The 72,089-nt window shown below is 35.7% G+C and overlaps 5 protein-coding genes across 7 annotated transcripts in view; 4 read left to right on the forward strand and 1 right to left on the reverse strand.

Annotated features, from left to right (window-relative positions):
* The first annotated feature begins 20,529 nt into the window (after nucleotides 1-20,529).
* LOC136229099 (B3 domain-containing protein LOC_Os12g40080-like) lies at nucleotides 20,530-24,813 on the forward strand. Its single transcript, XM_066017668.1, has 3 exons — nucleotides 20,530-20,655; nucleotides 20,749-21,076; nucleotides 24,676-24,813. The coding sequence occupies exons 1-3, from the start codon at nucleotides 20,581-20,583 to the stop codon at nucleotides 24,705-24,707; spliced, it is 435 nt and encodes a 144-aa protein (XP_065873740.1). The 5' UTR covers nucleotides 20,530-20,580; the 3' UTR covers nucleotides 24,708-24,813.
* A 4,063-nt stretch (nucleotides 24,814-28,876) lies between these two features.
* Nucleotides 28,877-31,480, forward strand: LOC136229891 (uncharacterized membrane protein At3g27390-like). Its single transcript, XM_066018760.1, has 9 exons — nucleotides 28,877-28,952; nucleotides 29,044-29,267; nucleotides 29,462-29,595; nucleotides 29,689-29,977; nucleotides 30,249-30,355; nucleotides 30,447-30,594; nucleotides 30,675-30,867; nucleotides 30,947-31,190; nucleotides 31,297-31,480. Exons 1-9 carry the CDS (start codon nucleotides 28,877-28,879, stop codon nucleotides 31,430-31,432), a joined length of 1,551 nt encoding a protein of 516 aa, XP_065874832.1. The 3' UTR covers nucleotides 31,433-31,480.
* Nucleotides 31,481-31,965: 485 nt separating this feature from the next.
* Nucleotides 31,966-34,320, forward strand: LOC136230269 (cytochrome P450 CYP82D47-like). 2 transcript variants are annotated; one of them, XM_066019288.1, is made up of 3 exons: nucleotides 31,966-32,996; nucleotides 33,159-33,417; nucleotides 33,691-34,320. In XM_066019288.1, exons 1-3 carry the CDS (start codon nucleotides 32,046-32,048, stop codon nucleotides 34,041-34,043), a joined length of 1,563 nt encoding a protein of 520 aa, XP_065875360.1. In that variant the 5' UTR covers nucleotides 31,966-32,045; the 3' UTR covers nucleotides 34,044-34,320. The 2 variants fall into 2 exon arrangements, with proteins under 2 accessions (XP_065875360.1, XP_065875359.1); XM_066019287.1 differs by having other exon boundaries at nucleotides 31,968-32,996; nucleotides 33,673-34,320.
* Nucleotides 34,321-63,737: 29,417 nt separating this feature from the next.
* On the forward strand, nucleotides 63,738-68,979 carry LOC136231012 (protein root UVB sensitive 4). 2 transcript variants are annotated; one of them, XM_066020241.1, is made up of 10 exons: nucleotides 63,738-64,583; nucleotides 65,507-65,653; nucleotides 65,818-65,964; nucleotides 66,710-66,772; nucleotides 66,856-66,932; nucleotides 67,424-67,529; nucleotides 67,673-67,775; nucleotides 67,885-68,036; nucleotides 68,117-68,182; nucleotides 68,277-68,979. In XM_066020241.1, the coding sequence occupies exons 1-10, from the start codon at nucleotides 64,104-64,106 to the stop codon at nucleotides 68,496-68,498; spliced, it is 1,563 nt and encodes a 520-aa protein (XP_065876313.1). In that variant the 5' UTR covers nucleotides 63,738-64,103; the 3' UTR covers nucleotides 68,499-68,979. The 2 variants fall into 2 exon arrangements, with proteins under 2 accessions (XP_065876313.1, XP_065876314.1); XM_066020242.1 differs by having other exon boundaries at nucleotides 67,975-68,036.
* Nucleotides 68,980-69,455: 476 nt separating this feature from the next.
* Nucleotides 69,456-72,089, reverse strand: part of LOC136228817 (extra-large guanine nucleotide-binding protein 1) — a 5,695-nt gene continuing 3,061 nt past the window's right edge. The window contains exons 5-8 of the mRNA XM_066017298.1: nucleotides 71,708-71,888; nucleotides 71,095-71,336; nucleotides 70,608-70,771; nucleotides 69,456-70,416 (exon numbers count right to left, since the gene is read on the reverse strand). Of these exons, the coding sequence (XP_065873370.1) occupies nucleotides 69,825-70,416; nucleotides 70,608-70,771; nucleotides 71,095-71,336; nucleotides 71,708-71,888 (1,179 nt within the window). The 3' untranslated portion in view covers nucleotides 69,456-69,824. The remainder of the gene's footprint in view (nucleotides 70,417-70,607; nucleotides 70,772-71,094; nucleotides 71,337-71,707; nucleotides 71,889-72,089) is intronic.

The following is a 72,089-nucleotide window of genomic DNA, read 5'->3' on the forward strand; positions in this document are numbered from 1 at the left end:
GATACAGCCATTGAAGGCCTCCATACGTGCTTATATATGTGTTGGGAGTTGTTCTTTTACATTTTTGGAGAGAGATATTTTACCTCCACTAAACATGATTTTAAAAAAATCTCTCATAATTAATGTTCTTACCATAATCTGCAAAACTTCACGACGAACATTACCTTCAAACACTTCGCAAAAATTGTACGATTTTGCTATGAAATAGAACTAATTAATACTGCGGAAAATGAACAAAAATTGATCTTTTGAAGCACTATAAGAATCAAATGTTTGACCACTCCCATTATCTTTTCCGCAATTTTCACGTCACATCAAAAACTGTACTTTCCAAAATCCAAAATAATGGTTTTTGCACCCCAATCCACAATTACATTCATCAAGTTTTTGGTTTTCGAATTCGTTACCAGAATTTTATATGCCTTCTTTGATCTGATATTCTCTTCTCTTTTTTCACTTGTTAATTAGATCTATTCCATTTGATTTAAGTTTTTATTACATTAACTATCTAGTTTGTTCGTGAAAATATTTAAAGAAATTATTGGAGGTATGACGATAATTTAGTAAAAGCAATTAATTAATCGTACATCATAAATAATATTTTGTAAGAATTCATAAAGATCTCGAAATAAAATAGATTGTTGAATGAAATTGATTTTATTGATCTTTCTTTATTGAATTACATACCTATTACAAACCAATGGTATATCTATTTATAGGAAACATGTAAAATACTATTCATAATGATCGGTGTCAATTATACAAATTTGAGCCCAATATTTAATAATTTTTCACATTTAATGGTCCATCATTCTAACATTCAAATTCATATTTTATTTTAAGACAGGTCTACGAGTTGTTAATATTTTATTTTATAATTAATTTATGTGAATATGGACTTGCATATCAATTTGCACAGAAATCATCCCCAAATTATGCACACCGAGATCTCACACAAGGAAATCTTGTGAGATATCAATAGAAAGCAAGGAAAGGATGTGATAAGGTTTTCTTAAAGAAAATGAATTGAAAGATATAATAGCGGCGCGTATCTTTGGAATCTAATTTTATAATTGGTCTACATGTACATATAGTTACGCTTTATGTGTCTAAGTCTTTATTTCATACATATCAGTTACACATAAGAAACATCGTAAAAATTAAGTAACAAACTTACCACTTCCACTTCATAAAAAATAACACCCTATAATCACACCACTAGAAAAAGTTTGTTACTTCCAATTTTGATAGGATCCACTTGTCATAAAACACTTTACATTCACTCCATTAATATATAATAAATATTTTTTTACCTAACAAATATAATTACTTCAATACTTATTATTAACCACATAAAAAATTATTTATCCAATAAAATAATTAATTTAATTCATATTATCATTTCAATAAAATTAAATAAACAAATTATTATTTTTTTTGAAGAAAATAATCATTAAATAAATAAAAATTATTGATTAATTAAATAAAAAATAAGTAATTAGAAAATTTTATAATTTGTGGGTCAGCTGTCAAACAATTTAATTCATACACCTAAAGATAATATTATGGTTCATAAATAGTAAAAAGTACAATGAATGCACTTTGTATTCATTATCTGCCACAAACACATGTATATATACGCAATTAGAGGCGTTTCAATCGCTGCATTTGGCATGTGTATTACACGTGCCAGACACATATATTGAGGCGCCTCTGTGCGTGTTTATGCGTGTGTTGAGAGTTGTTCTCTTACATTTTTGACAGATAATACTTTACATTTACATCCACTAAATATGGTATTAGACAAATCTCTCCTAATTAAAGTTTTTACCATAATCCGCAAAACTTGAGGAGGAAGTTGCCTTCAAACGCTCTGCGAAAATTGTGAGATTTTGCTATGAAATTTAGGAGCTTGCACTGCAGTACTTGCAGAGTTATAAGGATTTTGGAGCTTGCTTGGATGATGGGTTTTCGGCAAATTAGCATGTAAGTCGATTCTCAGGTGGTAATTCGACTAATGCAACATGATGAACCTCGACATCAGTATGTTTGGTTACTAAGACTATGCAAGGAGTTGTTGGTTAGGAGCTGGACTGTTAGACTTCAGCACGTCTACAGGAAAGGCAGTCGTGCGACTAATTGGATGGCGAAGTTCACGGGTACAATTTCATTGGGTCATCACGATTGTGGTGTGCCACCTGCAGGCATCCAGTATATTCTTTTTAGTGATAGATTTGGGACTTCCTTACCCCGTATAGTTAGCAGTTAGTTTTGTTTCGGGACCACCCCACCATTTGATAAAAAAAATTAACATATAATAAATATTTTGAAATTATACGTAGATTAGTGAGCCTTGGGTCATTGCAGGAGATTTCAACTGTATTAAATTAGCCAGTGAAAAGCGATGGGGTCTCCATGTATTTATGACTGGTGTAACATGTTCGCCAGCTGGATCAACGCACTAATTTTGGTGGATCTTGGATTCATTGGCCCTATATTTGCCTGGGCTCGTGGCTTAACGGCTCGGATATGGGTGGCATGTAGGCTTGACCGTGCGCTCTGCAATGTTGAATGGAGAAACGCTTTTCCGAAAGCTTTTGTGTGGCATCTCCTTCATATTAATTTTGACCATGCACCTTTGCTTCTGTGTACACGAAATGTCACTATCAGCAGACCTTCACCTCCTTTCCGCTTCCTGGTAGATTGGTTACTTCATCCTGATTTTCTGAGCTTTTTTAACAGTACATGGAATTGCAGCCAAGGGGTGATGTCGGGTTTGAAGGATTATGCGGCAGCCCTATAGGTCTGAAACAGGATGGTTTTTAGAAATATATTTCAGCATAAGAAGAGGTTATGGGCCATAATTGATGGTCTTCGACATACACTATGTCACAGAAACAATAATGGGCTGCTTAAATTGGAACAAGATCGCAGCAAGAACTTAAGGATGTCCTGAATCAGGAAGAGAGTATTTCGTATCAAAAATCTCGTGTTAAGTGGATCAGATATGGAGATAGAAATACTCCATCCTGATTTTCTGAGCTTTTTTTAATAGTGCGTGGAAGAGGTCTCCGGCAGGGAGACCCTCTCTCCCCGTACCTATTCGTTCTTTGTTTGGAACGACTAAGTCATCTAATTTCGGATGCTATTATTGAAGGGGATTGGAAGCCGATTAAAATCTCACGAGGGGGTCCGAACATTTCCCACGTCTTCTTTGCCGATGACATAGTCCTTATGACTGAAGCTTCATTTACACAAGCAAGAGTGGTGAAGCGGGTCTTGGGTAACTTTTGTGAGTCTTCGGGGCAGAAAGTCAGGCTTCAGAAATCGAGAACGTGCTTCTTTTTGTGTCAAATTGGGAATGAGACGGACGACTGACTTAGGCAGATACTTAGGGGTTCTGTTGTTTCACACTCAGGTTAAGAAAGAGACCTTTCACACGATTATGGAAAGTGTTCAAGCAAAACTTAATGGTTGGAAGTCTCGGACTCTTTCATTAGCAGGACGCGCAACTGTTGTCAAGGTAGTAACAACGGTTGTATCGACTTTTGCAATGCAAACGATAATTTTACCCCAGAGTATCTGTGTAGCTTTGGATAAAATGAACCATGGTTTTATATGGATGAGATGGATTCCACTCGTCGAACTCATCTAGTAAGATGGGATACACTATGTTAGCCAAGAGATTATGGTGGGTTTGGATTCAGAGATACAAGGGATTTCAATAATGCACTACTTGCAAAACTTAGCTGACGTCTTCTAACGGATGATAAGTCGCTCTGGATGCGTGTGCTACACTACAAATATGCTAAAAATAGCTTCAAAATGGATATGTTTAGCCCGCGGTATAACAGTAGTCATGTTTGGAAATGCCTCACGCAGGGAGCGAAAGTCCTCCGGAAGGGAATTGAGTAGTGGCAAATAGTAAGAGCTACAAGTTTTGGTTGGATAGATGAGTAGGGGATTTTACTCCTGCCTTAGTTGCGATTTGTACTATCCCTAGTGATGTTATAGAGCGGACGGTGGACTATTATTGGGATACTGTAGGAGGATGGCGATTTTCAGAATTTGCAAACTTGCTTCCGAATAGCTGGGTGTTAAAGCTTACCTCCTGTGTTATTTTTCCTGAGGCTGCTTGATAGGGGTATTTTACCCCTATCTTTTAGCGTGATTTACAGGTTAATTTTAGAAGAAATGAATAAGTTTAATTACAAAAATAGAGTGTTTTAATAAAATAACGAAATAAAAATAAATTCCGTGCTTTCAGTTAATTTTCCTTGTTTTTGATTAATTTAGGAAATAAAAACGTCAAGCTAACTCGGCTCTCGAGATTTGTATTTCAGGAACGAGCAAGGAGTGAAAATCCACTCAATACGCGAGGTGCCTCATTCCTTACGCGGGGCGTGAAACATGGAGTCAGAAATAATTGTCCTATCTACAAGCACCATGTGGAATCTAGTTAGCATACGCGAGGCGTATGCCAACCTACGCGAGGCGTATGACACATGTCAGAAATGATTAGCCTAATCCTGAAAGTCAGACTGCATGGTCTCCCTGAGTCAACTATCCCTACACGAGGCGTCCTACCTTACACACGGGGCGTGTGAGGGAATTCTTCAACATAAAAGTTCAGAGACTCATTTACGCGGGGCGTGCCTCAAGCTACGCACGGCGTAAAAGGACCAAATCAAGCGATAAAAAGTCAGAGTCTCAAACACGCGAGGCGCATCCCAGTCTACGCGGTGCGTGTTTGAGACAACAAGATATGGAATTGGTCCACATGCAGAAAATTTCTGACAGAATGGGCACACACGCAGGGCGTATACCACCATACGCGGGGCGTATTATGGGATTTCTGCACAAAATTATGTTCCTCCATGCTTGCACCTTATGGGATTACAATCTTACCCCCAGCTTGATGTATAAATAAGAGTGACTAGCACTCATTTAGACACCTTAGACCATACACATTAGACACCTTACACCTTGTACTTCTTGTCATTTGTAGTTTTAGATTTTGTTTTTAGGCTTTATATAGCCAAACTCTTCCATCTTGAGAGCTTGTTCGTTGATTCCGGCATTCCATCAAAGTCCCGCTCCATTTCCGTGCACCAAGCTCGAAAGCTCCACCATCCAAGTCCTAAGAGATGGCTTTGAGTCCGGTTAGCTAGTTCCAAGGGTGGATTCTTCCCTTTTCACTTGCTAATTAGCTTGAACTCATCCTATGTACTAGGCTTGGTTGTAATTCATATTTACATTCTCCATATTTATAATCTATGATTCATAATCTTCTTTTCTATATATGTGTTGATGTTTTTTTTTATATTCATAATTGATTATTGTGTAGGAGAACGCGATTTCCGACGCCATTCGGGCTATCTTTAGGGATTCATATAGGTGTTGCCTTACCGGAAGTGACAAACCGGAAACCGTAGGAATTGACAAGCCACGGAACTTATGGGCCCTAATTTCTGGTCCCAAGCATTAGACACGCCTTGACTAGGAACCACGTAGTCTAAGTACTTCACGGGTCGGTTACACTACACGTAGTCGTCTTTGCAAGAGCAAACCATCAACCATATAAACATTAGAAGTCGTTATTTGTCATAGTTATAACTTATCGCATCCACATCACTTCATAGAGTTTTGTTATATAAATTCGCCTCACCCGTAGTTAGGAGTAGTTTGTAGTTGGTCCCCATATCAACCTCAAAGTATTCACCGCTTAAATAACGTATAAAACCGAGTCGTTTAATACTTGCAGTTATAAATCCCGTGGATTCGATACCCGGTCTTAATCGGATTATTACTTGATACGACGGGGTACACTTGCCCCTAAGTAGTGACGTCTAGTAAAGATAGAGCATTTAGAAAGATCACATCCATAGTCATAACGCACTTATCGTAATATACATTTTGTCGTAGAAAACACTACGCTAGACGAAACATCTATCAAGTTTTTGGCGCCGTTGCCGGGGATTTATAACGTCTTGCAATATTAGACAAAAACGTTTTATTGTTAGTTTAAGCATTCTTTTTGTATAAATTGTTTATATATACTTTCACTAACATCATTCTTTCTTGTTGATATTATATTATATTTCATTCTTTTTATGCATACCCGATCTCAAAGTTGCCCTCTCGTTCCTATTGATTTCGAAATTGAACGTACTCTTTGTAGGATTCGGAGAGAGAAAATGGCAAACCCCAACGCCGAGGTCAACCAGCCCGAAGGAAACCAAAGGCCGCATGTGAACAACATCCGCGGGGGCAACGACACACGTTCGATGATGGAGATCCTTGCTCCGCATCGTCCCCAAAATCGTAACGGAATTGTCGCCCCCATGATACCGGCCAACACGTACGAGATAAAGACCGACATGATCCAGCTGATACAACAATGCGGTCAATTCGGAGGGGAACTCCATGAGAACCCCAACGAACATCTCGATAAATTCCTTATGTGTGCCGACACCTCTCGGCAAAATGGTGTTCCTGTTGAGGTTATGAGACTAAAGTTGTTTCCTTTTTCTTTAACAGGACATGCATTGGTGTGGCTACACTCGTTGGAGGCGGGATCCATCACGTCGTGGGAGGAGCTCGAGAAGGAGTTCCTTTCCTACTATTTCCCACCGTCCAAGACGGTCAAGTTACGGACTGATATCACGTCTTTTAGGCAACTGGAATGCGAGGCCCTTCATGCAGCTTGGGCTAGGTTCCGGAAGTTGCTCCGAAACTACCCCCACCATGACATCCCAAAGCACGACTTGGTAAGCACCTTTTACCACGGTTTAACCCCCACTAATCGTGCGACTGTTGATTCCGCTACAGGTGGGGATCTATTTCGAAAGTCAGCAAGTGAGGCCTACGAGCTCATTCACGAGCTCGCGAGAAAAAGCGTGTAGTGGCAAGAGGATCGGCTTGCCGGACCGTCGCGACATCAAATGTTCGCTGTGGAGAAAGAGGCTCCGAAAAGTTCCATAGCGGAGATGAATAAGAAACTTGTCTCGTTAATTGCCCATTTGAGCCTCAACAAAAGTGCACAGGTCCTGATGTGCAATCACTGTGGTGGAGACCACGACGAACTCAATTGCCAAGCCAGTAGCCCTTTCGCCGGCGACATCAAGAGTGTAAGTTATGTAGGAGGCAATCCAAGGTATAATCCTAATCCGAACTCCTATCACCACCACAATAATAATAACAGCGGTTGGCGGCCTCGGTACCAACACCCGAACTTGTCATATGGCAATAATAATAACGTGTTGAGGCCCCCATCCGACTTTGAGCAAGAATATCGGGAAAACGGGCTCGGGCAATCACAGGCCATGCCCGGTAATCGGAACGCTCCACCTCCCAAAAATGTACATGGCCAATCGGTCACGTCTTTATTGAAGGATATATTAACCCGTCTTTTCGATAGCGAGGTGTTTTGCAGGGATCTTAGCCGCCAAGTAGCCCATCTGAACCGTCAGCAATAAGAAAGGCCACTAGGAACCCTCCCAGCGAACACCGAACAAAATCCGCGGGGCAAAAATCGGGAATCCGGACAGGCGATAATGCTCATGAATAGTGGAGGTTCGGACCCGTCAAGTTCCAACTCGGACAACTTACATTGAGCCGCCGCACGAGAAAGTCGAGCTACTTCGACTCTAAACGTAGCATTGGTTTGAATTTCTCGAACTTCTTGTTCATATGTATCATAAACTTGTTTTTATTTAATTACCCTTTTTATGCGGATTTAGTTTTTCCCCTTTGAGTCATTGTCATTTTTAAATTTTAAATTTTTATTTTTACTTTTATTTCTACTTTTGCTTTTATTTCCATTTTATTTTCATTTTTATTTTTATTTTTATTTTTATTCTCCTCATTTTTCATAAATTAAAAGAAAAACAAATCCCATTGATAATCCAAAAATTCTTAAACACGAGGGACGTACAACCCAGTACGCCCCGCGTATTTACGTTTCTGACTCATTCCCCTCAATAAAAGACACGGTACGCGGGGCGTCCCTCCTACCACGCCCCGCGTACTCTTTAGCATTTAATAAACGCCACGTGGGAGGACACGCGGGACGTGCCCCAGGGCACGCCTCGCGTATCCTCGGGGAGTTGTGAATTACAACTCCCCATGGTAGCTTTTTCTCCTAACTTCCCATCACTCATCTTCCCCATGTACCTTTCCCACTTCCACACTCCACCTCCTCTTCCATCCAATCAACCTCCACCTTTTCAAATTCAAATCTTCAACTTCCCTCCATAATAAATTTTGTATTAACTACCCCCTTAATTACAATTTAAAAACATAAAAATATTAAAAAGAGTTAATAATTAAACATAAAAATCATAAAATCAATTAAAAACTCATTAAAAACTCATAAACCATAAAATTAAAAATCAGAAAACTGCTAAACCGAAAAATCCTTTAACTTCCTCCTCTTACGCGGGGCGTATCCCCATGTACGCCCTGCGTCCTCGCCCCTTTTTCCATCAAAAAGGGGCAGGAGGCATGATACGCGAGGCGTGCTTCCCTTCACGCCCCGCGTACCATGCCATTTTCGCGTTAATAAAGGTCAGGGGGAGGGATACGCATGGCGTGGCCCCTTCACGTCCCGCGTACCCCTCTGGGAATCCGAGTTTTACTTGGATTCCCCACTTCTCACCTATATAAACCCCTCATTTTCTCCTCCTTCTTCCTCACAACTCCTTCAACCTTCTCACAACCTTCCTCCACACTCTCTCAACCCCTCAAATCACATCATGGTTAGGCGAAAGCAAACCGCCGACATGCGTCCCCCACGGTCCACTCGGGCCCGGTCTTCCTGTTCCGTACAAAACCAACAATCACCTCCACCTCCCGAACGGGAGGGAACTCCACCACTCACCCGCCAATACCGAGCTCCTTTTCATCTCCTAACCGAGGAGGAGGCCCAAAAGTACGAAGACCTTTATGCGGCCACGGTCAAGGAGCTCTCGTACATCTCGGATAGCGTGCTTGATCACTATGATCTCGGTGCTCCCTTTGAAGCTCGCCTCCGCGCCCTCGGTTGGTATGATCTCTATTCTACGCATCGGTGGGTGTACCCGTCACTAGTGGTGGAGTTCTACACCACCCTCACCTCCAACAACGTTCCCGGAGCCGCCCTCTTCAACTTCCACCTTCACAACCGCCCCTTCTCCATTGATACTCAATGGCTCCAAAACCACTTCACTTACAAGCGGAGGGGGGCATCTCCCGTTGGCCCGATGGTGTTTCCGCTCATGATTTTTGGACCTCCATCACCGGGTCCGAGGATTACGATGTCTCCAACCTCCGCCCATCTCTCATCCGCGACCCTATCCTCCAACTTCTCCACCGCTTCATCTCATTCTACTTCTCGGGGAAGTCCGAGTCCACTAAGGTCAACAAGCACGAACTGTTGGCCCTCTACTGTTGTGCCAATGGGCTTACTTATGACCTCTCCTACCATGTGGCCGCTCACCTCCACTCCACGCCCATCCGGAAGCGGGCCAAGCTCGGGTTTGGCCACCTCGTCACCATCTTTGCCCTCACCGCTCTCGGTGAAGGTGCCCTTGATCACCTCCCGAGCCTTTTGCCTCGGCCGATGGAGAAGAACGCTTTTAAGTCTCTTAAGCGTCCGACCTCCGGCCCCGGTGAAACTTCGGGGGCGGCCCACTCCAATGAGGAAGGTGACTCGGACTCGAGCTTGGGTCTCAATTTCAGTCCTCCACCCCTCCACGACTTCAACGCTCTTTATGCCCAGTTGGATATTCTAGAGGGCAACCAACGTCGTGATCGGGCCCACTTCGACAACCACTCCGCCACTCTCAATACCCGCTTTGACACCCTTGAGGCTAACCGCCTCATGGAACACTCTACCTACCTCACCCGCTTCAACGCCATTGAGGCGCAACAACGAGAGGATCGGGTCCATCTCGATGCTTGCTTTGATGCCCTCACCAACTCCTTCGCCTCCTACTTCAACCTCCATGGCAATCCTCCTCCGCCTCAACCATAGTCTCCATTTCTTTATATGTTTTATATTTTCTTTGCTTTTTCATTTTTATTTTTGATGTTTCCGTAGTAGTTTTTGTTATCTTTTGTGTTTTTCTTGTACTTTCCTTTTTATTTTTAATATATTTATAACTTTTTTTTTGTTTCGTGTTATGTCGTTTTATTTTCGTAATCGTTTTATCTTTAATATGTTTTTAATTTTGCACCGACAATAAAATTCACGCAGGGTGTACCTCCTTGTACGCCCCGCGTGATCCCCATTTTCATGCATAAAATGCTCAGAAACTCAAACACGCGGGGCGCCCCTCTTCCTGCGCCCCGCATATTTGAGTCTCTGCCCAAAAAAAAAAACAGAGAGCTCCAAACGCAAAGCCTACGCGGGGCGCCCCCTAGGGCACGCCTTGTTGGGGTTTAATGTCCTATAGACAATTGTTCTAGGATACAAACTTAATATAAATGAATTGTTCTTTATATCATTTGTTTTAATGAGATATATGTTTTATAACTATATAAAGGCAATCCCTTTTAAGCACTAAATAAAGTCTAATAAAAGGAAATCCGTAAGTTTGTTTTAAAGTGATTATAAAGTGTTCATACAAGCATGAAGTGAGACAAAACTTTATAATAAACTAATAAACTTAAAACCACCCCAAGTTAAGTGATATGTTTAGGATTGATATATCACTATTGAGACTTGCATGTAACAATGTCTTCTGTCCGACAGAAAGCTGATCTCACAAGCTTCATATATACAGATATCTGGACAGTTACATGGATCCGATGAAAAGTAGTTCATTAGGATTGGGGATCCGATTTGAGATAACAGGATGGGTAGATTCATCATTGTCACCTGTTCATCTCATTGGTATTAATAGGTATAACTAATCCCCAGACTCAAAGGAATATTAATTGGTATTCTGGATTACGGAATGTGACGCTTTGACTCTGGTGTAACACGATCCTTAACAGAGATGACTCTGGGGTGTGAACAGTAGACGTTGGGTATCACAGGAAGTGATTGCGGGATCGTTATATATTGGATTGAGCATTTATCACTCCCGATAAATGGGAGATACATCCAAGGATCGCTTGTGGAAGACTCGACTCTAAATCCTTGCAAGGTGATAGCTTAAGACTTGAAATACAGATTTCACTTAACCTATCTATTTGAGTTGACTCGGCATGTACAAGTAAAACGAACGTCTCACTATATGTGACTTGACATCATCCATAGTCATAAGATTTAGTTCAAGGATGTAGTTGATAAAGGATCGAATTATACTATAACTAATACGGAAAGGTTAACGACAGAATCAACCTGTCTTCTTATGGCTCTGGGGGAATGATTACGGACTTGCTAATCACATACTCTGTACATCATTCCGTTATGCAAAGATTAAATATAATTCTTTGAAAATTAATTTAATAGTTGCATACGGCCAGTAGTAATAGGAACCTAATGGGTCACACATAAGACTTGGAACCTAAAAGAGAGATAGATGTTAATTAATTGATGGAAGCCCAATTGAGCCCAATGAGGCCCATGGACCATAAGGGGGTCGAAATTCATGTATGGTACATGAATAATTAATTTGATTTTTAATCAATCCTAATTAGATTAGGATTATGAATTAAATTAATTAAGAGATAAATAAGTTAGGAGTTTTAATTAGATTATAATACTCCTATTATTATCCAATAAGGTTATTATTATTATCCTTAATATGTTAGATATATAATGAGATAATAATTAGGAATTCTATTCCGAATTGAATTCCTATTCAGTAACCTAATTCTATCTAACTAGGGATTAGATACAAGAGATTATAAATACCCCCCACTATGTGATTTTCGAAATCCTTCAACCCTAATCCAAGGCTAGTGATTTTCGAAACCTACCCTAAAGAAAGAAAGAGAAATTTCGACCCCAGTTCGAGGACGAGATTTTCTACGGCTTCCTTCCGATCAATTGATTTCATCTATTTCTTTTATCCTTGATCTTGTGTTGATTAATTAGAGGCAATCTATTTTGGTTGCTATTCAACGGTTGATTCTAACTTAATCTTCCCGTGTTTTATTTCGTGCTTGGGAACTCGGAGAAGAGTTGTGGGCATTTCATTAACAACGGTAGATTGATCATCAAAAGGTAATTCTTCTTATCCCTCTTTATATGAAATAACGATTAACGGATCCTAGGGTTAATGGAAATAGGTTAAATTTTTTATATTTCCGCTGCTATACTTTAGCCTAATTTCCAACACGCCTCGCGTAGGACCAAACCTTTAGAGGGCCTAATTTTTAATTTCATGTCTCTTTTTGTTTTTGTTTTTCTCTTCTTTTGCGACGTCCTTGGAATAGATGTCATTTTAATAACGTGGAGGGCCGTGTTTCAGTTTGTTTTGCACTAACAAAAACAAAAATAAATAAAAATCAAATAAACAAACAAAATAGTTAAACTAATGTATTGATTCTTTAAATTTTTCCGACACACTACCCCCCTCGGAAATAAATTAAAAGTTCCGTTATTTGTCCTTAAAATAAAAAGACGGAACACAAAGGATCGGTTTTAGTAAGAAATTTTAGTCTTAATTTTGAAGTTCTAGAAGTTATGCAAAGCCTAGGTTTATACCGAACAAAAACATCGAGTCCTAACCCACATGTCATCTCCATAATGAAATTTAAAAAGGCAATAAAAACGGGATGTTTGAAAGTTTAGCGAAGACTCGATAGTACACAATTGGAACCCGAAATTTTGTGAGGTAAGTTTGAGCCTAAAGGAGTTCGTACGAGAACTCTATTTCTTTCACAATTTTTCGAGAGCTTTGACTTCACTCGACTCATAGAGTTTGCACCTAATACAGGGTTAAGTACACCTATTTTGGTTAAAATGGCAATAGATGATAAACGAGCCCACTTAGGCTAATTCTTTTCTTAATTTATTTTTCTCGTTTTTATCAACCTCTAGGAAACCCCCTTGAGCCTACTAACCGACTTTTCTTGATTAATACCCTTTTAACAATTAACCCTCTTTTTCCTCTTGTTTAAATACCAACAAAATCAATTCGCACCGGAAATAAGTCAAGGCCTTAATAAGTGAGCACTATAAGCTTTCGAAAGCGTTTTTGTGCCGCTCTCAAAACAAAAAGAAAGAGAAAAACACAATAAAGAGCAAAAGGCATTCTCAAGCTCCACCCGAGCAATTTCGAGTTACATTTTACAAACTTGCCTAGGCCAAAATAAAAGCACGGTGCGATCATCAAAATGGTGTTTAAACTCGAGTTTTCAAAAATTAACCACTAAAAAGCCACCCACATTACAACCCCCCTCCGGGTTCATTTTTAATATTGTCTAAAACCATAACATAGGAGGAAAAACCCGGATGAAAATACAAACTCAAAGTGATCTCGGGTAAGTGCAAAGAAGAGTGCTAAAACACCGACCCACCAAAGTTTGAGCGTAAGAGTGAAATCCCTTGGTGAGGTACTATCGGGTTCTCAAAAGATAATCAACCCCCATTATTATTGCCTATTAATTTTGATCATGGAGGTTTCAAATAAGTTTTGGTCACTCGATTGTTTGCGTAGGTGTTTACCGAAAACTTTGCATAAAACTTTAACTTTGAAATCACGCACTTGGTAAAACCAACCGACGGTTTGTTTCTTAATAATCTCAATCCCTTGTCTTTCGATTTCTTTTACTTGAGGACAAGTAAAACTTTAAAGTCCGAGGAGGTTGATTATTTCCTATCTTTTAGCGTGATTTACGGGTTAATTTTAGAAGAAATGAATAAGTTTAATTACAAAAATAGAGTGTTTTAATAAAATAACGAAATAAAAATAAATTCCGTGCTTTTAGTTAATTTTCCTTGTTTTTGATTAATTTAGGAAATAAAAACGTCAAGCTAACTCGGCTCTCGAGATTTGTATTTCAGGAACGAGCAAGGAGTGAAAATCCACTCAAGGCGCCTCATTCCTTACGCGGGGCGTGAAACATGGAGTCAGAAATAATTGCCCTATCCACAAGCACCATGTGGAATCTAGTCAGCATACCCGAGGCGTATGCCAACCTACGCGAGGCGTATGACACATGTCAGAAATGATTAGCCTAATCCTGAAAGTCAGACTGCATGGTCTCCCTGAGTCAACTATCCCTACGCGAGGCGTACTACCTTACACGCGGGGCGTGTGAGGGAATTCTTCAACATAAAAGTTCAGAGACTCATTTACGCGGGGCGTGCCTCAAGCTACGCACGGCGTAAAAGGACCAAATCAAGCGATAAAAAGTCAGAGTCTCAAACACGCGAGGCGCATCCTAGTCTACACGGGGCGTGTTTGAGACAACAAGATATGGAATTGGTCCACATGCATGAGATTTCTGACGGAATGGGCACACACGCATGGCGTATACCACCATACGCGGGGCGTATTATGGGATTTCTGCACAAAATTATGTTCCTCCATGCTTGCACCTTGTGGAATTACAATCTTACCCCCAGCTTGATGTATAAATAAGAGTGACTAGCACTCATTTAGACACCTTAGACCATACACATTAGACACCTTACACCTTGTACTTCTTATCATTTGTAGTTTTAGATTTTGTTTTTAGGCTTTATATAGCCAAACTCCCATCTTTAGAGCTTGTTCGTTGATTCCGGCATTCCATCAAAGTCCCGCTCCATTTCCGTGCACCAAGCTCGAAAGCTCCACCATCCAAGTCCTAAGAGACGGCTTTGAGTCCGGTTAGCTAGTTTCGAGGGTGGATTCTTCCCTTTTCACTTGCTAATTAGCTTGAACTCATCCTATGTACTAGGCTTGGTTGTAATTCATATTTACATTCTCCATATTTATAATCTATGATTCATAATCTTCTTTTCTATATATGTGTTGATGTTTGTTACTTGTTTTGATATTCATAATTGATTATTGTGTAGGAGAACGCGATTTCCGATGCCATTCGGGCTATCTTTAGGGATTCATATAGGTGTTGCCTTACCGGAAGTGACAAACTGGAAACCGTAGGAATTGATAAGACACGGAACTTACAGGCCCTAATTTCTAGTCCCAAGCATTAGACACGCCTTGACTAGGAACCACGTAGTCTAAGTACTTCACGGGTCGGTTACACTACACGTAGTCGTCTTTGCAAGAGCAAACCATCAACCATATAAACATTAAAAGTCCTTATTTGTCACAGTTATAACTTATCGCATCCACATCACTTCATAGAGTTTTGTTATATAAATTTGCCTCACCCGTAGTTAGGAGTAGTTTGTAGTTGGTCCCCATATCAACCTCAAAGTATTCACCGCTTAAATAACGTATAAAACCGAGTCGTTTAATACTTGCAGTTATAAATCCCATGGATTTGATACCCGGTCTTAACCGGATTATTACTTGATACGACGGGGTACACTTGCCCCTAAGTAGTGACGTCTAGTAAAGATAGAGCATTTAGAAAGATCACATCCATAGTCGTAACGCACTTATCGTAATATACATTTTGTCGTAGAAAACACTATGCTAGACGAAACATCTATCACTGCTAAGGAGGATGATTGGTGCTGGCCGGCATCTAGGACGAGACAGTTCACGGTTGCTTCGACTTACAATTTACATAGACGTATAAGGGCAATTGTGGTTTCGGATCCGTTTTATGCGCCAATTTGGAAATTGTAGTCCTGAGTGGATTAGATATTTGGCTTCTTGCAGGGGATTTCATTTTGTCGAATGTAGCTCGGGTGCATAAACACATGGCCACAGAACTGACCTAGAAATTTTGTTTATAACCGGAGATAGCCATGCACATTGGCATCGAGCGCGAGTCGTGTGGGATCTTCTGCGGCCACAACAATTCTTAAGAGAATTTTATACGAATGACAAGAGAACTTGGGTTGGTCAGAATTTACATAGGAAAGAGCTGAAATAGGGTGTACGCCGGGAGTTGCGGTTTGAAACCGTCGCCTAGTGGTTATGGCGTTGGCGCAATGACACTACTAGAAAATGTCTGATTCCTGATGGAATTTTTTGACAGAACAAATTTTGTCTGTAAATTTTGACGGAATATCGTCAAAATGCATATTGAGAACTTGGCTAAGGAAGCCCAATGCCTCACCACTAGTTATGTTTATTAATTTCCTAAGTTGTATCCTGTGCATATTCATTATATACAAGGCAACTGTTAAACTAAACTTGTTCTGTAGATTTCATTCCCAATTTCCTATCAATATAAAATGTATATTTTTTTCATTTTCTATTTGCCAAGTTTGCTAATAGAATTTCAGACCTTAGTTGCAAATCAACTTGGCTGCAAACCAGATGGTGTCTTTGATATGGAATTGCAAGCACTTGGTACTCAACCATGTATAATAGCAGGTGCTGCCAAGGAATTCATTTCTATTCCTCTTCTAGTAAAGAGACTATGAAGATTTTTGAATTAATTGAATGAAAAAATTGAGATATCCTTCATTGATAGTATTTTCTACTACCTTGTTGACATGCTTCTTCATAAGAACTTGGCTTCAAGAAGGTTCTTACTTCAAAAGATCATATATAATATAATGCTTTATAATTTTTTGGATTTATATTAAAATGTAGTTTTCATATGTTTAGCTCCCTTCAATCCAAATAATATTTATTCATCTATTATATTTTTAATTTTTTAATGTCATAAGAAAATATATATATTAATTAAATAACTACTGACGGAATATTAATTAAATTCTGTCAGTATTCCGTCTGCGTGATTTTCCATCAACATTCCGTCAATATTATTTACCCACGCATGTATATTCGACGGAATTTCCCGTCAGTAAACAAATATTTTCTTAGAACCCAAATGGAAACTTCGTAGCTTGGAGACCACCGATGGAGGATGGGTGAAAGTAAATTAGGATGGGGCAAGCAGGGGTGATTGGGGATGTGTCAGCACAGATGGGCTCATATATGTGACGAGTTTGGTTAGTGGAAAGAGGTTTTTTTTGGCAAATTTAGGTTTTTGCACTGTAGTACTTGTAGAGTTGTGGGGATTCTGGAGCTTGCTTGGAGGATGGGTTTTCGGTAAATTAGGATGGAAGTCGATTCTCAGGTGGTAATTCGGCTAATGCAACATGATGAATCTCGACATTAGTACGTTTGATTGCTAAGACTATGCAAGGAGTTGTTGGCTAGGAGCTAGACTGTTGGACTTCAGCACGTCTATATGGAAGGCAATTGTGCGGCTAATTGGATGGCGAAATTCGCGAGTACAGTTTCACTAGGTCATCACGAGTGTGGTGTGCCACCTACAGGCATCCAATATATTCTTTTTTAGTGATAGATTGGGGACTTCCCTTCCCCTCATAGTTAGCAGTTAGTTTTGTTTCGGCGTCACCCCACCATTTGATAAAAAAAAAATTAATATATAATAAATATTTTTTTACCTAACAAACATAATTACTCCAATACTTATTTTTAATCACATAAAAAATTATTTATCAAATAAAATAATTAATTTAATACATATTATCATTTCAATAAAATTAAATAAATAAATTATTATTATTTTTTGAAAAAAAATCATTAAATAAATAAAAAAAATTATTGATTAATTAAATAAAAAATAAGTAATTTAGAAAAATTTATAATTTGTGGACCATCTGTCAAACAATATAAATCATACGCCTAAAATTAATATTATTGTCTAAAATACAATGACTACACTTTGTATTCACTATCTGCCACAAACACAAGTATATACACGCACTCAAAGGCGCTTCAATCGCTGCATTTAGCATGTGTATTACACGCGCAAGACGCGGACATTGAGGCGCTTCTGTGTGTGTTTATACGCGTGTTGAGAGTTATACTCTGACGTTTTTTTGACGGATAGTACTTTACATTTATATCCACTAAATATGGTATTAGCCAAATCTCTCCTAATTAAAATTCTTAATTACCATAATCTGCAAAACTTGAGGAGGAAGATTGCCTTCAAACACTCTGCAAAAAAAATTGTGAGATTTTGCTATAAAATAGAACTAACTAATACTGGGGGAAAATGTTGCAGCACTACAAGAATCAGTTCACATCAGTTTTCAGTTCACATCAAGCACAGTTCTTTCCAGAATCCAAATCAATGGCTTCAGCACCCAAATCCACCATGACATTCATCAAGTTATTGGTTTTGGTTTTCGAATTCGCTACAGGAATTGTATATGCCTTCTCTGATTTGATCTGATCTTCTCTTTACTTCAATTGTTAATTAAATATTTTCCATTTGATTTAACTTTTTTTTTTATTGCAGAAACTACCTGGTTTGTTGGTGAAAATGTTCAAGGAAATGATCCCCAAATTATGCACACTGAGATCTCACACAGGGAAATCCTGTGAGGTATCAATAGAAAGGAACATCAACCACTATTTCTTTAGGCAAGGATGGGATAAGTTTTTGAAAGAAAACGAATTGCAAGAGGGAGATGTTCTAGTTTTCAATCTCGTTGATGAAACAACTTTTGAAGTTTTCGCATATGGGGCTACTTGCTGTTTGAAGGAACCTCAAATTCAAATTCAAATTCCTACTTCTGAGAGTGAAAACATCTATTCTAAACCTGAAGTTTCTGCGAGAATCACTGGTAAATAAATCTCTGGTTTTGATTTATATAACTCTTATAAATTTATAAACCAATTTACTTCCTTTTCTTTTTCCTACTAGAATGTTGTAATGCTAAGAGAAAGGATCCTGAAACCATCTTTGGAGATTCTGCAACTGGTAACGGAATTACCGGTCCCTTGTTTGACACAAAAAATCATTGTTTTTAAGTATAAAAAATGGAAACTTTACTTTTTCTGGTTTGGTTTTGTGCTAGAATATGGTGTTGCTAAGCGGGGAAGAAAGGAAATCAAGGAAAGGGATAGTGAAAAGCCAGTGACCAAAGAAAAGAAATCAGAGTTAATACCTGTATTTTCATAGACCAGTCGAAGATGAAGAAATCAGCAGATACAAAGAAGAAGAAGAAATCAATAATCAGAATTCAAACAAACAACCCATACTCAAAGAAAAGAAATCAAAGTTAATACATGTATTTTCTGGAGATAGATTTCAATCACAAGAAGATTCAGTATTTGAAGAAATTAAGTTTGGTATGTTGTTTATAAAGAATTAGGTTTGCCTTTTCAAATCAATTAAACCTCATTTAATATGAACCAATTTCAGTTTTCTATTTCCTCAGAATCCCTGCAAACCATTTGAGTTTTGACAGAGAAAGGTGTTTCAATTCTGGAAACGCGTTTCAAATTTCATGTAATTACAGAAACGTGCCCGGAAACGTATCGTATCAGTTTTCGGATGTTTCCGTTTCCCACATCTTGTGGAAACACTGAAACGTTTGTTGAAGAATGTTTCCGTGCTTCATAGGTCGAAACTTGGCTTCAATAAAGTTCTTACTTTTGCATAATTTGGCTTCAAAAGATAATATATAATATAATGCTTTATAATTTTTTGGATTTATATTAAAATGTAGTTTTCATATGTTTAGCTCCCTTCAATCCAAATAATATTTATTCATCTATTATATTTTTAATTTTTTAATGTCATAATAAAATATATATATTAATTAAATAACCACTGACAGAATATTAATTAATTCTGTCAGTATTCCGTCGGCGTGATTTTCCGTCAATATTATTTACCCACGCATGTATATTTGACGATTTATGTTCCGTCTGCATTCTGTCAATAACTCACTTTCCTGATGGAATTTTGAAGTTTCCTTATGGAATTTCCGTCGTAAACAGATATTTTCTTCTAGTGTGAATCGGTCTTCAACCCGAATCACTGTTTGCCGATTAATATGATGGGTTTTCTAAAAAATCAAGCTTCCAGTCACCTCTACATCAGTACGTTTGGTTACTAAGACTATGCAAGGAGTTGTTGGCTAGAAGCTAGACTGTTAGACTTCAGCATGTCTACATGGAAGGCAATCGTGAGGCATTTATTATATGTTAATTTTAATGATTATTTTTAAAAAAAAAATAATAGTAATTTATTTATTTAATTTTATTGAAATGATAATATGTATTAAATTAATTATTTTATTGGATAAATCATTTTTTATGTGATTAAAAATAAGTATTGAAGTAATTATTTTTGTTAGGTAAAAAAATATTTATTATATGTTAATTTTTTTTATCAAATGGTGGGGTGACCCCGAAACAAAACTAACTGCTAACTATACGGGGAAAGGAAGTCCTCAATCTATCACTAAAAAGAATATATTAGATGTCTGTAGGTGGCACACCACACTCGTGATGACCCAAGGAAACTGTACCTGCGAATAAATCAAGCTTCCACTCACCTGTCATATATTCTTTGCAGTCATAGCCAAATCTCTCCTAATTAAAATTCTTAATTACCATAATCTGCAAAACTTGAGGAGGAAGATTGCCTTCAAACACTCTGCAAAAAAATTTGTGAGATTTTGCTATAAAATAGAACTAACTAATACTGGAGAAAATGTTGCAGCACTACAAGAATCAGTTCATATTAGTTTTCAGTTCACATCAAGCACAGTTCTTTCCAGAATCCAAAACAATGGCTTCAGCACCCAAATCCACCATGACATTCATCAAGTTATTGGTTTTGGTTTTCGAATTCGCTACAAGAATTGTATATGCCTTCTCTGATTTGATCTGATCTTGTCTTTACTTCACTTGTTAATTAAATATTTTCCATTTGATTTAACTTTTTTTTTTATTGCAGAAACTACCTGGTTTGTTGGTGAAAATGTTCAAGGAAATGATCCCCAAATTATGCACACTGAGATCTCACACAGGGAAATCTTGTGAGGTATCAATAGAAAGGAAGATCAACGACTATTTCTTTAGGCAAGGATGGGATAAGTTTTTGAAAGAAAACAAATTGCAAGAGGGTGATGTTCTAGTTTTCAATCTCGTTGATGAAACAACTTTTGAAGTTTTCGCATATGGGGCTACTTGCTGTTTGAAGGAACCTCAAATTCAAATTCAAATTCCTACTTCTGAGAGTGAAAACATCTCTTCTAAACCTGAAGTTTCTGCGAGAATCACTGGTAAATAAATCTCTAGTTTTGATTTATATAACTCTTATAAATTTATAAAAGTTTACTTCCTTTTCGTTTTCCTGCTAGAATGTGGTAATGCTAAGCGAAAGGATCCTGAAATCATCTTTAGAGATTCTGCAACTGGTATTTTACACAAAAAATCACTGTTTTTAGGTATAAAAACATGGAAACTTTGCTTTTTCTAGTTTGGTTTTATGCTAGAATAAGTGTTGCTAAGCGGGGAAGAAAGGAAATCAAGGAAAGGGATAATGAAAAACCAGTGACCAAACAGACCAAATCTGAGGAGCAATATTCTCTGAAACTCACATTGAAGGAATACCAAAAGCATAATGTGGTATTTCATCTGAATTCATGACTGACTTAGAATATTCTTTCAAAATGCTTTTTGCCTAATGTTCTTATAGCCAGACTAGACACAAAATAAAAGCTATTTTAAACTGTTAAAAATGCAATATACGAACTGAATTAGACTACGATTTAGAGGCTCGGTTCGTAAGCGAACAGAGCTTGAGTGGACTAAAGCTCGGCTCGAAAGATCGCGAGCAGGCTCGATTATAGGCTCGTGAACGAGTTCGATTATTAATGTTCACGAACTGCTCGATAGAAGCTCATGAAGAAACTCAATAAAAACTTGTAAATAATATTAAAAAAATATTTGAATATTATTTATATATATTTCCATATCAAATAAAATAGAGTAACTAAAAATATAAATTATAATAATGTCAAAAAAAATACAAATTATAATTTACATATAATAAAATTTAGTAATTTAAAATTATCCTATGAAACTAGTTAGGAATTTGTGGCCCATTAAGTAAAAACAAGTTAAGTTTTTGTAAATTGAAATTAGGTTATACTTGTACATATGCACAAAAACACACTGACTTCCCAAATAGAAATTTCCGACATCCATTATCCAACCCATCTCTCTTCTCACTTCTCCATTTTCATAGTGGAGGTTTTTCTGCTTGTTTAGTTTTTTTAACTAATTCTATCCCTGTTGCCTGCCAGTGATAGTAATGCCTTCCAGTCTGTCTTTCACTCTGTCAGTCAGTCATCCCCTTTCTTTTTGTGCGTAAAGCATTTCTTTTATTCCGTAAAAAGAGACTTTTTTTGGACCCCTTGTTGGTATACGCTCGATTCCGAATAGATATAGTAGTTGGCTCAGAGGATTCAATCGGGTACTACCCCAATGTCAATGTCATATGCAGCTCTGCTGCTCCTGCATCCCTTATGAATATAAATACTCTTCCATCGCGTGCAAGGGGGATCCCCGGCTCAAACAAAATATCTCGCCGAAAAGCGCGCTCCTTTTTCTTGAGTAGGCTCCGGGGGTTAAAGTAGATTTTTCTAAGAAAACAAATATGTTGTGTGAGTCTGTTGATGCTAATTTGTGTTGTGTAATTGCTTATAATGAGATTTTTAGTTCTATATAACTAAAACTTTAATTTGTGTTGTGTGGATTGATTTGTTTGCTGATTCTATCAGTGTATTGTGTTGATTGCTTTATTTGTTGATTCTTTTTCTTTCACTGAATTCTATATTTATATAAAGAAAAAACACATATTATATAATCTATTTTATATTTCAGTTTTCATAATTTTTTTCTTTATAAAAGAAAAATTCTTTTAATATAAAGGTCTTTGTAATGGCTTGCATTTTAGTATTTTGCTAAGCCCTTATTTGGAAGGAAGTTAAATGAGGTTAACGAAATGTAATATTTTAAATTAACTTTGTTTGAGAGTGTTTTTTTTTTTTATTGTTTTGAGTAAATGAAGGTGAACGTGAGCTAATATTTTACTCCCATTAACTCTACATCTTAATTTCCAAAATAAGTGTTAATGGGAGTAATGTAATTTTTTTTAATAAAAACTAATATTTTAACTTTCAGTTACATTCCATCATTTCCCATACCATACAAGGTTAAATTTTAATCATCATTTCCATCACTTTCCCTCATCTTTTATTACCTTCCCTAACTTTCACCCCAATTAACCTCACAAATATGTGACATGTGTTGTTAATTCAAATTATTGCTAGTTGAATGGTTAATTTTGATTCATTTCAATTCTTTATATCATAAAGAGAATCATTCAAGATATTCATTGTAGTTCTTAAAAAGTGGAGAATTGAATGGTTAATTTGCAAAATATTGTAATTGTTAAGTTAGGTTTTATTTGGTTTTACTAGTTAAATAATGGATAACATTGTTGATACTTGAGAATCTTATTTATGGTAATAATCTTAACAGAATGTTGTAATTGTTTCTTTTCTAAGTGGTTAATTTGCTTGTTTACAAGTTTATTTCAAAGAAACGGATCCATTAAATGAGCGGTGACAATCTTGATCGGAGGAAGCAATTAGGATTTGTTGATCATTTATTAATGTTTAATGGTTACATTGTAACATTCATTAATACATTCGTTAATGCTTAGTTTGCTAATTTAAGAATCTTTTGATTATTTTTATTTAATGACTAAAAACTGAGATTTTTAATGTGCATGCAAACTTATATTATTTCATTTGGTACACTCGCTATTATTTTATTTGATGTTATTTTCGTCGTCCACTATCCAACCCATCTCCTCTCTTCTCACTTCTCCATTTCCGTCGTGTGGGTTTTTCTGCTTGTTTGGCTTTTTTAACTAATTCTATCCCTGTGTTTGATATACAAATGGTGATTCTAACATATCGTGTGAGTCTGTTGATGCTAATTTGTGTTATGTAATTACTTATTATTATGAGATTTTTAGTTCTTTATCACTAAACCTTAATTTGTGTTGTGTGGATTTATTTGTTTGTTGATACTATCCATGTGTTGTGTTGATTGCTTTGCTTGTTGACTGAATTAATTTCATATTTATATAAGAAAAAAACACATACAAAATAATCTAATTTGTATTTTAGTTTTCATATATTTTTCTTTATAAAAGAAAAACTCTTTTAATAATGGTATGCATTTTAGTATTTTGCAAAGTCCTTATTTGGAAGGAAGTTAATTAAGGTAAATGGAATGTAAAATTTTAAATTAACTTTGTTTGAGAGTTTTCTTTTTTTTGTTGAGAGTAAATGAAGGCTAATGGGACCTAACGTTTTACACCTATTAACTCTATATCTGAGCGTTAATGGGGGTAATGTAATTTTTTTAAATAAAAACTGACATTTTAACTTTCATTTATATTCCATCACTTCTCATACAAGGTAAAATTTTAATATTCATTTCCATCACTTTCCCTCCTCTTCCATTACCTCCCCTAACGCTCACCCCGATTAACCTCCCAAATTTGTGACATGTGTTGTTAATTCAAATTATTGCTACTTGAATTGTTAATTTTGAGTTATTTCAATTCTTTGTATGATAAGGAGAATCATTCTAGATATTCATTGTAGTTCTTAAAAAGTGGAAAGTTGAATGATTATTCTGCAATATATTGTAATTGTTAGGTTAGGTTTTATTTGGTTTTACTAGTTAAATAATGGATAACATTGTTGGTACTTACTAATCTTCTTTATTAAAGGTGGTAATAATCTTACAGAATGTTGTAATTGTTTCTTTTCTAAGTGGTTAATTTGCTTCTTTACAGGTTTATTTCAAAGTAACAGATCTATTAAATGAGCGGTGACAATCTTGATCGGAGGAAGTAATTAGGATTTGTTGACCATTTATTAGTGTTTTATGGTTACATTGGAACACTCGTTAATGCTTAGTTTACTAATTTAGGAATCTTTTAATTATATTTTATTTAATGACTAAAAATTGAGAATTTTAATGTGCATGCAAACTTATATTATTTCATTTGGTACACTTGCTATTGTTTTATTTGATGTTGATGTTATTTTGTTTGCAAGCAAAATAAGCAAGCTGCTCACGAGAAAAACTTGTGAACAAAAAAAAATGAGCTGCTTGCAAGCAAAGTGAACAAAATAAAAGCTACTCGCGAGCAAGCTCCTCAGCAAATAAACGATAAAAAAGATAAACGAGCTAGCTCGCGAGTAGCTCATGAATAAACAAGCTTCTATTTGAGTTGAGCTCGAACATAGGTTTGAGCTTGAAGATGGGCTCATGCTCGTTAATGATAAACAAACCGAGCCTGAATCAGCCAAAGCTCGACTTAACTCGGCTCATCAAAAAAAAAAATATATATATATATATATATATATATATATATATATATATATATATATATATATATATATATATATATCCAAGTTCGGAGTCTCATTGAAATTAAATACTACACTCATATAAAAGGTAAGAATATTCACTCTTATTTTCTTTAGAGACGTACAATAATGAATTAAATTTCTTTTAAATGAAGGGCTTCAAACGCTATTAATCCTTAGAGCCAGGGAGGAATCCAAAGGGGTTATTGGGGGGTGTTGAGCACATACTAATCGTCGGAATATGTTAAAAATTCTATTCAAAATTCGATAGCTACAAAAGTTAGCTATAAAAATTATTTTTACAGCTAATGTCAGTGCGAACCTTGGATGACAATTTGGGTGGGGGGGGGGGGACCATATACGTAATGAAACAAACTTTTATAATATATTGTTTTAGGTGGGTGCTCTCGACTCTTTGGCTTCTTGCAAATCAGCAAATGAACAAACATATGTTTATTTGTTAAAAATAACTTTGATTAAAGTTGAAGATGTGTGGTGGGACGGCAGTAAGGAGAAGAATAGAAGAGAGAGAGATAGAAAAGTAAAGTGAGTGGGAGAGAGAAATAAGAAAAGAAGGAATAGGATATATATAATAGGGTTTTAAGTATTAAATTAATATATTTATATTTATATTTATAAATATATAAAACTTGAAGTTTATGATTCTAACACAAGTTTATGATTTTAAGTTTGTGGTGACAGTATCATAGACTTCATCATTGTGCTCATGTTTCAACGAGTACAATCCAAGTGGCAGGTACATAGTAAAGGAGATTCGAATTGTGGAACTGCTTAGTGCTACTTGTATGAAATATGTGGTCAAGGGTTGTGAACTTTTATATCAATTTAGGCTACTTGTATGTTCTGTGAGTAGCCATATTCTTATAAGGAAGGGTTATGTGGGTATGAACTGATTGGTTGCATGTATGATGCTGTTGTGGGTGATGCCTATTGATATGGGTAAAAAAAAACCCTATCTTTAGGTACAGTTCTTAGGATAGTTTTGATTAGTTTTTTGCTAATAAGCGAGTGTTTCTCGCACTTTTATGCATTTGTACTTGTTATTTAGTTTTCGCACTCGTTTTATTTATTTTTGTAGTTTCTAGCCATTTCTGAGTGTTTTCAGGTAAAATATCCGCCAAAATAGCACACACTTGAACTTCACCTTATTTATTTCGGCTAATTGATCCACCAAAGATCACATCAAAAGGAGTTTTTACTCGAATCTAAAGACTGGTGGGTCAATTTAGCCTTTGGACTAATGATTTTTTGGAGTTTGATGTGCATGTTCACGAACTGCTCGTGAAGAAGCTCAATAAAAACTTGTAAAAAATATTTTAAAAAATTTGAATATTATTTATATATATTTCCATTCCAAATAAAATTGAGTAACTAAAAATACAAATTATAATAATATAAAAAAAAAATACAAATTATAATTTACATACAATAAAAATTAGTAATTTAAAATTATCCTATGAAAATAGTTAGGAATTTGTGGCCCATTAAGTAAAAACAAGTTAAGTTTTTGTAAATTGAAATTAGGTTATACTCGATATGCACAAAAACACACTGACTTCCCAAATAGAAATTTCCGACATCCACTATCCAACCCATCTCCTCTCTTCTCACTTCTCCATTTTTGTCGTGTGGGTTTTTTCTGCTTGTTTGGTTTTTTTAACTAATTCTATCTCTGAGTTTGATATACAAATGGTGATTCTAACATGTCGTGTGAGTCTGTTGATGCTAATTTGTGTTGTTTAATTGCTTATTGTGAGATTTTTAGTTCTTTATAACTAAACCTCTAATCTGTATTGTGTGGATATGAACCATTTCTACATGGTGATCTTATAGAGGGAATTTATATGACACTAAGGTATTAAGACTGAGGTTCCAAATGTTGTTTGCAAACTTAAAAAGTCCTTGTATGGACTAAAATAGGCAAGTCGCCAATGGAATAGTAAGTTGATATTAACTTTAGAATTGAAGTTCACACAGTCAGTTTCATATCCTTCTTTATCTATTAGCGGGGTGTTTGTTAGGGGATATAGGAGGTGGGATAGGGATAAAAAAAACACGAGATAAGTTATCCCGTGTTTGTGTGTGAGATAGAAGAGTGAGACAGATGAGGGATAAGTCTCTTATCCCTCAAATCCTATACCCAGGAGGGAGGTGGATAAGCTCCTGCGATTTTAATAGGATGGAAAAGTCCATCTTATCCCTCAAATTAATGTTATGTAGCTTAAATAAGGTTAAAATAGTAAAATGTAGTATTTTATTCCTATCCCTATCCCACCTACCAAACATTGAATAATAATTCTCGAATTATACTTTTATCTTTATCCCAACTATTTATCCTTGTCCATATCCCAACATTTATCCTTATCTCTATCCCAATAGAATACCAAACGACCCGTAGGGGTACATGTGATGATTTTATAACATCGGTTGTCTATGTTGATGATATAATTTTGGCTAGTAGTATTAGTCAACCTATCCAAGAGGTTGAAACCTTCTTACATAATAAGTTCAGTATTAATGATTTGGAGTTTATATTAGGAGATGTTACTAGGAATCAAGCTTCTCTTCGTCCATAGTTGTAGACAAGAATAGTTTAACTACCTAAATCTCTCGTTTTATTGCATGTCTAATTTTTTATGTGAGATATCAAGCCTATTATAATTAGCAATGGATCCAATTCCTAACAAGTGGTATGAGATTTTTGGTTTAGTATATCGATCATGTTGATAGGATAATGGTTGTATCGAAAGAAAGTTATAAAGAAGTTTTATCTTCAATTAGACTTGTTAATGAGTTGGGTTTGATTGACACAACCGAGTTTTAAACTAAACTACCTTATCCAAGCCTAAATTGACCTTGCACTATATTCACATCATGTTTGGTTAGGTTAAGAGAACTAATTCCTAAATCCTATCCACTGGCCTAATTAAAATATTTATATTAAAAATAGAGATAAGATGCATTGGAAGGAAAGTGTAATTTTATTCCTAATGTCATAAATGATTCAATTATACTTATAACATTTATAAGTTGGGTAAATTTTACCCCCTAAAGTTTGAAAGTTGGACCAACTTTCAGTTATTATTATCGGAACACTCTACGTGGTCGTTATCTCCACTCTCATGTAAGTCATGTTATCAACTAATAAGCAGTCTTGATCACATGCACCTTATACTTAGATTTAATAAGTCTATATCTAATGGTGAATAAATTCACTTGCTCATGTGAAAAAAAAAAATAGAAATATAGAATTATGCTTTGTCTTAACGTTGTAATTCTTGTCTTTATTACAGGAACAGATTCTATAATTTGTACCTTTGACCTTAAAACTGCATTCCGGATACTTGACAACAAAATTGTCTTTGTACGAATTCTTTTTATTTCTGGCTACATTTCTTCATTGATTTCGCATCGCAGTAAGAAATTATTTTAACAGAAAATGGAAGTTCCTAAGGGGTTCTTGAGCTATGTGTGTTACTTCCTCTTCTTTCTTCCAGCCTTTATGTTTCTATTTACTCTTGGAATTCTCAAAGGTAGCTAATTTTTCTTCTGAACTCTCTGATTATTATCTGAACCATGTGTTAATTATTTTTAATGAATATGGCAATGACAGGAGCTATTTTCAGTCCTTTTGTGTTTCTGGTAATTGCTTTTGGAGATACTGGTGTTGTCATAGGTTTATGGCCACTTCATCTTGTTTGTAGCATCTACTGCTTAATCAAGTATATTTCTTTTTTCTCATCTTGAGTGTTTTTAATTATTTTTTCTTAATCTTGTTCATCTTCATCTCAGAACAAACAAGTTTGGGGCATACATGAAATGTCTCTTGATTTTACTAGTTCCAATACCAATAGCAATATGGAGTGTTATTGGTGTTGCTGGAAGTGCAATTATGGGTGTTGGATATGGTTTCATTTGGCCTGTCATGGAGACATTCAAGGCTATCAGTAAGGAAGGTTCAATTAGCATCAAGCTCTTTAGATGTTTTACAGTAATATTCTCTTCTCATAGCATTTCTGCTTTTAACGAGAATCTATGTTGCACGAAAACCCCTCTTCAGTAGTGCTTATTCGGTTTGAAGGCTATGTTTTAGAAAAAAGGTTTCCCAGTATGTTTCTGTGTCCGTGCAATATAGATGAACATTTATGTAATAGGCAATAACTTGAGTGTGCTGCTGACTCACAGGATGGGACGTGGACTAGTGTTCTCGGGGCATGCACTGTTGTCCGCGATTTTGCAGATTTTTCAGTCCACTCTTACTTCTCTGTTATGGATGGGCTGCTCGAGTCCAAGGAGGATGAAGATCCCATTGAATTAAAGTAGTAATCTTTTCGGAATTCGGAATGCACTTAACTATGCTTTTCTTGTGAAACATCTTGATGAACTTTTATTCTTCTCTGGCATTTTAACAGGGTTTCTCAGATGCCAGGTTGCATTCTGGCAGCAATTCTAGGAATACTTGTTGATGCGCCTGTTATTACCATAATCGTTATGTACAAATCGCCTGTACTACTGTTTAAAGGATGGAACCAGCTTATACAAGATCTTATAGGAAGATCAGGCCCCTTTCTGGAAACTGTCTGTGTTCCTTTTGCTGGATTTTGGATTCTGTTGTGGCCTATTGTGGTTCTGCTAGCAACACTGGCTGGCATAATTTCAAGTGTCGGCTTTGGCTGTTTCGCTGCAGTTGTTGCCTATCAGGTAAAAATCAATCGCCTTATTGCAGCTAGTGACGGATCCAGGATTAACTAACAGGGTGCTTGGATGCTCTCGGCTGATCTATTGGTGCTCAATGGATATTTTTTGGGTGCTTTTACAAAAAAAGAATTAAAACTCCGTACACAGATTCCATGGAATTTTGCAGCGACTAGTGTTCAAGCCCCCCTTGCATCTGTCACTGACAGACTGCAGCTGGTCTCTCTTTTCGTTTTCTTGTGTGACTCGTGTGGTTGTTTTCTGATAAATGTTTTAGGAAAGTTCTACCAAGAGGGGATTGCTTTATGTGATTGCTTCTGTATCTGTATTTGATGAGTACACTAATGATTTACTCTACCTGAAAGAAGGTTCCTGTTTTCCCAGGTATGCAACTCTTCCCATACTTGTGTGTATTTTTCGCCCGCATTTCACAGACATTCATTAACATTCCTGCTTCTGTCTTGCTGATAATCAGGCCCAAATATCGTAAACGAGTTAGCTCCGATTCTTCATTGCTTCCTGTAAAGAAACTGCACGAACAGCTCGAAGGTGCTCGTGTTGGTTTCGGTGAATCATTTATGAGGACTCCTGCTGAAAATGCAACTTCACTCAATACTGCAACTGTAAGAACAAAGGCTGAATAAATAAAGATAGATTCATTCTTCTAAAATGCAATAGTTTAACTAACAAATATGTTAACCAGATATGGGATAGCTTCTTTAAAACATTTGAAGACATTGGGAAAGAGCTTCTAAGGAATGAAGCTATCCAAATTTCTGATCTTGATGCCTGGCGAAACTCGAAAACAAACATAATCAACATTGGAATTCCTGCATATGCGTTTCTCGAGTGCTTCCTTCGCTCGATTAAGAGCAAATCAAGCGGCTTCATCCTTCGTAAGAATCACTCAACTTGTTCATGCTGCATTGTTTATGAATGGATTACAAGCAAGACCAGATCACATCGTTTTCGCAGGCAATAATGTGGAGATAACAAGTGTGAACAGACCAGAAGGGCGGGTTTTCGATTGGCTCTACGAGCCAATGTGCATCATGAAAGAGCAGATCAAGGGTCTAAACTTAAACAAAGCTGAAGAGTTATACTTCTACAAACACTGCCTGTATGGTGGCGATGCAGCACGAATAGAATCTTGGTTGAACGATGGCGTTCCCCCGCAGGATCCGATTAAAAGAGCTCAGTTGGAGGGTCTTAGTAGAAGGTAACAGTTAGCTATTTTCATTTCTGTTTAAACAAATACATACTTTTACTCCAAATTGTCTAAGTTATGGTTTGCTTTGAAATTAAACCTTAAATATTGAAATCAGATTGCAAGGCTTTTGTTTGACACTATCAAGGCTTCCGACGTCAAGGCGCCGCTTCTTTGAAGTGTTGAAAGCTATTGAAAATGAAGCAAAGGACCTTAACAGCCATGCCAATGAAGATATAGAGGCAGCTACATAAAGTCCTAAGTTGCATGGAAACTGAAACTGGACACTTGGAAACTTTATTTCTAAAACATAGTCTCCAAAACCTAAAACAAAAACGAAACTGAAACAGAAACAGACACGAACATGGAAATTTTATTGAAGGGGAGTTTCCAAGCAGCATAGATATGAAAAGTGTATCTAGTCTAAATTCCAATTCTGATGCTGTATCATAGTCTATGCAGAAAAATTCACAGAATTCTGCAATTTTGTCTCTGCACGATTGAGATTATTGTTTAAATCAGTCAAAAGTTTGCATTTGTTAGATTTATCTGACATGATCATTTTCAAGTATATATTATCTTAAACCTGTGCAGTTAATTATGACTAATGCTCTATTTTATCTTATCCCACAAAACATATTTGCTTATCCTTAGTTGGTTGAAATAGTCAAGGCTTAGCTCATATGAAACTTATCTCTAAACTACTTTATTTTATCCCCAATTGAAAGCAACACCAGGTGACTTTTTTTTTTGTCCCCAATTGAAAGCAACACCAGGTGACTTAGCTCTAATTTATTTGGACAAAAATTGAAAATCACATCTGAGACTAAACAATTGCCCTCCTTCAACCTCTAGCTTCATCCTTTGATGGACTCTCTTCTTCTTCAATGGTTTTTAACCTTGATCTTCACCTTCCTTGCCCTTCTATTTTGCTTCTTCTTTTATCAATCAAAAGGAGCTACTACTAGCGGCCACAGATTGCCTCAGGCAGGCAGAGCTTGGCCTGTAATCGGACATATGCACCTCTTCGGCAGCAATCAGCTAATTCACAAAACATTATCATCCATGGCAGACAAGTATGGACCTATTTTCACTATAAAAATAGGTTCACATAGAGTATTAACAGTGAACACTTGGGAAACTGCAAGAGAATGTTTGACTTCACATGATAGAAATTTTTCTGATAGACCAATTATTGCTGCTTCAAAACTTCTAGGCTATAACTTATCCATGTTTGGATTTTCCCCCTACGGACCTTACTGGCGAGAGATGCGAAAAATAGCAACAGTAGAGCTTCTATCAGCTCACCGGATTGATATGCTGAAGCATATAAGAGTTTCAGAAGTGCAGATTGCAATAAGGCAGATTTACAAGACTTGGATTAATGGAGGAAGCAAAGAAAGTGGAGTTGAAGTTGAAATGAAACAGTGGTTTGGAGACTTGACAAGTAATGTTGCTCTTATAATGGTTGGAGGGAAGAGGTATTTCGGACCGGATTCTGATATGGAGGAAGGAGAAGCAAGGAGATGTCAAAAGGTTATGAGAGATTTTGGTTTTTTGTTTGGGGTTTTTGTGTTGTCTGATTCTATACCATTTCTTGGTTGGTTGGATTTGAATGGATATGAGAAAAGAATGAAAAAAACTGCTAGAGAATTGGATATTCTGATTGAAGGATGGTTAAAGGAACATAAACAGAAGAGATTGTTAAAGGGGAAGGAGAAGAGGGAGCAGGATTTCATGGATGTAATGCTTAGTATCTTGGAAGATGATAAAGTTTCAGGTTTTGATGCAGATACCATTAACAAGTCAACTTGCCTGGTAAATCTCATATTCAGCTCTATAATTCTATATTTGGTAAATTACATCCATGGTCACTCAACTTTACTCTTACTGACTTTATAGCCACTCAACTTACATAGAAGTAGTTTAATTTTGTCTTTTACTAATATAAAAGTGAGCTTAAACTTATGATTTTGGCAGAATTTGATATTAGCAGCAAGTGACACAACAATGGTAACCCTGACATGGGCATTATCATTATTACTCAACAATGAACAAGAGATGAAGAAGGCCAAAGAAGAGCTGGACATCCATGTTGGCAAAGACAGGAATGTAGATGAAACTGATATCAATAACTTAATCTATCTCCAAGCTATTGTCAAAGAAACACTGCGCCTATGCCCTCCAGTTCCTGTAATTGGTCTTCGTTCTTCAATGGAGGACTGCACTCTTGCATCAGGTAACACTTTAAAAAGCGTATCATTTTAAGCAAGTTCAAGAGTCTAATAAATCAATATAAGCACTTTAGAAGGTGAATATGTTATCTTAAGCAAGTTTTGGGAACTAATAAGTCATTATAAACAAGTTCAGAAAGCTAACAAGACACTTTTAAAGTTCAAAGTCAATGAGTTTTTCTGACCATGCATTCAGCCACTATAATATATATATAAATCACTTATAGTATGATAACCCGTTTTGACACTTCTAGCATCAGGATACCATGTCCCTGCAGGCACACGGTTAATGGTTAATGCCTGGAAAATACAGCGTGACGAGCGAGTTTGGTCGGATCCAGACAAGTTCCAGCCAGAGAGATTCAATAGTATCCACAAGGAGATGGATATAAAAGGGCAGAACTTTGAATTAATCCCTTTTGGATCAGGAAGAAGGTCTTGCCCTGGAATCACATTGGCACTTCGAGTAGTGGAATTCACATTGGCTACATTGTTGCATAGTTTTGATGTTTCTAAGATATCAAGTGAAGATGTGGATATGACTGAGAGCCCTGGTTTGACTAACCTCAAAGCTACCCCTCTTCAAGTTCTCCTCCTCCCACGTCTTCATTCCAGCCTCTATGGATTGTAAAACCGCTACATACCGGACAATTTGTACTATACTACTGGAGTAATATACCCAATCAATTAGAGCGAACACGGGGTGCGCTATGCGAAAAATTTCTAGAAGGTGAAGCTTAAAGATGTGTAAATCTTTTTTTAAGGAACATGTTTCTGATAACATAATTAGTTAAGCTAATATTGCCTAGTTAGTTGATGAAACACAATTCAAGTAAACTTGTAATTAAAATTCTCTTTTTATTTAAATTATGTAAAATGCTGTGGCTAGTTGTGTTGGGATAACAAAACATGGTGCTAGTAATTTTATTGAATCTGTTGATTTCTGCACACTTTGAAACTACAAATTAATGGCCTTTTTAAAGGCTTATAATGCCACAAAAAATGAGATTTTAAAGCAACAATAAAATCTTCACTACTTATCCTACTAATTAACTGAAGACCTAGACTTAGTCAAAAACAAACTTTGAATCAGAATATCAAAATCTCAACATTCCCACCTGATTCAAAGTTTTTTTTACATATGATGTACTTCACATCATCATCTTGTAATCGAAGCATTTCTCTCCGCAAAATCGCTTCTCGGTGCATTTCTCACCGACCTTCAATTATTAATTGGAGCACTTCTCTCCAACATTAAAATAATAATTCTTCATCAACAATACATGTCAAATTGACATTTTCTTCAATAACTTTTTGCATTTGAAACGCTGATGTCTCCTTGTGCTACCATGCTTCTCATAATGACTATACTCAGTAATTTTCAATTTTCCAAAAAATTTCCTCAACCACTTGTTCATTTTCTGGAAGTAATGGTTGAGTTTTGTTTCACATACTCAAAGATCCCTTAAAGATCAATGAAGCTCTTATACCAATTGTTTGGATTTTTTCAAAAGAGTATAAAAGAAATTAATAACAAAACATGGTTATAAGAATTTTATTGAATCTATCAATTTCTGCACACTTTAAAACTACAGATTAATGACCTCTTTAAAGGCTTATAATGCAACAAAAAATAAAATTTTAAAGGAACAATAAAATCTACACTACTTATCCTACTAACTAAAGACCCGGTAAAACTAGACATCAAAATCTCAACAAGTTGTAGTAGGTAGAAAGGGGTACAATCCATTAGCTTGAATACTTTCTATAATAAAAAGCTTTTCTTTCTGCAGCCCATTTCTCAAGTCTTTGGACGCTATGTTCCAGAGCAGCCAAACTTGTAACTGTTAGAATTGCATGAGTTAGGTAATAGTTAATAGTTATGAGAGTTAAGTTAATTAGAGTTATTAATTAGTTATTAAGAGTTATGTAAGGTTTTATTTATTAGGTTTCTAACGGTTACAATTTCCATGTATATTAATAGTTATCTTGTATAAATTAAAAAGTGTTGGAAAAATTGAATATAGATAATATTTTATATGATAATTTACACCATTTTGAGGTTTCATTATACAAAGGATAAAATGGTATTTTGAATAATGTCATTAGAGCTTTCCAACGGCTCAAAATGAAAAATTAAAACCCAAAGTGGACCATACGAAATTAATTGCATTTAATTGAAAGATTAATTGCATAAATCACTTGAAATTAATTGCATCTAATCAAAAAAATTAATTTTATTCAATTCGGCAATTGTTGGAATTAATTGTATTCAATAATTGTATTCAACAATCATCAAATGGCTCATATCCCCACACTATATAATGTCACTTAATATCTCCATCTTTAGGCATCTGTTAACCAAACTGCATATTCACCATCTCTCTACCTCTCTTCATCCACACTAAAAAAAATGGCGAATCTAAAAGAGCGAGAATCCATGGATGAAATCTCTTGCCTCGTAATCACACAAATACTTCTTTTTGTCATTCTCCTCATGTTATTCATCTATTTCCTTCCTGATATCATCTTTGGTCCTCGTTGACCAAGAGAAAGTAATATCTTCACCTAAAAGAATTTCGTTTGTTTTGTGAGTTGAAATTACAAATTTTGTTTGTAATTTTATTAATTGTATCGTAAATATATTTTTGCAGAAAATTTAGGTGGTTGATCAATTGGAGACGATAAAGAACCAATTAGATGGTGATTCTGTCTGCAAATCCTAATAACATATGAAACTGTGGTTTTGTTTATATTGCTATCTAGTTTGGTACCTATAGAAAACTGTAATAAAATTGTTCAAAAATAGATTGATAATAATTTCAATAACATACTAAATTTTTGCTTCGGGTGTTTATTTTAAGCTAAAATTGTTCAAAATAGATTGATAATAATTTCAATAAAGTAGCATGCTAAGTAAATTCAGGTAGAATGCTTGAATATTCGAAATAACCTTATGAGAGCCTCTAGTTTTGTATTTGGTAGATGAAGAAATAAATGATAATTTTCAAAATAACCTTAATTTTTTTGGAGGGGGGAATACCTAATTTAGACTTCACGTAAAAAAACATACAATTTCAGCTAAAATGCATCAAGTAGCAAGTGAAAATCTCACTATATTGGGAAGGAATGTTCAAGATTGTTTCATAAATTCATTAAAAAAAAGATTGTTTCATGAAAACATTGTTATTGATTAAGAGCATCTCCAAGAAAATCATTTGTTAGGCTCTGAAATTAAATTTTGAAGAGTTTGGATTAAAAATTAACTCTAATAGACTCTTAGTCACTCCTCAAATTACTAAGAGTCTTGGTTCCCTCTCTTTTTTTTTTTATTGAGGAACCTCTCTCTCAACTCTTAGTCAACTACTTATTTTTTTTTTATTAATAATTTATTATTGATGAGTCTTTCTCTTGTTACAATTGGTAAATAGTACATTATAATTTTAATGATAAAAAATAAATAAAGAATGAATATTTAGAGATGATATCTATTTTAATACTTTTTAAATAACTAAGAGTTAATTGTTTATAATATTTTTAAGGGAAAATTATAAAATTGGGTCAAATTGGAGATTCATTTCCATATTTAGACCATTTACCCAACACATTACATATACTGACTATTTATTTGTGATTTTCCCAAAATACCTCAAACCTTTCATCTTCCTCTCTTCCTTTCTATCGTTTCATCTTCCTCTCTTCCTTTCTTTTTATTGTGCGAACGAAATCCTTTTTTTTATCATCCTGTCTATTCTTCCTCTCTTTGTCTCTCTGTTCTTGTGTGAATCGAAGGCATCGTTCTTCGATGTTATTCTGCGTTTATCATATGTTTATTGTCGATTTCAATGGTAAAAGGTGGAAAGAAAGTAAGTATCTATTGTATTTCTGCGTTCATCTTCCTCTCTTTTCAGAAAATGACTTCGCATAATGAGTTTGCTTCACATTTTGCAAGACCTACGAAGAACAATCATCCTCTAAAGTATTATTTTCTCCAGAAAATGACTTCGCAAACTTCATAGTTTTGCAATATGCAAAAGCAAAATCATCCTTTTCAAGTTGTATTTCTCTTTGCAATTTCACTTTTTGCGAAGCAAATCATCCTTTTTCAAGTTGTATTTCTCTTTACAAACTCGCAGTTTTGCTTTCTGCGAAGCAAAATCATCCTTTTTCAGGTTGTATTTCTCTTCGCAGACTTCGCAATTTCACTTTCTACGAACCGTTTCTTTCATTATTTCCCTAAAATCACTTAATTTTTGTGAATGTTGAATACAAAGGCATTGATAAGCCCAAAATACACCTAAAATATCATTAATAATTACGTCAGTTTTATATTAAAATCGTGCTAATTATATTTATTTAGAGTACTTTTACGTCTATATATGTTTCTTTGATGCATGGTACTCAATTATTTGGTAAAATTCAAATAGGAGCTAAAACGGAGCAAAAATGAGAGAAAAATCACAGTTACAAGCTAAAAGCACGTGTAAATTCAGAAGACCGATACGAGGAGGCGGGAAGCAGTCGAGGACGGGAACAAACACCCGTGTCGCGACCGAGATTCCCATATCTCGATCGCGACACGCTAACTTCAGACACGAGAATACACTTTCGTTCAGCTATATCTCTCAGCCCTAGGTCACGACTGAGATTTCTGAATCTCGGTAGCAACAGCAGCATTTTCAGCACTGATTTCACATGTTCAATTTCCAAATAACGCGTCTGTTCGTTCGGATAGAAACGACCCTTCACCAGTGGACACGACCCTTCAAACATAACCCTTCAGCAACTATAAATAAGTGCTTCATTTCAGAATTCAGGGTTGTTAAAGTTTTAGAGAGAGTTGATATTATGTTGAAGAAATTCTAATTCAGAAGAGAGTTAGATATTAGTTTTCATTTCTGTAAAGACAAACTTGTTGTACACAAGTTGTTCTTAGTTTAATTACATACACAGTAGCAATTAGTTTAGATTCAAGAATTGTTCGAAGACAAGTTTACATTCTGATAGTGGATCCATCTATCTCTATTTCGAGGATTCAGAGAGAAGGATTAGCGGCTGAAGCACCCCAGGGTCTGACAAACCTACGAAGTTTGAGGAAAGGATTGACAAGTTTATGACACCGTGTGACAATATGGAAACCCTATCCAAATTGACATGGATTATAGTGGTATGGATGAGGTAGAACATGTAAAGTTTGTCCAAGGACAAAATGAAATTAATAACCCTTATTCAAATACTTATAATCCCGGATGGAGGAATAACCCTGACTTTAGTTGGAAAGATAATAACAATACCTGTGCCAATCAAGGTCGGACTAATAATTATCAAAATCAATCAAGAGACACTATTGGCACACTATCTTCTAAAATCGACAAATTCTTAGATACTATCGGTGGTAAAATTAACAGCCACGATGATGGTTTTAAACGAATTAAGAACAAATTCGATCAATTAATTAAGAACCATTCATCTAGCATCCATAATTTGGAGGTTCAAATAGGACAAATTGCTAAATCAATTCCATTCCGAAAAGAGGGAAGTCTTCCTAGCCATACGGAAGAAAATCCTAAAGAGCAGGTTAAGCTATAACTCTTCGATCGGGAAAACACTATTTAGGTCCGGAAATTCTACTAACATTTTGCAGGGAAGTGATTTGACAACAAAATCCTCAAAAGTGAATGCAAGTTTGAAGAGTTCTCCCATTGATGCTAATGCAAAAGCATTTTCACCAAAGCCACCAAAACCACTTGTTCATTTTCTGGAAGTAATGGTTGAGTTTTGTTTCAAATACTCACAGATCCCTTAAAGATCAATGAAGCTCTGATACCAATTGTTGAGATTTTTTCAAAAGAGTATAAAAGAAATTAATAACAAAACATCGTTTTAAGAATTTTATTGAATTTATCAATTTCTGTACACTTTAAAACTACAAATCAATGGCCTCTTTGAAGGCTTATAATGCAACAAAAAATAAAATTTTAAAGGAACAATAAAATCTACACTACTTATCCTACTAACTAAAAACCCAGTAAAACTAGACATCAAAATCTTAACAAGTTGCAGTAGGTAGAAAGGGGTACAATCCATTAGCTTGAATACTTTCTATAATAAAAAGCTTTTCTTTCTGCAGCCCATTTCTCAAGTCTTTGGACGCTATGTTCCAGAGCAGCCAAACTTGCTGTGAGACTCTCATTTGCAGATTCAACATTTTGCTTCTCCTTTTCTGCCATTGTTGCTCCTTGTATCTTGGCCTGATCAACACGGGCATTCTTAAGATCAACATCCTTAGCTGCACTGGAATGTGAATCATCTTTGTTTTTCACCGGTGCTGCAGTGTGGCCTTCACGTGTACGTGACAAATTGTTCAGGATTTGAGAAATTGTTAGATGATCTTCATCCTCAGTAGAAGATTCCGCATCCTCAGTAAATCTTAGAGGAACTGACAGATTATTCATTTCTTCAATGTTATCTTTTGAACTTTTCAAAGTGATACGATCGGCTATCTGCTTGGATGAAGGTTTGACGAGGTTTATTAAAGAGAGGCAAGGGAAGGTTATTTAGTCAACCTCCATATTCCAGAAATTGGGGTTATTTGAAGGTTTTCTAAGCTTCAATTAACCCCCATTTAACCCTTTCATCCATTTAAACTCCTTGCTTAGCTAAATAATCTTCATTTAATTAACCTTCTCTAGCCCCAAAACAAGCAGATCCTGACAGATTGAATTAACTTATAACTATTAGAATTGCATGAGTTAGGTAATAGTTAATAGTTATGAGAGTTAAGTTAATTAGAGTTATTAATTAGCTATTATAAGTTAATTAGAGTTATTAATTAGCTATTAAGAGTTATGTAAGATTTTATTTATTAGGTTTCTAACGGTTACAATTTCCATGCATATTAATAGTTATCTTGTATAAATTATAAAGTGTTGGAAAAATTGAATATAGATAATATTTTATATGTTAATTTATACCATTTTGACGTTTCATTATACAAAGGATAAAATGGTATTTTGAATAATGTCATTAGAGCTTTCCAACGGCTCAAAATGAAAAATTAAAACTCAAAGTGGACCATACGAAATTAATTGCATTTAATTGAAAGATTAATTGCATAAACCACTTGAAATTAATTGCATCTAATTAAAAAATTAATTTTATTCAATTCGGCAATGTTGGACTTAATTGTATTCAATAATTGTATTCAACAATCATCAAATGGCTCATATCCCCACACTATATAATGTCACTTATATATCTCCATCTTTAGGCCTCCATTAACCAAACTGAATATTCACCATCTCTCTGCCTCTCTTCGTCCACACTAAAAAATGGCGAATCTAAAAAAGCGAGAATCCATGGATGAAATCTCTTGCCTCGTAATCACAGAGATATTTCTTCTTATCATTCTCCTCATGTTATTCACCTATTTCCTTCCTGATATCATCCTTGGTCCTCGTTGACCAAAGAGAAGGTAATATCTTCACCCAAAAGAATTTGGTTTGTTTTGTAAGTTGAAATTACAAATTCGGTTTGTAATTTTATTAATTGTATCGTAAATATATTTTTGGAGAAAATTTAGGTGGTTGATTAATTGGAGACAACAAAGAACCAATTAGATGATGATTCTGTCTGCAAATCCTAATAACATATGGAACTGAGGTTTTGTTTATATTGTTATCTAGTTTGGCACCTATAGAAAACTGTAATAAAATTGTTCAAAAATAGATTGATAATAATTTGAATAAAATAACATACTAAATTTTTGCTTCGGGTGTTTATTTTAAGCTAAAATTGTTCAAAATAGATTAATAATAATTTCAATAAAGTAACATACCAAGTAAATTCAGGTAGAATGCTTGAATATTCGAAATAACCTTATGAGAGCCTCTAGTTTTGTATTTGGTAGATGAAGAAATAAATGATAATTTTCAGAATAACCTTAAATTTTTTTTGGAGGGGGATACCTAATTTAGACTTCACGTAAAAAAATACAATTTCAGCTAAAATGCATCAAGTAGCAAGTGAAAATTTCACTATAGTGGGAAGGAATGTTCAAGATTGTTTCGTAAATTTATTAAAAAAAGATTGTTTCATGAAAACATTGTTATTAGTTAAAAGCATCTCCAAGAAAATCATTTGTTAGGCTCTTAAATTAAATTTTGAAGAGTTTGTATGAAAAATTAATTCTAATAGACTCTTAGTCACTCCTCAAATTACTAAGAGTCTTGGTTCCCTCTCTTTTTTATTGAGGAACCTCTCTCAACTCTTAATCCACTACTTATTTCTTTTTTTATTGATAATTTATTATTGATGAGTCTCTCTCTTGTTACAATTGGTAAATAGTACATTATAATTTTAATGATAAAAAATAAATAAATAATGAATATTTAGAGATGATGCCTATTTTAATACTTTTTAAATAACTAAGAGTCAATTATTTATAGTATTTTTAAGGAAAAATTACAAAATTGGATCAAATTGGAGATTCATTTACATATTTAGACCAATTATCCAATACATTACATGTCTGACTATTTATTTGTGATTTTTCCAAAATACCTCAAACCTTTCATCTTCCTCTCTTCATTTCTATCGCTTCATCTTCCTCTCTTCCTTTCTTTTTATTGTGCGAACGGAAGCCATTTTTTATCATCCTGTCTATTCTGCCTCTATTTGTCTCTCTGTTCTTGTGCGAATCGAATATTCTGTGTTTATCATATGTTTATTGTCGATTTCAATGGAAAAAGGTGGAAAGAAAGTAAGTATCTATTACATTTCTACGTTCATCTGCCTCTCTTTCCAGAAAATGACTTCACATAATGAGTTTGCTTCATATTTTGCAAAACCTACGAAGAACAATCATCCTCTATAGTATCATTTTCTCCATAAAATGACTTCGCAAACTTCACAGTTTCGCAATATGCAAAAGCAAAATCATCATTTTCAGGTTGTATTTTGTAGGAAAATAGACAAGTCTAGGCGTAGTGGAATAATAAAATTTTATCTATTTTATCTATTTCCCTTTTCCAAGATCTGTTAATTGTTATTTCATATAAAGAGGGATAGAAAATAATACCTTCGGTGAAGAACTATCTACGGTTGCAAACGAAGTGCCCACAACTTCTTATTATCAATCCGTGAGCAATGAACGTTTTTGTTCAACACAGAAAAACAAAACTAATCAGTAATCAACCTTTAAAGTATAGCAATCGCAATGATTGCCTCTAACAGAAATCGATACAAGATCAAAGAGGGAGTAAGAAATAAAGTAAATTAGCCGAGACGAAAGACGGAACGATTCCTCTCCTCCTGTTCTGTGTGTATCGAAATTTATGGGGTTAGGGAGTCTATTTATAGACTTCTCTAAACCTTAATCACAGTTGTGTTAGGTAATTAAATAATTGGAATCTTATTCGGAATAGGATTCCTAATTAGATAATTAAATAAACACTTTACTATTATCTAAATAATAACTAATTATATCTAGATAATTATTATTAATCAAATTAATAATTAATTAATGTTAGGGATAATTAATTAGAGTTTCAATCACATAAAAACTTCTAATTAATATTATCAGATAATCTTTTAATTTAATTGATAACCATAATCAAATTATAATTATTAATCAAATTCATTTATCCCTAAATTAATACAAATTTTGGCCCATATATGTATGTCCCACTAATTACATTTTCGTCCTCCGATTCCAAGTCCTATATGTGACCCATTAGGTTCTTTATTGCCACTAGCCGTTTATATCCTTTGAAATTATTCATCACGATTAATTCCAACATATATATAACGGAATACCGTCGCGAGCTGTTACTAGCAGAACCTATGATATTCCCCCAGAGCAATTAAGAAGTCAGGTTGATAACTGACGTTAACCTTTCTGCATTAGGTACAGTATAATACGATCCTTCATCAACTATATCCTGTCGGTCAATTCCTTATAACCATGGAACGTGTCAAGGTTACATATAATGAAGAGTCCGATTTTACTTGTACAGGTTGAATTCACTCTGAAAAGATAAGTTAAGTGAAAAGTTCATTTCTACTCTTAACTGTATCACCTTACAAGGATTTCAGTCAATTCACCACAAGCGGCCATTTGGATATATCTCCCACTTATCGGGAGTGACGAATGCTCAATCTGACATTAACTATTCTGCAATTACTTTGTGTGATACCCAACCCTGCTCTCACACACCCCAGGCTCTCACATGTTGGATCGTGCTCGCACAGAATCAAAGTATCAGACTCCATAATCCAGAATCACTAATTAACGAATGTTTGAGTCTGAGGATTAGTTATACCTACTAATACCAATGAGATGAACAGTTGACACATTAGATAAATCAATCCATTCTGTTATCTCAAGTCGGGTCCCAATCCTAATGAACTCCTTCACCGGATCCATGTAACTGTCTAGATATCTGAATATCTAAAGCTTGTGAGATCAGTTTTCTGTCTCAATAGAAAACACTATTACATGCAAGTCTCAACAGCAATATGCCAACCCCTATAACATATCACTTGACTTGGGTTTACTTTAAGTCTATTGGTCTATTATAAAGTACAGTCTCACTTCATGCTTGTATGAACACTTTATAACTACTTAAATAAACTCAGGGTTACTTTCTTTATGAAAGATTTGTGCCTTTATATATAGTTACATTTTAATGCTATATATCTGATTAAACAAATGATCAAATAAACAATTTATTCATTAATATTAATATCCTAAAAACAATTGTCTTTAGGACACTAAACTCCAACATTCTCCCACTTGGACTAAAGCCAATTGTTTCTGAAACTAATACCAGAAGAACTAAGATGTTTATCGTGAGCTCTTTGTGGTAATGGCTTGGTCAATGGATCTGCAACGTTGTCCTCAGTAGGCACCTTTTCTATTCTCACATCTCCCCTGGCTATGATCTCCCTAATGAGATGATATCGCTTGAGATAATGTTTGGATGCATTATGAGACCGTGGTTCCTTTGCTTGTGCAATGGCTCCATTGTTATCACAGTACAGAGTAATGGGATTCACAATGGCAGGCACCACTCCTAGTTCTGTTATTAACTTCCTAATCCAAACAGCCTCCTTTGCCGCTTCTGCAGCTGCGATGTACTCTGATTCAGTCGACGAGAAAGCAACACTTCCTTGTTTGGAACTCTTCCAACTAACTGAACCTCCATTCAGGATAAACTAGTATCCTGATTAGGATCTATAATCATTTTCATCAGTCAGATGACTAGCATCTGAATATCCTTCAATTTTCAATTCTCTGTGTCCATATATGAGGAACATGTCTTTAGTTCTTCTAAGATACTTAAGAATGTTCTTGACAGCAATCCAGTGATCAAATCCTGGATTCCCTTGATATCGGCTCGTCATACTCAATGCGAATGCCACATCAGGTCTAGTGCAAAGCATGGCATACATGATCGAACCAACCACACTGGAGTAAGGAATTACAGCCATGCGATTCTTATCACTGTCCATTTTAGGACATTGATCATTTGATAACTTGACACCATGGACCATTGGTAAATTACCTCTTTTCGATTCATGCATGTCAAAACGCTTTAGGACTTTGTCAATATATGTAGACTAGGATAGTCCGAGCAGTCTCTTCGATCTATCCCGATTGATCTTAATCCCTAAGATATAGGCTGCTTCTCCCAAGTCTTTCATGGAGAAATTACCCGATAACCAAACTTTTACTGTTTGCAACATTGCAACATCGTTTCCCATAAGTAGTATATCATCAACATATAGTACTAAGAAAACGACTGAGCTCCCACTTGTCTTCTTGTAAACACAAGCCTCTTCAGAGTTTTGCTCGAAACCAATTTGTTTTATGGTTTCATCAAAACGCTTGTTCCAGCTTCTAGATGCTTGCTTGAGTCCATAAATGGACCTTTGAAGTTTGCAAAACTTGGTTGCATCCTTCAACGTGAAACCTTCAGGTTGCATCATGTATACATCCTCAAGCAGGTTTCCATTTAGGAAAGTTGTTTTCACATCCATTTGCCAAATCTCATAGTCAAAATGAGCGGCAATTGCAAGCAATATTCTGATGGATTTGAACATGGCTACTGGAGAGAAAGTCTCGTCATAGTCAACTCCTTGCTTTTGACGATATCCTTTCGCTACTAACCTATCTTTGTAGGTACTAACCTTTCCATCCATGTCCGTCTTCTTCTTGAAGATCCACCTGCACCCAATGGGTTTTATCCCTTCGGGTGGATCAACCAAAGTCCACACTTGGTTAGTATACATGGAGTCCATTTCAGAATTCATGGCTTCAAGCCATGCTTTAGATTTTGGACTAGCAAGAGCTTCTTCGTAGGTTTCGAGTTCATCGTCTAACACGGGAACCAGTTCGTTATCTCCCACTAGAAAACCATATCTAACTGGGAGTTCACGAATTCTTTGAGACCTATGAGTGGGATATGACACTTGTGTTTCATCTAGTGAAATGGGTTCGGGTTCAACTTCTTCCGCGTTTTCAACATGTGATTCCTCTTGAACTTCCTCAAGTTCAATTACGCTTCCATTTTGTGTCTCTTCTAGAAACTCTTTCTCTAGAAACACTGTGTGTTTGGATACTATTACTTTCTGGTCATCTGGATGATAAAAGTAATATCCCACAGTTTCCTTTGGGTATCCAATGAAGAAACACTTGTCAGATTTGGGATCTAATTTGTCTGACACAATACGTTTGACGTATGCTGAACATCCCCATATTCTCATGAAAGAGAAGATGGGTTTTCTACCAACGAACAGTTCGAATGGTGTGGAACTGGCGGATTTGGTTGGAACTCGGTTTAAGGTAAATAGGGCAGTTTCTAAGGCATAGCCCCATAATGATTTTGGAAGAGAAGCGGTGCTCATCATGGATCGTACCATATCTAGTAAGGTGCGATTTCTCCTTTCTGATACACCATTGTATTGTGGTGTATAAGGAGGCGTCCATTGTGAGCATATTCCACATTCATTTAGATAATTCATAAATTCTTCAGAAAGATATTCTCCACCTCGATCAGATCGAAGTATCTTAATAGTCTTTCCGGTTTGATTCTCAACTTCATTCTTAAAGCATTTGAATTTCTCAAAAGCTTCTGACTTGTGCTTCATCAAATAGATATAACCATATCTAGTATGATCATCAATGAAGCTAATGAAGTATTTGAATCCTCCTCTTGCTTGGGCTGACATAGGACCATATACATCTGAATGTATTAATCCTAGAGTGTCTGATACACGCTGACCTTTATTGCTAAAGGGTGCCTTTGTCATTTTTCCTTTTAAACATGACTCACATGTTCCCATTGATTCACAATCAATTGAGTCTATAAGCCCATCTTGATGTAGCTTAAGCATGCGTCTCTGGTTTATATGGCCTAAACGACAATGCCACAAGTAAGTTGAATTATCTAATCTAAGTGTTTTGGTATCAATTGTGAAAGCAGAAACTTTATCATTCAAAATATAAATCCCATTTAATGATATTCCTGAAAAATAGAAAATATTATTTCTATAAAATTCACAACCATTGTTCTTAATTGAAACATGAAAGCCATCATCAACTAGACAGGTAATAGAAATAATGTTACGAGACATCTCTGGAACATACGAACAGTTCCTTAATTCTATTACAAGCCCAGAGGGCAAACTCAAAGCATAATCTCCAATTGCGAGGGCGGCAACTCTTGCTCCATTTCCTACTCGCAAGTCTATGTCTCCTTTCTTTAACTCCCTAGTCTTCTTTAGTTCCTGCATATTCATACAAATATGAGATCCACATCCGGTATCCAATACCCAAGATTCAGACTGCAAAATTAAGTTTATTTCAATATAGAACATACCAGATGTTGAAGTCCCGGCTTTTCCCTTCTTGAGGGTGGCTAGGTACACCAAACAGTTTCTTTTCCAATGCCCGTCTTCACCACAAAAGTGGCACTCTCCTTTGGGCTTCTTCACTTCCATCCCCTTTGTTTCGGTGGGCGTGGCCCCCTTGCCCTTCTTGAGATAGATAGGATTGGGAGGGTTCCCTTTCCACTTCTTTGATCCCTCAATAGCAAGGGCCAATATTTCCTTATTTTCTTTTATATTGGGCTCGACTGTCTCGAGCATATTTGCAAGCTCTTCAAGAGAGGTTTACAAGCCATTCACTTGGTAGTTCATGATGAACTGTGAATAACTCTCGGGGAGGGATTGAAGAAGTAAGTCTACACTTAGTTCATGATCCATCGCATCTCCAATACTAGAAAACTTGGTAATAAGGCCAATCATCTTGACACAATGTGTCATTACAGATGTGCCCTCTTGCATCCTGTATCTATATAACTGCTTCGTTATCTCGTAGCGTTCGCACCGAGTTTGATTCCCAAACAACTCTTTCAGGTGCATGACCATGGAATAGGCATCCATCTCCTCATGTTGCCTTTTCAATTCCGGTGTCATCGATGCAAGTATGATGCATCCCGTGTGATCATCATCAGCCTTATGCTTCCAGTAAGCATTGATCTCTTCGATGGGTGCATCACAGGCCGGGGTAGGGGGTATCGATGTATCAAGTACATACCCTATCTTATCGAACTTCAAAACGATTTTGAGGTTGCGATACCAGTCGGTGAAGTTTGAACCGTTCAACTTGTTATCGGTAAGTATATTTTGCAGATTGGTTTTAGACATGATTATTTTAGAGTACAATTTGTTAATAACCTGAGAGTGAGAAAAGTGACGGATGTTATTCATTTGTTTAATTCATTTACAATTTAAATACGTTGGACTTTTATGTTTTTAAATTGCTCCCACTATTTTACCAAATTAATAACCCTCTATATTAATTCGAAGGATATTCACAAATCCCTTAGTGAGCTAGAATCCTAACTCCTGAAATTTCACCTTGAGTTTGCTCAACAAGCTAGTTTCATTCATTAGGTAGATTCATGTAATCAATCACATCAAGCATGTGACTTCTAGGTTGTTGGGTTACTAACCACATTAGTAACTGATATGTGTCGTCTATCAATCCCAACCATATTGCCCATTAGGTTAGAACAACATGAGTTTGCTCATCCAATTATTCTAGCCTAATTTAAGCATTACCCCATATTCGTGAAAAACGATTTTTTGATAATTCAGGTGTTACCATAAGATCCCGAGTTTGAGTTTGCTCAATAACCCAAAGGCCCCCAGTACTGCCGGCTGAACTATAATATTAGGGAGGGGCAACCGATTTTAATAACTTGCTTATTTACTTAACTTTTGATTAGTGAGGGATTTTATTTAAGTCTCATAATCTAACCTAGTCTTGATTTGCTTTAGCATATATCAGACATTCATACATTCAACATTGACAATTATGGACATATCTCTAAGTTTATTCCATTGAGACAGAAACGGAATAAAGGGTCACCCTAGGGAAATACTAACTATTGCATATTTCTCTTTGGGTCCTCCGTCTTCTCCTTGGCGCCTTGAATTACAACAATATTCAATTTCTAAGAAACTTCAATTTTTTTGAAGGGATTTGGATGAGAAAAGAAATACAATAGAGAGTAAGAGAAGGCAGGACACACAGGTCCTATTTAAAATACCAAAAGACTGAATAACTATTATAGAGGGTCTAATATATCCATAACGCCAAACATGCAAAGACTCAATTAAATTAAATTTAATTGGTTGATCAAACAAACTATTTGTGTAATATTTTTAGTTAATCAAACTAACAACTTAATTAATTTTACATCCAATTTTAATCTTGTCAATTTTGTATCCTTTATATTTAATCAAATTGTAGCAAGTACATATTAGATTAATATAACATGTACAAAATCAGTATTATGCATACCCTAATTAATTCGTATAATTCATTTAATGCTTTGAATTACTTATTTCAAATATTTAGGTAAAACAAACTTTTAAATAAATTGATTTTGATAATCAAAACAAATTATTATATTCTGAAATATATATATATATATATATATATATATATATATATATATATATTTAAAACGGGTCCTTTTAAAACACTTTTAAAAACCGGTACCACTTATCGGGCCGGGCCGATTTAATCGGCCCGACCCCTTCCTAGCGACAATTGCTGCCGTAGGGCAGCAGCAAGGCGCTGCTACCTCAGTGGTAGCAGCGTCCCGCCGCTGCTGGTTGCTGCCGCAAGGCAGCAACCAGCCGCAATAGCGGTTCGGGGTTGCTGCCTCGCAGCAGCGACCCCAAACAGCTATTCGTATATATATTTTTTTAATTATATATATATATATATATATATATAATTGTTTTAAAACAGTTTCAAAACAATTTTCAGAATATTAGAAAACAGTTTTATCTCTTAGATTTAATAAAACCAAAACGTTTTAATTATCTAACTATAAAACCTTTAGATTTTGTTTAAACGATTATCAACCGAAATAATCAGGAACTATGCATAATCAGTTTTAATTAACAAGTAATCAAAACTTATTTATCTTTAGATTAATTAAACTAACCGATTAATTAATTAACCTAACTATAAATTTATTCAATCTGATTGAAAAACTCTTTTATTTACATATATGAAATAACAGATTAACATAAGCTCTGATACCAATGTAGGAAAATAGACAAGCCTAGGCGTAGCGGAATAATAAAATTTTATCTATTTTATCTATTTCCCTTTTCCAAGATCTGTTAATTGTTATTTCATATAAAGAGGGATAGAAAATAATACCTTCGGTGAAGAACTATCTACGGTTGCAAACGAAGTGCCCACAACTTCTTATTATCAATCCGTGAGCAACGAATGTTTTTGTTCAACACAGAAAAACAAAACTAATCAGTAATCAACCTTTAAAGTATAGCAATCGCAATGATTGCCTCTAACAAAAATCGATACGAGATCAAAGAGGGAGTAAGAAATAAAGTAAATTAGCCGAGACGAAAGACGGAACGATTCCTCTCCTCCTATTCTGTGTGTATCGAAATTTATGGGGTTAGGGAGTCTATTTATAGACTTCTCTAAACCTTAATCACAGTTGTGTTAGGTAATTAAATAATTGGAATCTTATTCGGAATAGGATTCCTAATTAGATAATTAAATAAACACTTTACTATTATCTAAATAATAACTAATTATATCTAGATAATTATTATTAATCAAATTAATAATTAATTAATGTTAGGGATAATTAATTAGAGTTTCAATCACATAAAAACTTCTAATTAATATTATCAGATAATCTTTAATTTAATTGATAACCATAATCAAATTATAATTATTAATCAAATTCATTTATCCCTAAATTAATACAAATTTCGGCCCATATATGTATGTCCCACTAATTACATTTTCGTCCTCCGATTCCAAGTCCCATATGCGACCCATTAGGTTCTTTATTGCCACTAACCGTATATATCCTTTGAAATTATTCATCACGATTAATTCCAACATATATATAACGGAATACCGTCGCGAGCTGTTACTAGCAGAACCTATGATATTCCCCCAGAGCAATTAAGAAGTCAGGTTGATAACTGACGTTAACCTTTCTGCATTAGGTACAGTATAATACGATCCTTCATCAACTATATCCTGTCGGTCAATTCCTTATAACCATGGAACATGTCAAGGTTACATATAACGAAGAGTCCGGTTTTACTTGTACAGGTTGAATTCACTCTGAAAAGATAGGTTAAGTGAAAAGTTCATTTCTACTCTTAACTGTATCACCTTGCAAGGATTTCAGTCAATTCACCACAAGCGGCCATTTGGATATATCTCCCACTTATCGGGAGTGACGAATGCTCAATCTAACATTAACTATTCTGCAATTACTTTGTGTGATACCCAACCCTGCTCTCACACACCCCAGGCTCTCACCTGTTGGATCGTGCTCGCACAGAATCAAAGTATCAGACTCCATAATCTAGAATCACTAATTAACGAATGTTTGAGTCTGAGGATTAGTTATACCTACTAATACCAATGAGATGAACAGTTGACACATTAGATAAATCAATCCATTCTGTTATCTCAAGTCGGGTCCCAATCCTAATGAACTCCTTCACCGGATCCATGTAACTGTCTAGATATCTGAATATCTAAAGCTTGTGAGATCAGCTTTCTGTCTCGACAGAAAACACTGTTACATGCAAGTCTCAACAGCAATATGCCAACCCCTATAACATATCACTTGACTTGGATTTACTTTAAGTCTATTGGTCTATTATAAAGTACAGTCTCACTTCATGCTTGTATGAACATTTTATAACTACTTAAATAAACTCAGGGTTACTTTCTTTATGAAAGATTTGTGCCTTTATATATAGTTACATTTTAATGCTATATATCTGATTAAACAAATGATCAAATAAACAATTTATTCATTAATATTAATATCCTACAATTGTCTTTAGAACACTAAAATTCAACATATTTCTCTTTGCAATTTCACTTTTTGTGAAGCAAATCATCCTTTTTCAAGTTGTATTTCTCTTTGCAAACTCGTAGTTTTGTTTTCTGCGAAGCAAAATCATCCTTGTTCAGGTTGTATTTCTCTTCGTAGATTTTGCAATTTCACTTTCTACGAAGCGTTTCTTTCATTATTTCCCTAAAATGACTTAATTTTTGTGAAGGTTGAATGCAAAGGCATCAAATTCAAGTATATGTTTAGATTGAATATAAAGGCATCAATCATAGTGTGGGATGATTGGGATGTGATGAAGAAAGTGAAGAGAAATATTCTAGTTCCTTTTGCTTCTAAACTTCCTTCCAAAGGCCATTAATTCTGGATGGCACTGCCGATTTTTCTTGCTTATGTAAAGCCTGGAAGCACTCCAACTAGGGTTTATTGTGGTACACTGGTGATCATGCCGGGTTTAGGGTTTGAATTATTATTGCAATATTATTGTAAATTTTGATAATGTTATGTTTTTTATGTCATTTTGCTATACATGTTGTTTACTTGTGTATATTTTAGGCAAATAAAAAAATATACTACTTTGCTTTTTTCCCAAACTGCGAAGCTTGAGCAAAAACTGCGAAGGTAAATACTACTTCAGTCCATGAATTTCCTTGCGAAAACTGCGAAGCAATACTCATTCTGCGAAGTAGTATTTCTCTTCACAGGCTTTACAGTTTGCGAAAAATGCAGGAAGTATTATCCTGGAAAGAACATACAAAATACTAAAAAATGGAGTGCCAAGTTCGCAAGAAGAAAGATTTTACATATATACGAGTCGAAAATTAAAACGAAGTATCAAGCTCGCAAACGAAGAAAGAAACGAAGAGAGAAAGAAGAAAATGTAAGAAATTTCTAAGTTGTTATATATATATATAAAGGTATTTTGAGAAGTCATAAATAAATAGTCTAGATATGTAATGTGTTGGATAATTTGTCTAAATGTGTAAATGGACCTCCAATTTGATCCAATTTTATAATTTTCCCTATTTCTAAAAAGTGAACTAAGAACTTCTTAAAGATGCTCTAAAGACATAATTTTACATCTCAAATTATGCTAATGATTTTTTAACTGAGTTATTCGATAAGCGTGATATTGAAATTTTATTATTTTGTACGTAAATTCTAAATTAGTTACTCTTTTTACAATTTTAAAATAATTTTAGTACATCATTCAATATTTCATTGTAACATTTCTAAGTTTTCCTTATAAATAGTTTATATTTTTTTTAGGATAATCAAATTGGATCTTATTATTTTATTTTTTTTGTTATTCCGTAAATATCTACTTAATATAACTATATTATTCTTTCATAACCTAATTATTAGTTGCATCATTGGTTTTATTTCTTAAATGATTTCTTTTTTGCTCTTTTTGAAATAAGAACGACTTTCTATACGAATAAATGTTATGTCATGTTTTGTCTATAAAATAGCAACACATATCAGTTAAATTGTATTTTAGTCAAAGTCGGGAAAACTTTATCAGTTAAAATATTTTAGTTAGTTTAAAAAGAAATTATGATTAATTTATATGTAGCAAGTTTAAGTTTTAGCATTTAAAAAAAATTGTTAGTAATATACTAAATATTTTAGACATAATTGATATTTAGAAGATCTAAAATGACCGTTAATAATAATTTGAAAAATCTAATTTTAATCATTATAATCATAAATATTTATTTATAATTTATTAAAAACTAATTTCTAATTTTCAAATTTAAATTTTAATTAAAATTGTATAAAAAAATAATTTACATATAATTTTATTTTAATAATATAATAAATTTTAAAAAGAAAATTATTACTATGTATTTTGGGTTGTGGCTTCACGCCACTACCCAAAATATAGAAGAAGCAAGTGCTCAAATATAGAAGTGGTTGGTCAGGAATGGAATTCCTGTCGAACATGATGCTCATTATGGCGCCTATGGCACCGTAATGAGTAATATATTCAAAACCATGTCCTTTTTTTTAATTATGATTGGGAAATAGCCTTTCCTAGGAAAATATTTTAACTATGGTTGGGAAATAGTCTCTTCTAGAAAAATATTTTCCAACCCGATCCAATGGATTAACTTTTTATAAAAATTACCTCAAACAAAAGATTAGTCCTAAAATATATCATTTGCCTTCAAATAGATGTGTAATAATAATTTACATTTTTCCTCACAATTTATGCATGATTTTGGGCTAAGTTTACCAAAAATGAGATATTGGCATAATTATTTTGGTGGGTTACTAAACCCAGCCCCATTTTCACACTTCCAGCCCCGAAAAAAGACCTAACCGCCCTTTGAACAAAAACTGAAAATTTGGATCCCTCCCAAACTCTCTCAAAACTCATTTTCATCTGAATCAAAGACAAAACGTTTGATGGAAGACAATCCGTTATCACCGAGAGTAGACGGGAGTGATGCTACGTCCGAAGTCGATGTATGTTTCCGAATTAACTTCCTTGCATTTCTGTAATTTGATTTGGAAAAAAAAAATCTGGTTCGGCACTCGGGCGTGTGAGCATCACGCCCCACCACATGGTCGGGCGTATGAGTATCACGTCCCACCATGTGGTGGGGCGTGATAGCCACACGCCCCACCATGAGGTGGGCCGTGATGTTCATACGCCCCACCATGTGGTGGGGCGTGATGTTCATACGCCCCACCTCATGGTGAGGCGTGATGCTAACACGCCCGAGCATATTTGTGGCTGTTTTTCGGGTTTAGACACCGAAACGCTATAGAAAAGTCACGTTCTGATACAAAATGTTCGTTATTACTCATTTACAGGAGGTTTCGTGGGAAGAATTTGACGGAAACGGCATAGATTACAGCTCGCAGTTTTTTCCCAAACAAACATTTCAAACATATCATGAAATTGTTAACTGGGCAAAACAGACGGCAATTGGGATCAGGTTTGAGTTAACAACAGCGTCGCACAAGATGGGGCGCAAGTCAAAGTGGATATTGGTTAAATGTGCTCGTGGTGTTAAGAATTATAAAAGGAAAAAGGATGTGGATATGGATGTTATACTACGGAAGAATACAAAAACAAAGTATTGTGGTTGCAAATTCCAGATAAAGGTTATGGAAATCGGCGAATTGGGCGGTTGGGTGGTGAATGGGATTCCTGGAGATAGAGGACAGCACTATCATCAGTTGGCTGTATATCGTTGATGCGGATTCCGTGAAGAACCCGATCTGAGGGATAAGTGTACCCCGTCGTTATCAAGTAATAAATTTCTGGTTTAAGTCCAGGTTATCGTCCACAGGATTTATTTCTGCAAGTATCAAGCTACTAAGTCTCAGATGTTATCTAGGCTTAGGGGGTTTTGAGTTTGGTTTTGTTAAATTAATCTACTCCTAGGTTGAATTGTGCTAATCCTAGCTAAATTATCTAATTCTAACTAAGTTATTCTAAGCCTAACTAAATTACTCTACCCCTAATTGATCTTTCATTAATGAAACTATTCGAAGGAACATGGAATGATCGATAATAATTAAGATAGATTATCAAGTCTATTGAGTAAAACCTAATCCAAGTCACTTGTATTCAAGGCGATTAACCCTACTTACCCTCCTGAGGTTCCTAGCGCGTGATTCCCTAAGGCCGAAACTAGGTCTAAGGCTCAGTAAATTGGCGCTTAATCAACTAAGAGGTCGTCAATCTCCTAGGCTCTGACTAGGTCAGATTCAGCTCGCAATATGTGCCTACTAGATTTTGGGGCTTTTGAATGAGCTAAACCAATTGAATAAAGCGTAAGACAAGAATTAGACAATAAACATAGAACAAAACAAGAGCTAAATTATTATTAAAGGCGAGATGATTGTCACAAGATACAATAAGACAAGTTCGGCAACTGTATCAAAGAGTACAAACATAGAAAGATGAAAGAAGATACAAAAATCCCTTTCAGGGAACATGTTTACTCTGCAGCCGGCGACTTGATCTTAAGGACGGACCTTGATAATTCCTCGGTAGAAAGCTTTGAAGGAGCTTCAATGGAGTTTGAGGAAGATGGAGAAGATGGAGAGGAATTACAAGGGGAAAGCTTAAATAATTTACAAAAACGAAAGATTTTTAATTTACAATTGAAAATTCCTATTTATAGCCGCGTCTCGGGTCTCGTTTTGACCTAATTTCGTGTCCTAGTTGGTGTAGGAAGACGTGGGGCCGAATGTGGCTTTGTGGGGGCGGAATTTGTCTTTTTGACCAATTCCCGCAAGTCTGCTCGCCGAGCAGGAAAGGCTGCTCGCCGAGCAGAATTGCGACGAGCAGCCACTGCTCGGCGAGCAGGCCCCTGGGTGCCTGCTCGGCGAGCAGGCACACTGCCTGGGCAGTGCCTAGGCGCTGCTTGGGCAGTGCCTGGGCGCTGCCTGGGCAGTGCCTGGGCGCTGCCTGGGCAGTGCCTGGGCGCTGCCTGGGCTGCTGCCCGGGCTGCGTGCCGATGCTCAATTCGCCGAGCGGCTGCCGGGGGGTCCTGCTTGCCGAGCGTTTTCGCCCAAAACGCGCTCGATCCGTGCCGGATGACTTCTATACCCTTTTTCGTCCGAACTTACACCTGCACACGCATAAAAACTCCAGGAAACATTAGTCCAAAAGCCAAATTGATCCGTCAATCGCTTATTTTGAGCACACGCTTCGTTTGGTGCGACTTTTGACGGACCAATTAGCTTCAAAAGATAACGGAATTCTAATATGCATGTTATTTCGGCCGTATTTGCCTAAATTGATCACAAAACGAGCCTAAACGACGAAAAGTAAATAGAACGTTCCCAATTTCTAACTAACTCACACAAAAGCATTTAAATGCGAGAATTGCTCGCTTATTAACCAAATTACTCTAAAAACCGTCCTAAAACCGTACCCAAAGATAGGGGTTTTTGACCCCTATCAATCGTCAGGGCTACAGACAGATGAGCGGACTAAGCCTGGCTTCCAAAAAACTCGTTCGTGAAATGAGTTCAGCTCAAGCTAAGCCTTGTGCTATTTTTGCTGCAATCAAAGAAAAACATCCGGAGGATTGCCCGACACAAAGGCATATCTATAACTACAGGGAGAAAATCAGGACTGAGAGCTTTGAGGGTCGGGATGTAATCGGTCAGTTTTATCGGCTTGCTATAGATAAGGACTATATACATTGGACGCAAGTGGTGCCGGGCAGCAATGTCGTGACTTACTTATTTATGGCACATCCAACATCGATCACACTGTTCCGATCTTATTACTTGTTTGTTGGTATGGATTCAACATATAAAACAAACAAGTATAAGATGCCATTCTTCGAAATCATTGGTATGACGCCTTCTAACAAAAACTTCTTGATCGCCTATGCAATCATGAAGGATGAAACCGAGGGTAGTTACATGTGGGTGTTACAAAAATTAAAGCTTTTGCTCCAACCTGATGTGCATCCGACAGTCATTGCTACAGACCGGGAGTTAGGACTGATGCGGCCGGTTCGTGAGGTATTTCCTCATTCTCATCATTTATTGTGCACATGGCATATTAATAAAGATGTGGAGGATAGAGTTGGCAACTTGAGTGGAATGAAGAAGTTTGGTGAAATTTTTAAAAATTCCAAATGGAAACGTATAATTGAAGCCCCGACAGAAGCTGAATATGAGGCGGCAGTGGTAGCTATGAAGAATACTACTGGCAACTGGCCTGTGTGATTCAGTACGTGGAGACCACGTGGCTAGTGCATAAAGAGAAGTTTTGTCGAGCATGGACGAATAAGGTGTTGCACTTAGGAAACACCACAACCTGTCGAGTGGAGAGTTCACATGCACAGTTGAAACAGTGGTTGAATTCATTTACTGGTGCACTTGATACAGTGTGGGCGAAGGTGCACAAGGACATTGAGGCTCAGATCGATTATATTAGTTTTATATGTTGTGATTAATAATATTTATTAATTAACTTATATTATTTTTTGGTTTTAAGTACAATTCTGTAGTTACGGGTTTAACCGCATATTTACGGGTTTAACGGACTATTTACGGGTTTATCGGACTATTTACGGGTTTGACGAACTATTTACGGGATAAAAAAGCTATTTTTTTTTATTCGACACGCGGGCGTGTGGCCATCACGCCTCACCTCGCGGCCGGACGTGATAGCCCCACGCCTCACCGCGTGGTCGGCCGTGACAGCCACACGCCCGACCGTAAGGTGGGGCATGTGGCTGTCACGGCCGACCACGCGGTGAGGCGTGGGGCTATCACGTCCGTCCGCGAGGTGAGGCGTGATGGCCACACGCCCGCGTGTCGAATCCGCAAAAAAAAATAGCTTTTCCCCTCCCAAAACCCATGAAAGGGCATTTTCGTCCTTTCACGGGGCTAGGGGTGGGAAAATGGGGCTGGGTTTAACAACACCCTTATTTTGGCCATTTGATGGCTAAAACAACATCAAAATTTCACATAAAAACACAAATCGCATAATAGGCTATTGATTTTGTTTGCCCAAGAGTATTAAACAATAGCCTTTATGGATAAAAACTCACAAAAAAAAAAACAATTAAATATGGGGAAAATTATAAAATTGAGTCAAATGGGAGATCCATTTATATTTTTAACCCACTTACTCAATATATTATAGGGCTAATTATAAATCTAGCCCAATTAAGAGGGGCCTTTTACATATCAAACTCACTTTGCTTCCATCTTACCAAATTAGACACTTTCAACCATTTTGGACAAAATTACCCTTAGTTCTATTCAATCATCGATCTACTTCTTCTTCTTCTTCTTCCGCTGCCTCTTCTTCTGGTTTTTCTTCTTCTTCTTCGTTTCAACTTCTTCTTCGGTTCATCTTCTTCAATTTCTGATACCAATCATTAGCGATTTTTTAGATTATTGACGTATTATGTTCAATTTCTCGTAGAAATGTTATGTTTTTAGCTTATACGTTTGCTTTTCTCGTTGGTCTTGCCTCTTTCTTCATTTGTAATGGTATCGTTTCAATTTCCTCTATTTTCCACAATTTTTCTCAATTTTCCTCCATTGCTGTCGCATTTGTGACGAAATTTATCGCATTTCGTCACAAATGCGACAAGAGTTGTCACATTTCGTTACAAATGCGACAAGAGTTGTCGCATTCGTCACAAATGCGACAACTCTTGTCACATTTGTGACGAAATACGATGACTCTTGTCGCATTTGTCGCATTTCATCACAAATACGACAAGAGTTGTCGCATTTGTGACGAAATGCGACAACTCTTGTCACATTTGTGACGAAATGTGACAAATTTCGTCACAAATGTGACAACAATGGAGGAAAATTGAGAAAAATTGTGGAAAATAGAGGAAATTGAAACGATACTATTATAGATGAAGAAAGAGGCAAGACCACCGAGAAAAGCAAGCGTATAAGCTAAAAACACACCATTTCTACAGGAAATTGAACATAATACGTCAATAATCTCAAAAATCGATAATGATTGGTATCAAAAATTGAAGAAGATGAACCGAAGAAGAAGAAGAAGAAGAAGAAGAAGAAGAAGAAGAAGAAGAAGAAGAATAAGAAGTAGATCGATGATTGAATAGAACTAAGGGTAATTTTGTCCAAAATGGTTGAAAGTGTCTAATTTGGTAAGATGGAAGCAAAGTGGGTTAGATATGTAAAAGACCCCTCTTAATTGGGCTAGATCTGTAATTAGCCCTATACTATACATCTAGACTATGTTTGTGTCACTTTCCCAAAATACTCTCACCCTTTCATCTTCCCCCTTCCCACTTATGCAAACGGTTGCTCTCCCAAACTTTTGATCTTCCTCTCTTCCTTTAAATTTCACAAAATATGCACCATTTCTCCATATCACCATGTATTTCTCTTCTTCCTCTCTTCATCTCTTGATTCTTCATCTTCCTAATCCTAGAAAACGAAGCCATGGTTTTTCATCTTTCTGTTCCTGCTCGTTCCTTGGTTTCTTTCTTCTTGTGACCATCGAAGAAATTGTTATTCTACGTTATTTTCATCGTTTTTCTCAGTTTATCATATTGTTATTGTCAATTTTAAGGGTGAAAGGCGCGAAAAATGTAAGTATCTACTGTTTTCTTTGTGTTTTTCCAAAAAATCACTTCGTGTAGTCGATGATTTTGCAAAAATCTGCGATGAGAAAGGGCCTAAAACGTGACGATCTACTTCGCGAATCGATGATTTCGTGAAGTCTGCGAGTAAAACAGTTCATGATTTTGCACTCGCAGACTTCGCGAAATCATCAATTCACGAAATAGATCGTCACGTTTCAGGCCTCGCATACTCCGCGAAATCATAGATTTACGAAGTAAAATCATCCTCTTCCCTGCACATTTATATTCGCATGCTTTGCGAATCCTCATTTCGCGAAGCCAACTCGTCCTTTTTTATGTCTAACGCGATTAAATTTTTTTTGAAGGTGGTTGAATACATAACATCCATTTCTGGAAGGCGGCGTACTAGGGTGCCATGAGAGACATTCATCTCAAAAGGCCTAGACTTCCATTTCAAGATTGGTCACATTTACTTTAAAATGATTGGTTAGAAATTATTGTGTCAATCTTGTTGTGTAACATGTGATACGTCCATCCCAAAAGGTCTGGACTTCCATTTATCATCCTAAAAAGTCTGGACTTCCAATACAATGAGAAATTTCCGTCCAGATTCGTCATGTTCACTTTGAAGTGATTTGTTAGGAGTTTATTGTGGCAATTTTGTTGTAAATTTTGATAATGTTATGATTTAATGTTGTTATTGTGGCAATCTTGTTATAAATTTTGATAATGTTATGATTTTAATGTTAGAATCCCTTATTGTTTGGCCTGTTTTGTTATATATCACTTCGCGAATTTTGTTAAAAACACGTCCAGATTTCGCATATGCGAATTAAAATCATTAACTAAACCAAACATTAGCTTTGCACACTTCGCGAAATCATCGATTCGCGAAGTCAGACGGGAGGGAAATAGTCACAGCGTAAAATTACAAACATATTAAGGGTATTTTGGAAAAGTCACACAAATATAGTCTAGATATATAATATGTTGAGTAAGTGGGTTAAAAATATAAATGAATCTTTCATTTGACCAATTTTGTAATTTTCTCTTTTATTCTAAACTAGAGGGATACCCTTGCTTCGCTTCGGGAAGCAAATTAATTAATTAAAATTATAGATCATATATTATTTACTCATAGAATATAATCGTTTTTAATATCGTAATGAAATAATATTGTATAATTACACAAAGAAATTTATTAACTTAGAACTCTATAAATACATAGGTAATTAGTCTATTTTGGACCACTAAATTTTATGTTCCTCGGATACATTAATAATTGCTTTTCCACTACTTAACAATTATTCTTTCACTACCTAACAATTTAATTGACACTTGAAAGTTCTCAATTTATCATCCACTACAATGCTGGCAGACTTTGAATCTCCAAATGCAAAGATGGCCGTGAATGACTCTACGACTACTTAAGTTTTGTAAAACCTGCAAAGATCAAGCAAAAAACACACAAAATATACAAAAAAAAAAGTACATACGTCTCATCTAACAATACCACTTGTCATCTAACAAATTAATATAGAAGAAAAAACTGCATAAACATTGTGTGCTGTGAGCAGAAGTATAGTCAAATCTCATACAACAAAATAGGTAAAATTGTAACAAACATGCATGAGCAAGAATAGTTCAGCCAATCCAAGTGGAATTAGTTAATCATATTTTCAGATTTCTACCTTTTGGTTTGCCCGCTAGCTCCACCTCCTATTAGCGATTTCTTCATGGATGGAATATAACTCTGAAGCTAACAAAAAATAAGATCGAACTGAATATATAAAGAGAATAGAATGTGGATTCAAAGGTGAAGTTTGCAATAATTACAATACAAAAATAAAATAAAATAAATTGCAGAAGCTATAAAAAAACAAAAGGGAGGAAGAAATTTATCAAACCCAGTAAAAAAATACTCCACAAAAACAGATCCACGATTTAGGATTCTAGGGTATCGCCGCCCACCTGAATAAAAGAGAAGAGATTTGCAAACCGGAAAAAGAACAGAAAAAGGAAGGAGGTAAAGAAATGAAAAAAGAGAAGAATACCTCTGCTATAACCGATTGAAAACAAACCATGATTGGGAATTCCATATTTAGTTTATAAATCCTGCAAAAAGGAACAAAAATTAGACAAAGAAAAAGAAAAATAGATTTAAACGACATAAATGAAACTTACCTTCTCATAGTTCTTCAATTCTGGAACCTTTTGACCAAAAACCAAAATCACTTACAAATCTTAAAGCCTTTTGAGGAAGATGACCATTATTAGGCTTAATGGTGGCACCTCCAAACTCAATATCATATTCAGTTATCTTCCTCTTCTGGTGGCCTAACCTTCTCCATTTCTTCATCGCTCCCATCCACTACATATCTCTTCTACCACTGAAAGCGTAGAAAAAATCCAAAGACCAGAAATCAATAACAAATTAAAAATTCATTCGTGAAGTAATTGAGAATATGAAAATGAACTTTTTTAAGATGAAAAGGAAATTAACAATAAGAAAACTTAGTTCTAAAAAAACAGAAACAACCTAGACCATATGAAGAACCCACTCATCATATCAGAATATAAGAAAAAAATAGAAAAAACAGATCTAAAAGGAGGAAAAAAGTTAAATTACTGCGATAATCCACTTACCACTGGTGGATCTAAAAAAGGGAATCAACTTAAAAGAAGATCAGATTGTGAAAAAAGGACTCCGAGTTGATCTGAAATGTCTCACACCTTCAAAGAGAACGAAACCACACGAAAGGGCTACGGATGTCATTGGAAATGTGAGAAGAAAGATGATTGTCGAGATGTTGTTGTTGTTCTGGTTGGAATGCAAAACAGAGAAGAAGAGGAGAAGATTGAGAGAAATGAAGTCTTTTGGAGTGAGCGGCTGGGTGAGAAAAAGAGGAACAGATAGAAGCCCTAATGTGGAAGGGGAGAAAAGTCGAAGTTGCCCCAAGCAATACGGTACCGTTTTGGTGCTAGCTGTGAGCAACTCCAATGAATTTAAAGGGAATGGCGGAAATACTAAAATAGCCCTCAAAGGCATTGTGAAAAGACATGGAAGAACACCTGAATCTGAAAAAAATCAGAAAAGGGAAGGGCTTGATTGGAAAATTTTCGCAAAAATTTCCAATTGTACTGTACAATCTCTTCAAGTTTATAGTATATATATATAATTCTAAGTTTTCTGAACTTTTATAAAATTAACAAGTTCATATTTATTATTTAAAATAATTTGGAATTAAAATCCTAACATTAGTAGCTAAAAGCAATTTTACCCCTAACGTTGATCATTTGGGTCAATTTTAGACATTATTATAAAATACCGATATTTTTGTTCCTTCTTTTGTACCAATTGCATATCAATTTGTTCTAAAAAATGATTTCATGTTTTTATAATTTAATAATAGAATTGGATATTACTATTTATAAATTCGGTAAATTTTTTGAATTTTTTTTTGTCTAATTTGTACAAAGACAGTATATTTTTTTTATATCCCAACATATATTTGTGATTTGTTACTAATAAAATGACGCACGTGTGAAGTATAGATGACAAGATTCATGACCGATCAGACAATTTGATGAATTATTTCTCAAATTGATCCAATTTATCAATATTAGGGGGTAAAATTGCTCTTAGCTTCCAACATTATGGGTAGAATTGCACCATTTTACACATTAGAAGTAAAATTGCTCCTAACCCAAAACGTGAAGGGTATGTTTGACCTTTAACCAATTTTATAATATTCTGAAAACTAAAGATGTTTATTAGTTCAAGTTACTTTTCCAGAATTTATTTTCGAGAAAAGAAAAGGATTGATAACATAAAACCATTCTTGAGTTGTTTTGGAAATCAAAATGGAATTTTGGTTACACCATCTCAATTTAAACATTTCCAAGATTACCAATTTAGCTTAAAAGCCCAGAAAATGGTCCAGTGAATTTCAAGTAGATGCTGTTCTTTATTAAGAAAAGGCATTTCTTACCAATCAACCTTCCTATTATCTTCACCGTTCAACTGTCGCCCAGTCTTCTCTTTCCTAAGCCGTCCTCTGAATTTCACAACTTAAAACTCGTAATTTTGAAGCTAAACCCCAAGTTTGGCGGGAAAATTAAGGGAGTACAGTACAGATACTCATCTAAAGCTTCTAAACTTATGTATATCTGTTTTTCATGCAAGCCACGCTATACTCACCTACTAGTTCTAATCAATTCCATTTCCAATGGATAGCCGGGGACTTCCACTCGGTTACCTCAAAACCCATCTCCAGGAAACTCAAAATTTCCCCGCCCAAACCCCTTATTGCCACCAATTCGCTCAGGACACCCATCAATTACGAGCCGGAAGAAGGTGTCGACGAGGGTCCGGGACCTATCTTCCCGGAGAGACTACCGGTTGTGATTAGACGGTCAGGTGGAGTGTCTAGGTATATGTGGGATGGGAGCAATTTGAAATTAGTGAATTTGGATGGTGGTGCTTCTTCTCTTCCTCTGGATTTCGAGGATGGGTTTCGTAAATTGTGTCGCGTTTGGAGTTTGGCTGTTAGGGATTTCTTTATTCCTAAACGAGTCCCTGAGAACTACATGGATTATGTAAAATGGAAGTTCTTGCACCGCGTTTTTAGCTCTGCTTTACAAGTTCTTGCTACACAGGTATTGCCATTCTCGCTGTATATTTTGTATAATATGGAAATTTCGATTGAAGTTTTGGGACTATTGTTTGCTCAAATTGAATATGGGGATTTCCTTTTAATATAGTGATTATATTGCTGTGATTATGAGTTAGAGACTAAATTACACCCATAGCCACTCAAGTTTGTCCTTAGTAATATGATGGTCACCCAACTCCAAAACCGGACATAAACTTTGACCAATCCTCCTTTATAGAGGTTATGGAAGTGATATTCTAAGAAAAATCTTGAAATTTTTGGTCTTGAGGTGATATATTGTTGGTTAGGAGAGAGAAAGTGGTTGTTTAGAGAGAAACCATCGAAAATGGTGATTTCGGAGATTGAAAACGTTAAGTACAAAATTTTACCATTTCTCACTAGGAGTACATTTGCACTTCCCCAAAAATATTAGGGGCCAATTTGAATCTCATCCGTACCAAAATAGTTAGTTTGGCATGTGGTTTTTGAGGAAGTATCAATTTAGGCTCCACTTACAAAATAGCACCAATATAGGCTTAACGTTTAAAAAGCCTATCAATTTAGGCCTCGATAACGGATTGGACACGTCATTCCAATTACTCCGTTAAGTTCTGATTTCTCCCTCCACGTACTACTGACAGAACTTAACACAGTAATATCAATGGCGTGTCTCGTTCCGTTATCAAGGCCTAAATTGGTACCTTTTTTTAAACTTAAGTTTATATTGATGCTATTTTATACGTAGAGCCTAAATTGATACTTCCCCAAAAACCATAGGCCTATTTTAGTACCTTATCCCTTCTTTTTATACTCAAATTGGTGGAAATCTTTTGAAATGCTGTCAAGACTTGGTAGAAAACAATGTATTTGCTAGTTAGGAAAAGATGATTGCAAGATGACTTGTTTATGAGAATGGTTTCTTTTTAGGCCATGTTTCGGGCTATAGGCATTGGGTACTCGCGTTCACTTCCTTCAGCAGCTGCTCTTAACTGGGTCTTGAAGGATGGACTCGGACGTTTAAGTAGATGCATCTATACTGCTAGCTTGGCATCAGCTTTTGATACCAATTTGAAGGTATGACACTATGATTCCTACCTCCATATTATTTTGGTATAACGAAAATTCTTCGAGCACTAAATTTAGAAATGTATAGAGTTGGGAATTAATATATTACCTTTTTCGTTCTTTTATGTAGAGAGCTGGGAAATAATATATTTCTCTTTCGTTCTTTTGTATAGAGAGTTAGGTTCTCGACATCTGTTCTGTTCAGTTTGAGCATTGGAGTGGAGCTGCTAACCCCTGTATTTCCTCATCAATTCTTGCTTCTTGCAACTATAGCTAACATCGCAAAGCAAATTAGCCTTTCTTGTTACTTGGCAACTGGTGTAAGATTTGTTCTTTGAACTAGCATTCTCTTTTCTTTTATACAAATAAGTTTTCTATTTCCATTCTTGTTCAAATTTTGGTTGAAATTCAGTCATTGATTATGCTTTGAGCTCATGTAGCGGAACTTTAAATCGTAATGGCTATAATAGCTTCATTGCATGTTGTGTAAAATTTTGTTAAACTTCTAACTCTTTCAAACTACAAAAATAATAATACTCTCTCTGTCCAATAATAGTAGATCACTTTCAGTCATGGTTTAAAAAATTATAGTTGATAGTTGAAATACGCTTTTTACACATAAGTTTTGTAATTTATCCTTATTTAACTTGCTAATATGAGTGGATAAGTATTAAATTATTAAAATTTACAATAATGTTGGTTTTGGGATTGGTAAAATATTTATAATTTCAAGTTCATTTGATGTACTCTGTTGATTATTAAATAAGGGGGATATTAGAAAAACTATAAATAACTTCCTTTTATAAAAGGAAAGTTCTCTACAATATGAGATGGACCAAAATGGCCTAGTAGTCTATCAATTTGGGATGAGAGAGTAATCAAAATGTATACATGCTCAGAGCTATATCGAGGCCATTATTGATAATGACTGAAACTTTTATATTCATAAATGCTTTCTATTCTATCATTCTCAGAGGCCCCAGTTTTGCGAAGCACTCCTTCACTAACAGTTAATTTAGTTCATATACATGAGGCGGAGCACTAATATTGTTGTTCCATATGCAGTCTGCTGTTCATCGAAGCTTTGCAATAGCAGATAACCTCGGTGAAGTTTCAGCAAAAGCACAGGTTGTTACTTTTTCTGCTGTGTATTTGTTGTCTGCCTATCTTTTCAATTTGGATTATATCCTCATAGTTGGTATGGGTTTCAGATACAAACAGTGTGCTTTGATAATCTAGGACTCATGCTTGCCGCAATGTTGAATATGCTGTTCAAGAACAATCAAAGGTTTTACCTCTTTCTGAATATATAATGGTCTTGGGGAAAAAGTAGTACCTTTTTTAAGGAAAATTTAGCTAGTAAGGAATGACATCGACAATAACAACAGAGCTGTATTCACAACTGATTGCAGTCAGCCATATGTATTGTTTTCCCTATATCATCAGACGAATCAATGCAGAAGACGTTACAATTTTTATGTTGGCTGTGGACCTATTACAACCCTCCTCACTCGGGCTTGGGACCAGCTGACCAGAATTTAAATTTCATTAATTTATGCGAATTTATAAATAAAACAGTTCAAGATTACTAATAGATCTGCTTTATCTATATTTTAGACCCCTGTAGCTTAAATGAACTCCTGAAAGGTTATGTCGTATGATCAATTGTTTGTGTTGAAATTAATTAAAAACAATTGTAAGCTTCGTTCTTTTTTCTTTTGTACATGATCACTGAACTTTATGTCATCTTATTTTCCTGACGTGTTATCAATATCCAAGATTGCTTGCAGGCTTGCCTTTTGTTGTTTACCCCATTTTTGCTGCTATAGACCTATTTGGAATATATCAAGGGCTTAAACATGTCTATCTACAGACATTAACTAAGGTTTGTATCGCCTTCTTGTTATCCTTTACACATGCGATTCTTAGAGAGCATAGATTGGATTGTAGATTTGGCTTTCAGGACGGATTTCCTATCTAAAGCTGGATTGATTCAGTAGCAAACTCCTTTCTTTTTCCTCTATCCAGGATAGGCTTGAAATTATACTAAATTCATGGATTGAGTTAGGATACGTACCTTCACCTGCAGAAGTGAGCAAAAAGGAGGGAATCAATTTTCTTCGAAGCAAGGGTGAGATTTTGTCTCAAGATTCATGCTTGTGAATTATGATTTAGTTCTTTGTTTTATACGTATTACACTTTGAACATGCAGTTAAGCTTATCCTTACATTCCTGAACAGGTAAGGAACTATGGCCTATTAGAATAGGATGCTTAAACATCAAAGACCAGATACACAAATTGTCAATGATGGCGATGCATACTTTAACAGGAGAAGACTATTATTTTCTATGTATAGAAAACTCGTACATAGGATGGGCAAGAACTAAGCAAGTATGTATCCGTTTTTAACTAACTGTTTCCCTTGTAAAGGTCAACTCATCTTTCCCTCTGTTTTCCTGATGAATTTTCAGCAAGGTATTCTTCTGTGTTTACGTGAGGGAGCAGGCACTGCAGATATCGTGATGGGTTTGCTACAGGTAAAAACGAACTCGAAAGAAGAACCAGTATAGTTGATAAGGGTTTGTCGGCTATATTGCTTTCTGTTTTGTTGATAGGTGTAGATGTTTGCAGGCATGCTACCTTCGCAAGGCGCTGTCATATAGTAGGTTCAGGGCTTGTGATACAGATGGCTCAGCTCTCACAGAGTGGAGTAAATTGATTGAAAATAGCAAGGTATCAGCATTAAGGGATTCGTGTTTACTAGATGAGAAAATGACAGAACTTGGTTGGGCTGTGAAAAACATATTACTGAATACAGAGGAGCAGGCTAGATACAGTTTTGTAGATGACTGAAGAATGAAGATTTTGGTTATATTTCTGCAGAATCATGGGTGGCTCTCCAACTGGAGAGTTTTGGGGATATTTTTCTTTCAATTTGGGAAAGCTAAAGTTTACATGTTTTTCCTTTTTTGTGTTTGTTACAAAAAGTCCAAGGGAAGGGCTGGAGGGGTATCTCCTGCACACGGTCAGGAAAAGCCTCAAAACCTCGGAGGGGGTCTTACGAGAGGGCTTATACATTGCTCGACCTATAGGACTTTAATAAGGGCAGGCGGAATCTAACCTATGTGGGAATGTTTCAAGAGTCCAGCCATGTGGGAGTCATTTCCTTGTATAAAGCAAAAAGAAGAAGATGATAACAATTTTCTTTTTGTAAATTTGATAAATCACAAAGTCTGAGCCACAAATCTTTTGAACCTTAAACATTCTTAAATCAACTGTTTCCAATTTTTGGGTGTAATTTTGTTATAGTTACAAAATTTTAATACGTACTAAACTGGGGAAAAAAAAAAGCATTTCGAGATTGATGATTCAGATTTTAGTGAATTGAGTCTTTGACTTTTTCATTCCATACATCAAATCCTTATCATTTTGTTTTGATCTAATTCAGTTGCATCTAAAATTATAATTTTTAGATTAAAAACCCTTTTGAATTTTTAAAAAATGCAAGTTTCAAACACATTGTTAACCGTTCAAGACTTTTCAAGCCACCAGGAGATTAGATAATTAACAATTAATTGAGTTTTATGTTCGATCATCCTGAGATTTAATGTAATAATTGAAATGCAAGTTAATGTCTCTATTCGAAACTACTCAAATTGTTGTTTTGCCCAAAATTTGAACAAAGATGTCATGGACATTATTGCAGGAATCTCCAAGTGAAAAATCCGTGCACTAAGGAATGTATTAGTTGAAATCCATCATCTTCTTAAGCTAAAGATCCATTCTTACAAACAAATTAAGGTTGCAGGCTTGCAGCTAAAGGTGGTTAGTTTGTACATTATACCAGTATCTGAAATCAAATGTAATACCATCATATATTACAAATGAATACTCGAATCCTGTTTCAGAGACGCAATATAACTACACACGTGGTTAAAACAAAAAATAACTAACTCGGATTCATTCTTTCACCGTATAATAATGTCTTCTAAAACTGTATGCGCATACACTACAGCACCAGCAATGACATTAGCTACTTAATTTACGGTACGGCTGTGACGACTTACTCTTCATTTACATGCCATTATATGTACACAAGTGGCAGACACGCGGATCTGAGGTTCCACTGGCGAAGTTTCTCGAAGCTCCTCAGGCAGGACCCATTTACAACCTTACCAATCAAGGGGAATAGGAGCTTGCTTCTGTGCTGTATAATGAATACTCACTTAAGCTGAAGTTAGGTCTTTCTTCTTCCCACTTCAATATCTCCTTTGCATATTTAAGAGCTGTATCAACACTATTAGGATCTAGCCCCTTCACCGGGGACACGTACAGCTTCTTTCCTGTGAGTGACGCGTAAAGTTGCTTGAATTTCACTGCTATATAGTGGAAACCCAGCTGACCAAGTGACGGATTACAGTTGATGCTATTGCTGTTACTGTTGGATCTATGGTTGCTTGTTATAGGACGGAAACCATCAAACCATTCACACTGAGTCAACGGCACTTGCTCGATCTTGTCCTCGAAGAGATCATATTTATTTAGTATTAAGAGAAAATCCATCTGCTCAAATGTGGGATGAGTAACAATGGTTTCGAAGAATTTCCTACTTTGCAACATCTTATTAGTAGAACACCCGTTTCCGTCAACCGTGTACTGATCGTAGTCGCTTAATGCAACACAAAAAATGACCATCCCGATATCTTCAAACATCTCGAGCCATTTACAGTTCTCTCCAAGGCCCCGTGCATGCACACTAATCAATTGGTACCTATGAACAACCAACGATGAATTTCACAAATATATAACAAGAATAATCACTCAAACAAAACTATTAGATTACAACAGTTCGTAATTTGATCCATCATAAATTGATCATATCTCGATGCGCTAGCACAATGATGTGCACAAAAACAGTTGCCTATACTGAGACTAGAAACCGAATTGGATAATAAGATCTACCTGAGCAAAGAGTCATGTTGATCATCAGTATCAAATTTATCATCAGATGCTGACTGGGGATACGAGTAGTCCAAACAAGCAAGCCCATTTGATGAAGTAACCCCCTCAGCATAAAGAATATCCAAATGTGAGGGTTCATAGTCTGTCCTCAATATATCAACAGCCTGCAAATAAATTTTTCCGCTGAGTTACCGTTCTTCAAAGAAGTAACAAATGATATAAAAAGACTAACAACAGTTGCAACGCCAGTTAAGACTCAATTGCATCAGAGCTCAAGTTAAAGTAATTAACAGTTCAATAAACCTCAATTATTAGCCCAAATATATGAATCAAATTAAATCTGCCGATGTTTCAGCTATATAAGGTTCAAAGACAGCGTAACAAACCACATGATAACCCCAATAAACTCTGGAGGGAATAGTATGAGGAAAGATATCAATGATTTAACAGGTTTAACCAAGCAAAGGAACCTGAAGGATGATTTTACCCTTTCTAAAAAATAACTAGCAACACTAGGCAGCATTTCCAATTCCTGCTTCCGCTTGTATGTGGCCTGAATAGCTGGGTCCTTCCACAATTCTTCAACCAATGGTGCATATTCCCGACTTGCCGCTGGAAAAATCACCTCCAAATTTCCTGATACCATAATCTTTAGAAGCCAATCAGAGAATGCTTTAAGTCTCGGGCCAATTGTATAGATAGTTATTTGATCGATGTTATCTCCTTCCCCTGTCATAAACCATTATTGATTTTGTCAGGCACTTGCATAGACTCTGAGCCTTATACAACTCATTACCAAGAAAGTACTATTTTGCATTAAACAATTGCCTTTTGTGGCCAATATTTCATTGGAAAACAAAAAAGGAAATGAAGTAACAAAAATCAACCTAATTATCAAAGAACAAATTCAAATAACAGATGCTAAAGCACCAAAGCAAACACTATTATTCCATCTAAAGCTATGTCCACCTCTGAAGGAGAAAAAGACTTGGTTTTAAAAAAAATTACACATTTTGGATTTCTATGTTAATGTACATTTGCACATAATAAAGCAGATTTTCACAAGTAGACAATGGAAGAGACTCAAAGGATAGACATACCACCAAGGTCAGCTTCCTCGGAAGATTGTTGTTCCAACATCTCAGCCAAACTTTCTTCCTCAAAACGGTCACGTCCCTCAAGTAGTATACCGAGATAACCATACACATTGCTCTGAATTGTCAATTTAATACTTTCACGCTCATCGTCCGTGAAAGGAACAGGTTTGTAAAGAATCTTGGCCTGAAAAATAAAAATGAAAAAACAGGAACATTACAATTAAGTGCATTGATTATTATTTTTTTCTGATTATTGATTAAGCATGTCTGAGGGGTAAGCATGTCTGAGGGCGAGCCTTGGCGCAACGGTAAAGCGTTGTTGTCGTGTGACCGAAGGTCACGGGTTCGAGTCTTAGGAGCCGCCTCTTGCCAAAAAATTTGGCAA

Source organism: Euphorbia lathyris, chromosome 5 (assembly GCF_963576675.1).
Source record: "Euphorbia lathyris chromosome 5, ddEupLath1.1, whole genome shotgun sequence".
NCBI lineage: Eukaryota > Viridiplantae > Streptophyta > Magnoliopsida > Malpighiales > Euphorbiaceae > Euphorbia > Euphorbia lathyris.

What these genes read in the sequence shown, in the direction of transcription:
- LOC136229891 (XM_066018760.1), top strand. Translation starts at nt 28,877, where the DNA reads ATGGCAATGACAGGAGCTATTTTCAGTCCTTTTGTGTTTCTGGTAATT. An exon ending in AGATACTGGTGTTGTCATAG is followed by an intron (nt 28,953 to 29,043) that starts GTTTATGGCCAC and finishes AATTATTTTTTC; the next exon opens with TTAATCTTGTTCATCTTCAT. An exon ending in TTGGAGGGTCTTAGTAGAAG is followed by an intron (nt 31,191 to 31,296) that starts GTAACAGTTAGC and finishes TATTGAAATCAG; the next exon opens with ATTGCAAGGCTTTTGTTTGA.
- LOC136230269 (XM_066019287.1), top strand. Translation starts at nt 32,046, where the DNA reads ATGGACTCTCTTCTTCTTCAATGGTTTTTAACCTTGATCTTCACCTTC. An exon ending in TTAACAAGTCAACTTGCCTG is followed by an intron (nt 32,997 to 33,158) that starts GTAAATCTCATA and finishes TGATTTTGGCAG; the next exon opens with AATTTGATATTAGCAGCAAG. An exon ending in GGACTGCACTCTTGCATCAG is followed by an intron (nt 33,418 to 33,672) that starts GTAACACTTTAA and finishes TTCTAGCATCAG; the next exon opens with GATACCATGTCCCTGCAGGC.
- LOC136229099 (XM_066017668.1), top strand. Translation starts at nt 20,581, where the DNA reads ATGGCTTCAGCACCCAAATCCACCATGACATTCATCAAGTTATTGGTT. An exon ending in TCGAATTCGCTACAAGAATT is followed by an intron (nt 20,656 to 20,748) that starts GTATATGCCTTC and finishes TTTTTATTGCAG; the next exon opens with AAACTACCTGGTTTGTTGGT. An exon ending in AGTTTCTGCGAGAATCACTG is followed by an intron (nt 21,077 to 24,675) that starts GTAAATAAATCT and finishes GCTTCTTTACAG; the next exon opens with GTTTATTTCAAAGTAACAGA.
- LOC136231012 (XM_066020241.1), top strand. Translation starts at nt 64,104, where the DNA reads ATGCAAGCCACGCTATACTCACCTACTAGTTCTAATCAATTCCATTTC. An exon ending in CTTTTGATACCAATTTGAAG is followed by an intron (nt 65,654 to 65,817) that starts GTATGACACTAT and finishes TCTTTTGTATAG; the next exon opens with AGAGTTAGGTTCTCGACATC. An exon ending in GATGGGCAAGAACTAAGCAA is followed by an intron (nt 68,037 to 68,116) that starts GTATGTATCCGT and finishes ATGAATTTTCAG; the next exon opens with CAAGGTATTCTTCTGTGTTT.